The sequence below is a fragment of the Neoarius graeffei genome, chromosome 7 (genome assembly GCF_027579695.1).
Source record: "Neoarius graeffei isolate fNeoGra1 chromosome 7, fNeoGra1.pri, whole genome shotgun sequence".
NCBI lineage: Eukaryota > Metazoa > Chordata > Actinopteri > Siluriformes > Ariidae > Neoarius > Neoarius graeffei.
The window spans coordinates 12,721,118-12,793,206 of NC_083575.1; the positions used below are offsets into that span (position 1 = coordinate 12,721,118).

The 72,089-nt window shown below is 43.0% G+C and overlaps 3 protein-coding genes across 4 annotated transcripts in view; 2 read left to right on the forward strand and 1 right to left on the reverse strand.

The window, feature by feature from the left end:
- Window positions 1-15,485: 15,485 nt before the first annotated feature.
- On the forward strand, window positions 15,486-30,344 carry LOC132889113 (zinc finger protein 846-like). Its single transcript, XM_060925301.1, has 2 exons — window positions 15,486-15,639; window positions 24,657-30,344. Exon 2 carries the CDS (start codon window positions 24,757-24,759, stop codon window positions 25,804-25,806), a length of 1,050 nt encoding a protein of 349 aa, XP_060781284.1. The 5' UTR covers window positions 15,486-15,639; window positions 24,657-24,756; the 3' UTR covers window positions 25,807-30,344.
- On the reverse strand, window positions 24,420-45,801 carry zmp:0000000634 (uncharacterized). Of its 2 annotated transcripts, XM_060925299.1 has the most exons (3): window positions 44,799-45,801; window positions 32,721-32,835; window positions 24,420-30,952 (listed from the first exon to the last, which is right to left on the reverse strand). In XM_060925299.1, the coding sequence occupies exons 1-3, from the start codon at window positions 45,590-45,592 to the stop codon at window positions 30,536-30,538; spliced, it is 1,326 nt and encodes a 441-aa protein (XP_060781282.1). In that variant the 5' UTR covers window positions 45,593-45,801; the 3' UTR covers window positions 24,420-30,535. The 2 variants fall into 2 exon arrangements, with proteins under 2 accessions (XP_060781282.1, XP_060781280.1); XM_060925297.1 differs by lacking the exons at window positions 24,420-30,952; window positions 32,721-32,835 and adding an exon at window positions 40,487-43,145 and having other exon boundaries at window positions 44,799-44,876.
- An 11,199-nt stretch (window positions 45,802-57,000) lies between these two features.
- Window positions 57,001-72,089, forward strand: part of cdh23 (cadherin-related 23) — a 727,851-nt gene continuing 712,762 nt past the window's right edge. Inside the window, exon 1 of the mRNA XM_060925294.1 lies at window positions 57,001-57,089. The gene's annotated coding sequence lies outside the window, so the exon portion shown is untranslated. The remainder of the gene's footprint in view (window positions 57,090-72,089) is intronic.

Sequence of the window (72,089 nt, forward strand, 5' to 3'; positions counted from 1 at the left end):
GCGGTTTGAGGCCCTGGTGTTGGCCCAACAAGAAGATCGCCGGGCGTTCCGGCACCTCCTCGCGTCGGTGGGGCCCACCAGCGCTCCTACCGCGGGCCCGTCTCCCCTCACCGTCACCAAGATGGGCCCGCAGGATGACCCCGAGGCGTTCATCATGCTCTTTGATGCAGGTCGCCGAAGCCTCGGGGTGGCCGATGGAGCAGCGCGCGGCGCGCCTCCTCCCCCTGCTCACGGGAGAAGCACAGCTGGCTGCGCCACAGCTCCCCGCCGACCGCCAGCTGGCCTACGCGGACCTCCGCCGGGTCGTCCTCCAGCGCGTAGGGCGCACCCCAGAACAGCAGCGCCAGCGCTTCCGCGCACTGCGCTTGGAGGAAGTCGGCCGGCCGTTCGCATTTGGCCAGCAGCTCCGGGACGCCTACTGGCGGTGGCTGAGGGCCAACAACCGCGATGCCGAAGGAATCCTCGACCAGGTGGCGCTGGAACAGTTCGTCGCTCGCTTGCCAGCAGGAACTGCGGAGTGGGTCCGGTGCCACCGCCCGGCGTCGCTGGATCGAGCAGTCGAGCTGGCGGAGGACCATTTGGCGGCTGTCCCGGTGGCAGGACAGCAGATGGCATCTTCTCTCCTCTTCTCTCTCTCTCCCCCCCCTCCTGTGTCCCGTCCTCGCCCCATTCCCCCTCCGTGGAGGCGGGGGGCGGCACCCCCCCCAGCTGGCCCGCCACACCCGCGGTGCCCTCCCGTTTCTCCCTTCTGTGTCTGTCTCTCCCCCACCTCAGGTGAGTGAGCCCCAGATCACCGGTGCAGAGGGAAAGCCCGGGCCGGTTTGCTGGCGCTGCGGGGAGCCGGGCCACCTTCAACAGCAGTGCACGGCAATGGAAGTGGGTGCGGTGGTTCGGATCCCCGACGCGCCAGAGGCCGCCCTCGATTGGGCCGGAGCGTATCGCATACCGGTGAGTATCCAAGGGGCTACATATCAGGCGTTGGTGGATTCTGGTTGTAATCAGACCTCAATTCGCCAAAGCCTGGTTCAAAATGAGGCATTGGGGGGAGCACAAGGGGTGAAGGTGTTATGTGTGCACGGGGATGTTCACAGCTACCCTTTGGTGTCGGTCCACATTATTTTCAGAGGGGAAAAATTTATAGTGAAGGCGGCGGTTAATCCTCGCCTTACCCACTCTCTAATTTTGGGGACTGATTGGCCGGGATTTCGGGGTTTAATGACACGCCTAGTCGAGAGTGGGTCCTGCCATTTGACAGGGGGAGGTCCCGGTGTTGCTTTGGCGGGAGCAGCTGTCACAGAGCCGTCTACATCATCTCCGCATCAGAGTGAGGAGCCGCCGGCTCCTCCTATCTCTATTGGGGAATCCCTCGCGGATTTCCCATTAGAGCAGTCGCGAGACGAGACTCTGCGGCATGCGTTTGACCATGTGAGAGTAATCAATGGTCAAACGCTCCAGCCGAACGCCACCCTGTCCTTCCCCTACTTCGCGATTATGAAGGATAGATTATACCGAGTGATGCAGGACACTCAAACTAAAGAGCGCGTCACGCAGCTTTTAATTCCGAAGAGCTGCCGGGAATTGGTATTCCAGGCGGCTCACTTTAATCCCATGGCTGGACACTTGGGGCAGGATAAAACACTAGCCCGAATAATGGCCCGATTCTATTGGCCGGGGATTCGCGGCGATGTCCGTAGGTGGTGTACGGCATGCCGCGAATGCCAGTTAGTAAACCCAGCGGCCATTCCAAAAGCGCCTTTGCGCCCTCTACCGTTAATCGAGACCCCATTTGAGAGAATTGGGATGGATCTCGTCGGGCCATTAGATCGGTCAGCACGAGGGTACCGCTTTATATTAGTTCTGGTGGACTATGCAATGCGATACCCGGAAGCAGTGCCTCTGCGCAATATCTCAGCACGCAGTATTGCAGAGGCACTCTTCCGCGTCATCTCCCGAGTTGGAATCCCGAAAGAGATTCTGACTGATCAAGGCACTACGTTTATGTCACGAACACTGCGCGAACTGTATGGGTTATTGGGGATTAAGCTGATCCGCACCAGCGTGTACCACCCACAAACGGACGGTTTAGTGGAACGATTCAACCGCACCCTCAAAAATATTATTAAGAAATTCGTAAGTGAGGACGCACGTAACTGGGATAAGTGGCTCGAACCCTTGCTGTTCTCAGTGCGAGAGGTCCCCCAAGCCTCCACGGGGTTCTCCCCATTCGAATTATTATATGGGCGTAAGCCGCGCGGCATCCTGGACGTGCTGTGGGAAAATTGGGAGGAGGGACCTTCACAAAGTAAGAACGAAATTCAGTACGTTATGGACCTGCGCACAAAACTCCACACGCTCACCCACCTAACTCAGGAGAATTTGCGGCAGGCCCAGGAACGGCAAGCCCGCCTGTACGACAAGGGTACGCGCCTTAGAGAGTTCACACCGGGAGATAAGGTACTCGTACTGTTGCCCACGTCGAGCTCCAAATTGATCGCCAAGTGGCAAGGACCCTTTGAGGTCACACGGCGAGTCGGGGACGTCGACTATGAGGTGAGGCGAACGGACAGGGGTGGGGCGCTACAGATTTACCACCTCAATCTGCTTAAACTCTGGAACGAGGAGGTCCCCGTGGCGTTGGTGTCGGTGGTTCCGGAGAAGGCGGAGCTGGGGCCGGAGGTTCAAAAGGGAACATTGGCATCACGTACCTCTCCGGTCCCCTGTGGAGACCACCTCTCCCCGACCCAACTCACGGAGGTCGCCCAGTTGCAGGCCGAGTTTTCAGATGTGTTCTCGCCCCTGCCCGGTCGCACTAACCTCATAGAGCACCACATCGAGACGCCCCCCGGGGTGGTAGTGCGTAGCCGCCCTTACAGGCTACCCGAACACAAAAAAAAGGTGGTTCGGGAAGAACTTCAGACCATGCTCGAAATGGGCATCGTCGAGGAGTCCCACAGTGACTGGAGCAGCCCGGTGGTCTTGGTACCCAAGGCCGACGGGTCGGTCCGGTTTTGTGTAGACTATAGGAAAGTCAACGCGGTGTCTAAATTTGACGCGTACCCAATGCCTCGTATTGACGAGCTGCTCGATCAACTAGGCATGGCTCGCTTTTATTCGACACTGGATTTGACGAAGGGATATTGGCAGATCCCCTTGACTCCACTATCCCGAGAAAAAACAGCCTTTTCCACACCGTTTGGGTTACACCAATTCGTCACACTTCCGTTTGGGCTGTTTGGGGCGCCTGCTACGTTTCAGCGGCTGATGGATCGGGTCCTCCGCCCCCACGCCACCTATGCAGCCGCCTATCTGGATGACATCATCATATATAGTAATGACTGGCCGAGGCACTTGGAACACCTAAGGGCCGTCCTTAGGTCACTGAGGTGGGCGGGTCTCACAGCCAACCCAAAGAAGTGTGCGATTGGGCGGGTGGAAGTACGGTATCTGGGCTTCCACTTGGGCAACGGGCAGGTGCGTCCCCAAATTAATAAAGACCGCAGCGATTGCGGCCTGCCCGAGGCCCAAGACCAAAAAGGGGGTGAGACAGTTCCTGGGGCTGGCTGGCTATTATCGTAGGTTTATACCTAATTATTCGGACGTCACCAGCCCGCTGACTGACCTCACTAAAAAGGGAGCGCCAGATCCGGTCCAGTGGACGGAGCAGTGTCAGCGGGCTTTCTCTGAGGTAAAGGCTGCACTGTGTGGGGGGCCACTTTTACACTCCCCTGACTTCTCTCTCCCTTTTATGTTACAGACGGATGCGTTGGACAGAGGGCTGGGGGCCGTTTTGTCCCAGCAGGTGGAGGGGGAGGACCGCCCGGTCCTTTACATCAGTCGGAAGCTGTCAGTGCGTGAGGGGCGCTACAGCACGATTGAGAAGGAGTGCCTGGCGATCAAGTGGGCGGTCCTCGCCCTCCGATACTACCTGCTGGGGCGCCCTTTCACCCTCTGTTTGGACCACGCGCCCCTCCAGTGGCTCCACTGCATGAAGGATGCCAACGCGCGGATCACCCGTTGGTATCTGGCACTCCAACCCTTCAACTTCAAGGTGGTCCACAGGCCGGGGGCGCAGATGGTCGTGGCGGACTTCCTCTCCCGTCAAGGGGGGGGGGGGGGGGGGGGGGAGTCGGCTGCAGGCCGGACGGGCGCCCGGCCTGAGTCGGGCGGTGGGGGTATGTGGCAGCGGGGGCGTGGTCAAGCGCCGGTCTGTGACAGGAGGGCGGAGTCAGGGAAGGTAAGTGGCAGAATCACTTCACCTGAGAGCAATTAACCTGTGTTTGTGTGTCTTCCCAGTGACCGCGCCCTATATGAGGAGGGAGAGTGAGAGCGGAGGGAGCTCATCTCGAGACCAGACGCCGGTTGTGTGTGGGTGTGTATCTGAGTTGGAAGTTGTTCACTGAAAAGTGTAGCAATAAAAGCCATATTTACAAACCTCATCTCTGTCCTGCCGTCCTCTGTGCTCCACCCCTTCGTTAGAACTGTTACAGAGTTACAATGTCCAGAATAAGAAAAGGACACAGCAACCTCAATAGCACATTCTGTCTTTGAGGAAAATACTTAACTGGTCTTTGTGATTTTTTTTGCCAACTTCTGGAAACTAGAACTCATGTCCTTTGTGAATGTAAGAAATATTAATGAGAAAGAAGCATCCTGGATGAGATGATGACAAAGAAGAAGCCTTTATTTGTCATATGTACACTCAAGCACAGCGAAATTTGTCCTCTGCATTTAACCCCTCTGAAGCGGTGAACACACACATGTGCGCACACACACATACCCAGAACAGTGGGTAGCTATGCTACAGCTCCTGGGGAGCAGTTGGGGGTTAGGTGCCTTGCTCAAGGGCACTTCAGCCATGATACAGTCAAAGTCCCTCCCATGTCAGGATCTGGTCTTCCCAGGCAGCCTCCTGTCCCAGTACTACCCAGCTCTTTGAGGCACATGGGTGCGACGCCAATCTCTGTTTGTATAGCCCTCGGCCTCTTGCCTATTATATAGCTAGGGTTACAGTGGAGGGCTAGTCCTCTGGTAACCACAAGTGTTTGACTCCCTACTTACATCTATATTTCTAGCATGCCTTGCCAGATGGCAGTAGGTACAATTTTTATGGTGGTATTTGGTATGACCCAACCACGAGTAGAACTCACGATCTCCCAGTCGAGAGGCGGACACACCATAGCCATGATACAAACACTTGTGGACAGTTGGGGGTCGCACCTGGAGGACGCTCTGGACTCTTGCAGTGGTGCTTTTGTGGCTGGGGACTGCAGTTGACTTGCTGACTACGGTTGTCATGAACGGTTTTGCACTCGGGTTTCCGTCGGTGGGGGGTTTATAGCATCAACGAAGCTGACTTTATGTTAGGACTGTTAAATGTTATAGTCATGTTGTCTGTTGTTGCCCGGATGGGGATGGGTTCCCTTTTGAGTCTGGTTCCTCTCGAGGTTTCTTCCTCATGTCGTCTGAGGGAGTTTTTCCTTGCCACCGTCGCCACAGGCTTGCTCCTTGAGGATAGATTAGTGATAAAATTAGCTTGTATTTTAAGTCGTTCAAATTCTGTAAAGCTGCTTTGTGACAATGTTTATTGTTAAAAGCGCTATACAAATAAACTTGACAGAAGGGGGTGTTCACACGGCAATTTTTACTCCAGTGTAGCACCGGGGCTGCCCCGGTAGAGCGTTCACACGGTACAAAGTTATAGCGGTGTAGCCCCTGAAAGCTGCTTAAACCGGTGCAAATCTAACCCTGCTCGGGAGGTGGTTTAAGAAATTTACTCCGGAGTAAATGCTAGTTTGCGGGGCAGCACCGATATAAAATGGGACGTCTGAACGCTACAGGGTAGACTCGCTATGCGTGAGGAGAGTTGATTACATACGGGCATTGCATAATTTGCATCCTGGTATTTTGCGCTTCCAAAATGGCGAATATCAACAACAACAGAACTGCGTGCCTTCCAGTATTGCCAGATTGGGAGGTTTTAAGTGCATTTTGGCGGATTTGAACATATTTTGGGCTGGAAAACGTCAGCAGTATCTGGCAACACTGGTGTCTTCATCCACGTTGTTTTCCCGGCGCTTGGTGATGCCATGACAACCGGGAAAAGGAAGTACATTTTCACGCATGCGCATATTTAATTTCCGCATTATTACTATCGTATAGTAATAATCTTTCTTTCCTCATGTTACTACTGTGTTTCTTTTTCTTTTATCCCTGTCTTCCTGTCCTGTTCCCCCTCTGTAAGGACAGGTGATGGTCAATTTCACTGGTAACAGTGACAATAAAGGGTTCATTCGTATAGCACGGTCGCAAAAACTGCCGTGTGACCGCAAGTGGGGCTGCACCGGTGCTAACACGCTTCTCTCTAGTAAGCAGGGTTGTGACGTGTGAACACTCCACAAAATTTACACCGGTATAAGATATATCGCAACAAAATACATCGGTGCAGCATCGATGCAAATATGTGCCATGTGAACACCCCTAGAGGGAAGGGAAAGTGATGTTCATTCACTCAACTTCCCTCACATTTTTCCTGCCGATCCTAGGAATCGAACCAGCAACCCTTTGGGCCCAAGCCTGCTTCTCTAACCTTCAGATCATGGCTGTCCCTAGATGGAAATCGTTAAGATGCTAAGATTTAATCTGGAAATAATAATACTCTGTGCTGAAGGAGGACCTACGAAAGCCGAGAGAGGCCCTTCATATAATCCTTTTTTTTATTCACCTTGTTATCCCAAGATAACGACATAATTAATTCAGGATCTCGAGAAAACAACACAACTAATTTGAGATCTCGAGAAAACAAAACAATTATTCCGTGGTCTCGAGAAAACAAAACAATTATTTCATGATCTCGAGTAAACAGCTGAGAAATGGTTCATTCAGGTGTGCCAAGAGACTTGTGATATGCGACTTTGGGGCTATTTCTCATTCTGTATAGACGCAACTTTGGTCATTAGAATGTCTGGAATAATCGATCACCTAATAAGGCAATATTTTGATCAGGGGTTGACACAGGGAGAGATTGCATTAAGTCTTTTAATAAGGGATAATTTCAAAATTAGTCCGCGGCACCTCCGCAGAAGACTGGCCCGGCTTCGTCTCTACTGACGAAGATACAGTGATCCAGCTGAGATCATGAAATAATTGTTTTGTTTTCTCGAGATCTCAAAATAACGGTTTTGTTTTCTCGAGATCTCGAATTAGTTGTGTTGTTTTCTCGAGATCCTGAATTAATTATGTCGTTATCTCGGGATAACAAGGTGAATAAAAAAAAGATTATATGAAGGGCCTCTCGCGGCTTCTGTAAGGACCAGGCCCAATGCCGGGGTGGCCCTATATTTAGCCGGGACCATCCCCGGCCCAAACCATCAATGGTGGCCTGCTTGGAGCATGGGGATAATAATTTTCACGAATTTTGGTCACTGATCTTATTCTTGCATTAATCATCAATTCAACTGCACTCTGCATTTTCACATGGCAGCCCAGACGCCGACAGCATCGCAGCAGATTAAATAGACGCTACCAAATAAGGAAATTCTCCCCTCCCCTCTATTGCAGTTGGTTTGGTCCAAGACTCCTCCTCTGTATTGCGGGGAACTTAAACAACATTGGCGCAAAACAGCGCGTGTCAGTGATGGAGGGCAGAAAGAGGCCAGGTGGAACCGAAAGGGCGAAGCTTAAAAAAAGGAAGGAGGTGGCAGCAAAATGTGCCAAATTGACAGATATGTTCTCAAGACCAGCTGGTAGGTTACGAAAGATATGGAGTATGATAACCCTGTTTGTCGATTTTATCAGTCTATGCTAGGCCTATAATGTGTCGATAGTTTGCGATGTCAATTCAGCTTTTTGATGTCATGTGAAATCTCGCAATTTACACGGTATAGATGTGGTGTATGTCTTAATTCTAAGAAGAACCGGACATTGCTTTACATCCCAGTTATTAACAATTTTAGATGAACAGGTCCCAAATTTGCTGTTGCGCGTTATTTCCTCATCCAGCCTATTTCATCTCGCTGTCACACCGTGCATTTCCACAGGCGTGCGCACATTGTGGTTATGAACACATAGGCCTAGAAGTCATATTTGATGTTAAACAATTGTTGTTAAATATATAACTTAGAAGAGGTATATGCATATGCCAATATTCTAAGCAGAATCGAACACTTGCTTTAGCCTACATTTCATTTAACCATTTTTGAGTTGCCTAATGCGCCCTCACGCTTTATCTGCCGGTTGCTGAGTACCCAGCACTGTTGATTTGCCATTATTTTCGAGGCGTATGCGGCATGTAATGCACAAGCATTGGTTCAAATGCACGCGAGATGGGTGCTTTCGTTATTTTAAGACTATGTGACTAAAAATGTGTTGTGTAATTCGTCTTAAATAACGTGAAACAAATCAGCCATACTCACTGCTTTGCTATTTGGAGTGGCAGTCAGCTGGATTTCGCCCCCGACGTAAAAGTTCATTCCCACACCCGGGCCGAAGATGCCGATTTCTGAAGATGCATGTCCTTTGGATGTGTTTTCAAATATTTTCACTAAGGAACTTTGGGACATGTTGGTGACACAGATAAATGTATATGCGGATTAGACAAGCGGCCACACACCATCCAATTTTAAGTGGAGCCCCGTCTCATACTAGATGAAATCGTTCGTCGGTCTCTGCATTACGTTTGTGGTCATTAAACTACCGCGTAATGGAAGTTTTATTAACCCTAAAGTAATGCAGAGAACGACGAACAACATACATTGTCACTACCTGAATTTCATCTCATCTCATTATCTCTAGCCGCTTTATCCTGTTCTACAGGGTCACAGGCAAGCTGGAGCCTATCCCAGCTGACTACGGGCGAAAGGCGGGGTACACCCTGGACAAGTCGCCAGGTCATCACAGGGCTGACACATAGACACAGACAACCATTCACACTCACATTCACACCTACGGTCAATTTAGAGTCACCAGTTAACCTAACCTGCATGTCTTTGGACTGTGGGGGAAACCGGAGCACCCGGAGGAAACCCACGCGGACACGGGGAGAACATGCAAACTCCACACAGAAAGGCCCTCGCCGGCCACGGGGCTCGAACCCAGACCTTCTTGCTGTGAGGCGACAGCGCTAACCACTACACCACCGTGCCGCCCCACTACCTGAATTTAAACCAAATAAAAAGCATTGTGAAAGAATAGTTATTTGTTTTATCTTTTTTAATGTACTCAAATTCCTCCTCCATTTCAAAGTGGCCTGAATGTGAATTAAACTCCCGGACTGAAAACAGGGCCCACTCCGGCCCTGACCAGGCCATCGATTATTATTTAATTTCCTTTCTCAATCGGGACCAAGAAGAAGAATAGATGATCCCTTGTATACGCCTGCACCAGCAGATGGCGGTATTGCAACTACCAAGGATGCACGCGGCTCTGAAACTCAAGAAGAAGAAGAAGTTGTTGTTCCGGTTGTCTAACGGTCCTCCAAAAAATCATGGAAGAAGTTATTCCTTGGTTTTTCTGTTATATATGAAACTGCTGTACGATTGTAAAGATAAAAAAAAAAAGAAATGTTGTCTAGAAGAAAGTTTCACACACCGTCTGTGCTCATGGCGAGTTAAAAAAAAAAAAGCAAGTAACGGCGTGAAAATGTTAAAGGCATGCGACCGCTGTTTGTTAACTCCTACAGCTCAGGAGGTGAGTGACATAAATAATGTCTCCATTTATTTATATATGCTTAAAAATCCACTTTATTTTTATCATTAAAAATTGGTTTGTGAATAATAATTCCTGAAAGCTCCGCCTCTGAAGCGGTCCGTTTTCTGCGCGTGCACGGAGTTGAGTGCGCATGCCCGAAGACTGCAACCAACCGGCTCACTCGCTTTAACTTTCACCTGTCAATCAATTTAACCAGGTCGCTATGGATACCGTTAGAATTAGTTTAGATTATTATATCATAGGCTACTTTGCCAAAATACTGAACATGTCAATTATTGAGAAATATATTTTAAAGTCAGCTAATGTGAGAATGTGATGCAGAACAGAGATGTTTCTACACTGTTACTGCTGTTTGTTTATACAACCCCGATTCCAAAAAAGTTGGGACAAAGTACAAATTATAAATAAAAACGGAATGCAATGATGTGGAAGTTGGGATTTATGTGGAGCCAGAGTCTGTGCAGTAGAGACGAGAGTCAAAGCCAGGGCCGCGCTCTTATTTTGGTATTGGCCCCGCCCCTTTCCCTAATAGGTTGTATTCAGTCACATGACTTTTGCTTGCGAGTTTACTTTCAGTGAATGAAGTGGTGGTCAAACAAACCAGTTTGGCTGTCGTTATACACCGAGTTAGTGAAACCATCTCTGACTGTTTTCGCAGTTTAGAGGCCAGTGCACGGTGCTCTTTGCAATGGGATAGAGCCTTACACGCTAGTAAAGAAGGATTTTTCCTATGATTTGAAAAATTATCCATCCATCGAGTTCTCAAACTACCTGGTGCTGCAGACATCGTTCGACACGGAGGTAAACAACTTTTTACATGTGGCTGGGTTAAAGATATATCCTGTATCATTTATGGTCGGGTAAGGAGGAATTTCTGGGCTTTTTGTACGCGTCTTTGTGATGTTTGCTCGGACGCTACAAGTTTTAGTGTCGGGTGTAAACAAACCACAGTGGCTCGATTCTCAATCCTCCCTGCTCTTCTCTTCCAGGTAAATCAATCATAAAAATCCACAGAAACCCCTTTAACCTCCTAAAGGCCTCTGCATGCTCTTGCGACAAGGCTTTCGCAGATAGCTTTTCGCAGACAGTTGTAATTTATCGTTGAGCGGGGAGTAATAGGCGTGCGCGATGTTATTCACCGCCACAACGCAAGGGGGCGCGAAGGCGCGAAATCGCTAGGAGTAGTTGGTGGGTGTGGTTAGTGGAGTGTTTATCCTCCGGTTACTTATAATGACTAGAACTGGAGTCGTGTAGATGTCCGTACTTCCTCACTTCCTCAATCAACCGCTCTTCGTGCTGCTCCATCTTCGCTCGTGTTTTTAAAAATGGCGGTCGTGAAAACAAACCAAACCGGGAAAGTAGGGAAGCGGAAGTGCGTGTACAGCGGATGTAGAGTGGAGAGCCCTCTTGTCTGCGACGCTGTCTGCGAGGCTTCTGCGGTGGTCACAATTTTTGGGAGGTGCGCGCAGTGTGTCTGCGAAGGGGGGGGGCTACGCAGACACTGTCTGCAACGCTATCTGCGAGGACTGGGTTGTCAGCATAAATTGGCCTTAAGGCCCAAGCTGTTTTTTTACATGCATTTTTTATTTCTCTTTGCTATTTGGGCTTATTAGAACCTGATTAGAATAAAAACTAAGCATCATCTTTTGATAAGATGTACTTTTAGAGAAAAAGTATGTCCACATATGTGGATTCTTGTTCCGAATTTCCATAAAGTGCTGTCCACGCATGTGACCGCTAAGCCCTAGGAGGTTAAAGACCTGGGGATTGGTGAAACAGGACAGAGACGTTATCACGGCTCACTGTTACTACATGGCCGGGGAAACGGTTTCGTGCTGCTAACTCACGAGCTCTGCGTGGGGGAAAAAAGAATTAAACATGCTGAAACTCAGAGCCTGAAGCAAATAGGTTTTATTCCATCTTGCAAGATAGGGCTCTCACTAGAAAAGAGATAATGTTCCTTCGGTGAAGAGCACAACTCATCACTTTTGTGCTCTCTTTATAGCCTGAATATGTGAAAACCTTGAAGCTGGGTGAGTGCGTGCAAACATTATCTAACAGATACTGAAGGAATACAACCAGTCTCGTCACGTAAGGCGAGCGTACCCAATAAGCGCATGTACCATTTAAGCCCACTTTCAACTTTGAGGTCAAATTACAAAAAAGGAAAACATTTTTTTTGCCAAAAGTTACTTCATTCAATTAAATAATTTGTTCTTTACGAAGTGTTTTTTATTGCATACCAATAACATTTTGTATGGTTGAATTAGCCCCGCCCATGTGTATACAGTCCCAGGACAACTGACAAGAAGACACAGAAAAACTTTGCACTTTTGCAACCTGTTAGAAATCCCCAATTTTCAACACTTTTCAGCTACATCTTTGGTAAGTATATTGATATTATGTCAAATAAGAGGCAAATGTGCTGATTTTTATTGAAAAAAAACGATGCGTTTTCTTAAATTATATATTTTCTCTTTTAATGAAAAGATGAGTTTTGTGAGCTTGCAAAAGTAGCTAACCTCTCAAAAAAAAAAAACGCTAGTGTTGCTAATCCTTCTCCAGCAGAACAGTTAAAGTTGTTAGGTAGAAATAGTGACCATTTTATGATTTGTTTAACATTGATATTTAAATATATGTATCATAAAAGGCCCTGTTTAGTTGTGTGTTTACAGAAATTAGCCTTTTGTACAGGTGGGCTTAAATGGTACCACCCATTGAAATGTATGCAAACTACAGCTAGCAAATGCTAGGCAAAAGGGGCAGTGCTACAAGCAGCATCATTTTGAAGCACTGCCCCCGACGGCAGCGCGAAATAGCGCTATTAACATAATAATAGCGAACTATTGTTATCTAATCACCGCTACGCAGTGCTTTTTACCAAGCCTGCGAAATATTATTATTATTATTATTATATAAATATATTATTATTTATATTATTATATAAATAATATTATTATTATTAGCACGAGTCCTCAATGAGTCCACGCCACCAGAGGGTGAGACGTCTTACATCATGAAATTTCTTGACCGGGGCTTAAACAACACGCACCATCTCCCTTCAAGGGAGAAGGTTGAAGATGTGGAAAAAAAGTTCATACTGTGCAAGGCAAACCTAGTGGGAGCTGGCCCATTCTACCTCAGCAACTACACTGAGGTGGAAAATGTATACAAACAAAAATTTAAGATGATCAAATCCGCTCGCTGATCCGCTCGCCTGAAATGAAACAAAATTAGATGAAATGATTCATTGTTCTGTGTTGTTTTGTCATGTTTGTCAGTTGATCAGATGGTCATATTTATGAAAAAGAATGTTTACAGCACACTTTCATTGTTATTTCATGTATTGATATATTTATATTTCATTAAACAACATTATTCTATGAAATATGTTGAAGTGGGCTTATTAGGAACACAAGTGGGCTTAAAGGGTACCGATGGTACCCTTTAAGCCCAGCCAGACTTTTGACTTTTTTACTAAAATATCTTAATCGTGTATTTTGAAATTCACATCAACTCATCAATAAGCATTGAGATGAGAGGTAAATCTTACTATTTAGCAAATCATTTCACTAAAACATTGTGTGAAGATGGATGAAAAATAAAGAAATTTAGATTTTGGTGGGCTTAATGGGTACGCTTACTACACGCACTCAAGGACAAAAATTTTTCTGCTTAAATGGTTGAAATTAAACATCTAAACTTCGGTGTTTAAAATCTTCTTAAACACTTAAAATTTTCCATCACACTCTGCTTTTGTGTTTACGTGGATTGTCTCGATGATCTTCCCTCTCTAGTTCAGTGTAGGAGCCCGGTCTACATCACTGCCCTTGTCAAGATTGCTAGGACATCCTGATAAATAAAGTGAAAACATGCGCTTTAGTTTACAATATGGTGACCATGATCAAACAGTAAACAAAAACACATCTGAGGACTGAAGCGTCTCCTGAACTTCAAAACATGACAAAATAACAGAGAATGGCAAGAAAAGTGATTTGCGAATTCAAACGAAATAAATCAGAGAATTTTAAGCCAAGTTTATTTCTATAGTGCTTTTAACAATAGACATTGTCACAAAGCAGCTTTACAGAAACTTATGCCATGTACACACATAGCCGGGTATTTTTAAAACCGAACATTTCCTCCCCCCCCCTCCGTTTATAAAAATGTTTTATCCACACCACCTCGTCTTCGAAAAAAATCCCTTCCACACATAACCGAACATCTGCGTTTTCAATCACATTCATAAGCATTCCAAACCTGTAGATGGTTATTTCCCCAAATCCTACCCCCTAATCACATCGCCTGTGCTCTTGGAGCAGTAGTTGGGCTTCTAAAATTAAACATGTAAATAGCACCTGCACAATAATTAACGCTTTCAAGGCACTACTCCGATCCATTACTCTTTAGCTAGCCGCACACTACGCCGATTTTCAGCGTACCGAGCCAACTGAAGTCGCGAGTCAGGCGTAAAGACTAGTTTTCGATGGTACCGACTCATCTCACAGCCGATTCGAAAAACTAATCGGGAGCCAGACTGATCGGCGAGAGTCGCTAGCAATAGACAATCATATCTTTCGCATATAACACGTGACATCATTAAACACAATTTCTAGCGTGAGAAATACGTGTTGGTAGCACCTAATGCAGGTATATACTGTAATTCCATAGACTGAAGCTTTATCCATAGACACAGTGGGCTGGAAAGCCACTCTGCTCAAGTTGTGTGGCTGAATTCCAAATCGCTTTAACTCCCGTATATAAGTGCACTATTTAAGGTTGGGAATAATAGCTCATGCAGCCTAGATAGTGCGCTACATATTCCGTGTTGTGTCATTTGTAATTCAGCCTGTAGCATCTTCAAGTGTTGGATTGAACAGTAACTATATCCAATAGCCAATCACAAAGCTATTAAGTTGTCACGTGTCGCTTCAATCGCGACTGCACTCGTCAACAGTCGGGGGATATGTGCGTGCCCTGTCGGGAGTCGGCTCTGAAATGGGTCGGTTCGGTACCGCGTGGATCGCCGTAGTGTGCGGCTAGCTTAAGTCCATGCTTAATCTGGCTTCTGCAGTAAACAAAGGTTGCACTTTTGACGTCAGGGCAGATTTGTTGTCATTTTTTTGGCGCAGATTGTGACGTTCTAAAACGCAAACCTCCGGTTATCTCTGTCTACACGAAAAAGCATACACGGAGTTTTCAAAAATCTTCACTTTGCCCGGAGTTATTTTAAATATTCGTTTTTGATGTGTTTTCATGTGGATGACAGGCCAAAACGTAGAAAAATATCTTCGATTTAGCAGATACCCGGCTACGTGTGGACGGGGTCTTAGACTTTAAACATGAGCTAGTTTTATCACTAGTCGATCCCCAACGAGCAAGCCTGTGGCGACGGTGGCAAGGAAAAACTCCCTCAGACGACATGAGGAAGAAACCTCGAGAGGAACCAGACTCAAAAGGAAACCCATCCTCATTTGGGTGATAACAGACAACGTGATTATAAATAACTCGCTTCTATATCTGTGTCCTATAGAGTCAAAGTATAACTGTGAAACCAGGAAAATGATTATAGCTTTAACATGTTTTGTTGAAGTTATAAACTGTTCATGAATGGAAACTTGAGCGCAGAACTGTTCATGACAGCTGCAGTCCTAAAGTTAACAAGTCAGGTGTACCATAGTCCTCAGGCATAAAAGTGTCCAGAGCGTCTTCCAAATGCAACTTTCGACTGTCCATATGGGGCCGTCCTCCACAGGAGCAACGTGATGAGACTCCAGCCAGACGTAGGGCATCAGGATGGATCAGGCAGGTCCGAGGAGCAGAAGAGGTCTCGGTCTCAGGACTGACGTAACTCAGAATTTACAAACCTTTCACAAAGTGATCACTGCAAACTCGAGTGTCCTTCGACTCGGCTCCCTTCCATCGCAGCGAAAGGTTTGCGAGCCACCTTTCTAATCATCTTTTGGTAAAATCCTTTGCTCTTTCACCCTTTTATCAGTTTCATGGTTTATTTGATTTGAGCAGCCCAAAACACGAGCATAGGGCATTTTAACGATGAGCAAGGCGCCCCGGTGATCGTAACACTTTGTGAACAGTGAGCTTAGGTGACCACCACCTCATGTCTTGCATACCTAATGAGGCGGATGTGACGTTGGATGCAACTCACCTACACCAAAGTGCAGTGCGTTGCAGAATGTCTTTATTGTGGCAATCAGTCTTCCATCGATCCAGAGAGCTTAAACCGTTTCATATGGAGATATTTCATTAATGCAGATGGCGTCTCGGCAGGATATTTATCACATGAACACGAACTGGGAAATTTGCTGACACTGATGTGACTAATGTCACTGATTCATCATACCGTTACAGAATGCTCCAGCAGTGCAGTGTGAGGTAATAACTATTTTTGGGACACCTGGGGATTCTGAGCGCTCTGTAAACTAACTAGCCTACTTATAAAATCCATCCTAGTGTTATTAGTGGTCAGGGGCGGTCCGACCGGGCAGCCGCCCGGGGCTGCATCGCGGGGGGGCGGCACGAGCGCGGGCACGAAAAAAAAAACGGTCCCAAAAAAAAAAAAGGTCCCCCAAAAAAACCCCCGAAAAAAAAAAAACAAGACGGGCGGGGGTGTGTGTGAACATTTTGGATGGGGAAGCCCAATACCAAAGTTGCGCAGGTGACGTCATCAGTGTGTGTGCGTGCCTAACTTGTCGTAGCCCCATAATATGCACAATCCCACCAGCGGAACGTTGTACTAGTCATCAAAAAGACTTTACTACCATAGTACTACACTACTATGACATTACACAGAGTCTTAAGTAATACATTACGACTTGATCATTGCCATTCTGGTAACAGCAAATTTATAACGGGCCGTGTCTGTGACGTACAACACACGACAAGAAATGTTTAAACGACCATGTAAAGCTGTTAACATTCTGTTGGCTAATACAGAGCCCAATGCGGGGGGGCGGCACGAGCGCGGGCGCGAAAAAAAAAACGGTCCCAAAAAAAAACCCCCGAAAAAAAACAAGCCGGGGGGTGGTGGTTTCGCCCGGGGAGTAAATCACTCTAGGATCGCCACTGTTAGTGGTGTGTGCTCCCTGATAAACAAATGGCTTTTATGCAACTTTGGAGAGCAAGTGCGGTTAAGCTAGCCCCTTCCTCTGAAACTTCTCAATGTTACAAACGATTTTAATGGTTTGTATTAGGAGCATGCGTCCAGAAAAGTTCAAATGGGTAGGTATATGATCTCATTTTGTGGTGAAGTTTGCTGGCTGGCTAAGAACTAATTCAATCACATGAGCCATTTTTTGTGAAAACATTAGAATTACTGAGAAAACTGCAGACAACTTTCCACAGAGGGTCTGTTGGTACAACCAAAAGCACAACAGGACATGACTCAACTCTGTCCACACCGATAATGATCTTGATGGACATCCCATTCCAAAAGCATGGGCATTACAGCTAAAACAGTCTCCACTCTTTTGGGAAGGCCTTTGGAGCGTGTCTGTCGACTTCGTGCCCGTTCAGTCAAAAGAGCTTTGAGAGATCAGGGTGAGAACGTTTGGCTCATAGTGTTTCAGTTCGTTCCAAAGGTGTTCAGTGGGATTGAGGTCAGGACTCGCTGGAGTTTCTCCACACCAGACTCATTAGATCATGTGTCTATGGACCTTGCTTTGTGCAGAAGGGAATTGTCAAGCTGAAACAGGAAAAGTCCTTGCACATACAACTTTCCAATCAAAGTTGGAAGCATTTCTGAGGTCTAAAGAACTAAGGTCATTTCAGTCTCCCTTTTTGGCCATACAGTGTGTTAGAGCTGTGTGGTCAGATGTTTAAATTATATTGTAAACTGTACAAATTTTCAAACGTGAGATGGAAGCCCAGATAATTTGTCGGTTTATGAAGTCCATCTCACCCAAACACTTTTCTATACTTGCCTTAAAATCACGTTCATTTTGCACTCACTCACTTTTTAGTGCAAAAACTAAAGAAAGAAATTTCAGACACTAAAAATGTCTCTCCTATGGAGCCATGGTGGTGCTGTAGCCATAAATTTAATCAGTCACAATTTGTTTTTTGTTGTCACAGTAATATAGGAAGACCACAAGTTACAGTGGTGCTTGAAAGTTTGTGAACCCTTTAGAATTTTCTATATTTCTGCATAAATATGACCCAAAAGTCCTAAAAGTCGATTAAAGATAAGGCCAAAAAAAAAAAAAAAAAGTGTGTTTCCGGTAACCCGACCGATCGAGAATTTCCGCGTCGAAATTGCCGACCGTAAAGTTTTTATTACAAATTTCCCTCAATATTTTAGTGTAAGTGGCGTTAGTTTGTCATAATTTTTTTGTTTCAACGCATTCAAGTTGTGAAAGAAACGATAAAAAGTAAAATGTTTCGCCACTTCTATCAGCCCTCCTGCATAAACATGGAAGCGCACTTGTATACTGAAGGAGGAAGGCAAAACTGAGCCAAGCAGCCATTTTGAATCCTCATTCAAGGCTGTAATGCAAATTGCTTCCTCTTCAGTATACAAGTGCACTTCCATGGCAGGGAAAAACACTACGTTTTGCCGCCTATGTAGTCCCCTATTTATACAAATAGGAGTCATTCAGGATTCAGCCATGTTTTTGCTCGGTGTTTTTGCTCGACCCAAGTTCTACAGTAGGCTAGGCCGTCTGCTTTTAATGGAAGTAGCCTAGCCTAGGACGTCTGCCTTTAATGGAAGTAGCCTAGCCTAGGACGTTATTTTCACGTTATTTCTTGATAAGGTGTTTTCACATTATTACATGAAAATATCATGAAATAACGTGATAATTTCGTATCATGAAATTATGTGATGTTATTACATGATAAATATATTGTAAAAACGTGATAACTTTGTTAACAATATCTTTTTACGTAATTACTTGATTCTAAGCCAATTTTTTTGAGTGTGGCAGCAATACGCTTCCGTAGATCATAACTCGAACTCTCGCGATATTTTTTTTTTATTCGTTTAAAGATTTAAAACACTTTTATTTTATGATGTGTGGTATAAAGGGTTCTGTGCCAAAATACTATTTTGTAAGATGTTTACTTGTGTTAATTTTTTCGAACAAAATAAAAAAAAAAAATTAAGAAAAAAAAAAAAAACTTTTTCCTACCTACCGACCTTATTTTGGTATTTCATGTTACCGGAAAAAGCAAAAGTATGTGAACCTCTAGGATTAGCAGTTAATTTGAAGGTGAAATTAGTCAGGTGTTTACAATCTGGTGTGAGTGGGCACCCTGTTTTATTTAAAGGACAGGGATCTATCAAAGTCTGATCTTCACAACATGTGTTTGTGGAAGTGTTTCATAGCACGAACAAAGGAGATTTCTGAGGACCTCAGAAAAAGCGTTGTTGATGCTCATCAGGCTGAAAAAGGTTACAAAACCATCTATAAAGAGTTTGGACTCCACCAATCCACAGTCAGACAGATTGTGTACAAATGGAAGAAATTCAAGACCATTATTACCCTCCCCAGGAGTGGTCGACCAACAAAGATCACTCCAAGAGCAAGGTGAGTAATAGTCGGTGAGGTCACAAAGGACCCCAGGGTAACTTCTAATGTTAATGTTCATGAGTCCACCATCAGGAGAACACTGAACAACAATGGTGTGCATGGCAGGGTTGCAAGGAGAAAGCCACTGCTCTCCAAAAAGAACATTGCTGCTCGTCTGCAGTTTGCTAAAGATCACATGGACAAGCCAGAAGGCTATTGGAAAAATGTTTTGTGGACGGATGAGACCAAAATAGAACTTTTTGGTTTAAATGAGAAGTGTTATGTTTGGAGAAAGGAAAACACTGCATTCCAGCATAAGAACCTTATCCCATCTGTGAAACATGGTGGTGGTAGTATCATGGTTTGGGCCTGTTTTGCTGCATCTGGGCCAGGACGGCTTGCCATCGTTGATGGAACAATGAATTCTGAATTATACCAGCGAATTCTAAAGGAAAATGTCAGGACATCTGTCCATGAACTGAATCTCAAGAGAAGGTGGGTCATGCAGCAAGACAACGACCCTAAGCACACATGTTGTTCTACCAAAGAATGGTTAAAGAAGAATAAAGTTCATGTTTTGGAATGGCCAAGTCAAAGTCCTGACCTTAATCCAAACGAAATGTTGTGGAAGGACCTGAAGCGAGCAGTTCATGTGAGGAAACCCACCAACATCCCAGAGTTGAAGCTGTTCTGTACGGAGGAATGGGCTAAAATTCCTCCAAGCCGGTGTGCAGGACTGATCAACAGTTACCAGAAATGTTTAGTTGCAGTTATTGCTGCACAAGGGGGTCACGCCAGATACTGAAAGCAAAGGTTCACATACTTTTGCCACTCACAGATATGTAATATTGGATCATTTTCCTCAATAAATAAAATGACCAAGTATAATATTTTTGTCTCATTTGTTTAACTGGGTTCTCTTTATCTACTTTTAGGACTTGTGTGAAAATCTGATGTTGTTTTAGGTCATATTTATGCAGAAATATAGAAAATTCTAAAGGGTTCACAAACTTTCAAGCACGACCGCAAGTTTGTCAAGATCTATTTTTGTCTAATGGATTTACCGTGAGCCCCACATCACCTTAAAGGTAGACTGCCAGCCCTCTCAATATATTTCTGAGAAAGGGGCAAGTAAGAGAGAGTAGTAGGCAGAGGTTAAGCCAGGGTTCCCAGCAGTAATTGAAAAAAAAAAAATAGAGGAATGTAAGAAACTATCAGCATGGGTCAAGGGGGCTGCAAGCCCTTTGCGGGGTATAGGGGGCAAAGCTCCCTGAAGCTGTTGAGATTTTAACATTTAAAGATGCACATTTTTTACATAGATTTAACATAGAAAAGCAACAGAATTTAACAATAACGTGTATCTATTTGATGCCATATTTTGTAATCTATGACATAAGTGGCAAAAAAAAATTATTTATAAAAATTAGACGAAAATGTAGCTTTGAAGAATATACTTGCCTAAATATTCCACTGATTTTGTTATAATAACAATAGTATCCATAGTTCATCTCCTTTGTTTATTTTTTTGTTTCGAGTTAATGTCAATACTAGTCATTCATTTTTCAAAAATCATGAATATGAGCAGAAATCAGTGATTCAGTAATATTAGATATATACATATGTATAGCAAATATTGGAGATATTTGATTTAAACCTCTCTCTTTTTGAAAGGTTTCACTGCAGAGGAATTTAATGCCCTTTTCTGGGTTGCATTCTGTGATCTTTCCTCCAGTTTTCTCTGCTTTTGTTTCTCTGATCTTTCCTTCTGCTTTTCTCATGCTCCTGCAGTGCTCTTTTGGATAGTTTCTTGGCTACTCTGTTCGCATGAGCTTTTGTTTCAAGTTCTGTATTCACCACATTCATTAATCTCTTCTTGGATTCAACTTCCTCTCTGGCCAAGCGCAACTATGCTTTCCACGACATATTGAATTAAGTTCAACGCATTAGAAACAAAAGCACGAACGGAGTTAAAACACGTTTTCTAGCAAATGGGCGCAGCCATATTGTTTTCTCGTTCTATCGCGTACAGTCTCGCGGTATTTACATCAATTTAACTTCCGAGTGTTCCCGAATGTCAACGAGAACAAACGAAGCCGACGGAAACATCGCTAAACAAGCAAACCAAATCAGAACGTATTCTGCTGGTCATTTTACTTAAACATATTTTTAACGGATATACAAGAGATTTTAAAAAAACCAACACTTTGGCTAGAAAAATAGCGGAATTCCGCTAAATAGTGGACGTCTGGGATCCATGTTAAGCGTAAGCTGAGCGGAGGCTGCGTCAGCCGCCGCCGCGATGTATAAAAAAGAGGGGGGTCTGGAGGTCCTCCCCCAGAAAATTTTGAAAATGTAGACGTTGGGGGCATCGTGGCTCAGGTGGATAAGGCGCCATACCATAAATCCGGGGACCCGGGTTCGATTCCGACCCGAGGTCATTTCCCGATCCCTCCCCGTCTGTCTCTCCCACTCACTTCCTGTCTCTACAGTGTCCTATCCAATAAAAGTGAAAAAAAGCCCAAAAAAATCTTTTAAAAAAATGTAGATGCTAAATGGTGAATTCTGAGTGATCCTGAATGCAAAATTTTATTTTTATGAAGTATAAATTATGAAGTAAAAACTTATGAATTTCAATTCTTTGAAAAACCACTGTGAGTAGCCGGCAACGGAGCGTTTGTAAGCGGCAAAATCGCCGGTTGCCGGCAGTTATTGAGAGGACTGGACTGCCTTTCAGATTTCAAGTGTAGGTCATAAAAAGAATTTTCCCGACACCCAATTATTTTTGTTTAGTGCACCGAAAGCTACTGAATTCAAAATCACAGACTTCCAATTTTATTATTATTATTTTTTAAATAGAACAATTAATTACTTTAGGGCCACATGGCCATAAATTCGCCGCCATTTTTTCCCCCCTGCTTCACCGTGACCCAATTCAAGATGCTACGTCATGCATCATGTGGTGGGCTTTCCCCGTTCACGCAAGGCATTGTGGGATACAAATTTGAAACAGGAGAGAAAAATGGAGGACGCGAATGAAACGTAGAAGACTGTAACGGAAAGTGAGAAGAAAAGACATTATGTTGCGAAGGAAAGTAAACGCAGGACCAAACTAATAAATATCAGTGAGCACCTTGGTGTGATCAGCTGTACGTTTAGCGACAGAATGATGGAACTGTCAGTGGACGGTCAAAGGTAAACCTGTAGATGGCAGTAAAGCAACACTGTGGATGCCAGCTGCCGTAAAACCCAAAAGAAGAAGCAGGTAAATCTGCGCGTGCGCTAGGGTTGGGCGGTATCCAAATTTTGATACCTTTAAACTGTCTCTGTGTTTTCCCGGGGTATACAGTATTACCGAGAAAAAAATAATATTTTGTTTCGGCCTACTGTGTAACGTGCGCCTATGCCTCAAATGTACTATTCAAAAGCAGCATAGCGAATTGTGTGCATTGTGGTATGGATTAAGCAGCAAAGCGAATTTTGTGCATTGATGAATGGATTAAGAGATATTTCAAAGCATCACGCAACTCTTCCTTCATCTTGAAAATAGCATTCAGCTGTCGTTTACACGTCTGCGTTGAAACGCCATTTGCAGCACTATTTCACCTACTCCATCAAAAAAAGTACACGATGGGCAGGATCATACCCTTTCAAGCATGGGAAATAAAAAAAAGAAAAAGAATCAACCAACACCCAAGTCCGTTTAGACTGCGCGATAAACCATATTCTTCAGCGCAAATGAGGCGAACCTAATTCAAATGCGTGATAGCTGCACAAGGCAAAATCATATGGGCCCACGTCATGCCATGGCGGGGAAATTAATAATCAAATGGCCTTACCTTGCTTAAAACGTTGTCTTGATCACATAACTCCTTACAATTATTCCACTTAAATCCATACGGTTTAACACACCCAACAAAGATAGCAAGCGCATTGCTAATTCCCACCAGAAACCTAACAGTTTACGCTACGATGTTTTCTTCCGTTTCTTCAGTAGATGACATTTCAAACGTTTATTACCCACATCCCAAATGTCATACGTTATATTATTTTACCTTGTTGTTACTCATGTAACCTACTCAAAACACAACTCATTGGAGAGATCTCGTGGAAGTGGAGTACCCCAGGCTATGGTGTGCCTTAGGGGACATATTAGATTTTTCGTTTGGTTTGAAACCAAAATACTGCCACACTGCCGATGGTGTATTATTATTTTTTTTTTTGCCACTAACTTGTTATCTTGACTTGCCAAGTTTCAACCGCGGTCTCAGTCTCTCTTTTTTTTTTTTTGATAGGACAGTATAGAGAGACAGGAAATAACCTCGGGTCGGAATCGAACCCGGGTCCCCGGATTTATGGTACGGTGCCTTAGCCATCTGAACCATGACACCCCCGGTCTCAGTCTCTTGCGAAGCTTTCTGTCAGACTCCAAATGTCACGCAGGGTTGCCATGGTAACGACATAAACAACCCTGCACGCGATGAGAACAACTTTAGGAAATTGATAGAATTAGTGAAAATACGATCACACAGTTATTCGGGATGATCTTCAATTTATTATTTTATATTATGACCTCATGTACTCCATATTTATTTAGATATTATATATTTTTTTTAAATGACGGTAATGAGACCGATACCCTTGGTACTTTTGGATACCTCGGGATACCTTCTTACCGTAATACCGCCCAACCCTAGCGTGCGCACATGGACTGCCTCTGTCTGCTTGACTGCGTGAAGCGAGTGATTTCATGCACGTTATTTGCTCAGGAATCCCCTCAAATTAAACAACTTCCCAGACACAGAACGGCTTTTTTTCTATTGCAGAAATAAACATATCACAATGACCAAATTTCAGAGAGAACTCAATTTCACTGATTTTATGAAATCAAAAGGCCATCTAGCTTTAAACAAATTCTCAAAGTAATTATTTGTCTGCTTCTGACAAAATTAACTTGAGGCCACATATTAAGTGAGAACACAAGTTAGTATGGGCTTGAGTTCTGCAATTTGTGGCTACAACATTCATTAGTTTACTTATTTTGTAGCCTCGATATAATAATTAATTACCAAGTCTTTTTAACAAAAAAAAAAAAAACTACGTCACTGTGAGAGGCTCTTTACTTTAGATTAGATAAAACTTTATTGATCCCTTTGGGAGGGTTCCCTCAGGGAAATTAAGATTCCAGCAGCATCATTACAGATAAACAGAGAAAAGAAATAGAGAAAACTTCTAGATAAATTAAAATAAATTAATTACAAATATAAAAAGAATAAGATATGGGGGAAAGAGAGGAGGGGAGAAAGAAAGAAGGAAAAAAAACCTTGGCTAATAGACTACATTTGCGTGAAAATTATGTACATTTTCTCTGAACTGTTCCTTTAAGTGAGTAATACCACGATACTAACTCTATTTCTTTGCTTCCAGGTTCACATTTGCCAGTATAGAAATATTTTATTGATGGATTTGTGCTCAGAATATCGGGACGCTGAACAAATCCGTGACTGGCCTTCAGATATAACTGAATATGAAGCTGAGAATAATGGATTTTGAGAAGGAGGCGAGTGACGGTGAATGTGAGCAGACCACAGCAGGAGCAACTCTGTGGGTGAAGACCACCAAGAGACAACATTATTCCGTCATTGTGTTGAGTGAAGTGGAGGAGTCTGAAAGGGTGGGACACGTTTGCCGAGTCCTCAAATATCAACCAAAGTTAGTTCGCTGGTCAAATGACATGGATTTAAATGTTGAAAAGATGTTCAACCTCGCCACTGACCATACCATCAAAGATATTAAAGAAGCCTCCAGTAAAAAGCATGTTTGCAAAATCTGCAGTGTGGAACATACGTACAGAGCTGAACTTAAGTTACATATGGAGGATCATAAGACCTGCAGGAAAAGCTCTCGATTGAGCAGTCGAGTAGCTGGAAATGAAAACCTTGGCTGCGAGAGAGAGGCACGGACTTCCTCGGATCAGGCGGATTTAAATCCTAAGAGCTCGCAACTGGCAAATCATGACGCACAGTTTCCGCAGATCAAAAATTACGTGTGTAAACTCTGCGGTGTGGAATATGTCCGCAGAGCCAACCTCATAAGTCACATGAGGATCCACACGGGAGAAACGCCGTACACGTGCAAGATCTGCAGGAAGGGCTTCAGACGCAGTGACTGGTTAGCAAAGCATATGAATATGCACAGAGACAAAAGACAGGCGTCTTTAGATCGCAGGAAGAAGCGGCACGCTTGTGACTACTGTGAGAAGACGTACCAAAGCAGAGACGCTCTCCGAAGTCATTTGCGCACACACACTGGTGAGAGGCCTTACCAATGTGCTATATGTGAGAAGCGTTTCTACAATGAAGGCTCCCGTAAAATGCATTTAAGGTGCCACTCAGAAGACCGGCCATACACATGCTCAGAATGCGGACACAGCTTCAAGCGCTCGGGGACTCTTAATAAACACAAGCGCATTCACACGGGAGAAAAACCCTATTCATGTAGCATCTGCAGGAAGAAGTTTCGTTACAGATACAGCGTGTCATTGCATATGAAAAGTTCCTGCTGTCGGGACACATGAGATGTAGGAGTTCTTTTATTTAACTAATCATACTATCATAAACGACATAAGCAAATTTGAGATACTGAAACAACTGAAAGCATTTTGAGGTGTTTGTAATGATTTAGGTACAACCCCAATTCCAAAAAAGTTGGGATGCTGTGTAAACTCTAAATAAAAACAGAATGCGATAATTTGCAAATCATGGGAATGTAATTGAAAATAGTACAAAGATAACATATCAAATGTTAAAATTGAAAAATTTTATTGTTTTTTGAAAAATATATACTCATTTTGAATTTGATGTCAGCAACACGTTTCAAAAAAGCTGAGACAGGGCCATTACTACTGTGTTGCATCACCTCTACTTTTAACAACACTCTTGCCCCTTTTCCACCAAAGCAGTTCCAGGGCTGGTTCGGGGCCAGTGCTTAGTTTGGAACCGGGTTTTCTGTTTCCACTGACAAAGAACTGGCTCTGGGGCCAGAAAAACCGGTTCCAGGCTAGCACCAACTATCTGCTGGGCCAGAGGAAAGAACCGCGGAGTTGTTAAGACCAACAACAATAACAAGACCGCGAAAGATCGCCATTTTTAAGCGACGAGAAGCAGCAGCTGTACAAACGCGAAGTCATCCATTATTGTTGTTGTTGCTGCTGCTTCTTCCGTGTTGTTTTTGCTTCGATATTCGCGCCAAGGTTTATGCAAACGTAGCGACATAACTGACGTATACAGCGACGTAACTGACGTATACAGCGACGTAATGACGTGTCTTTCCTTAGCACCGCGAGCTATGGAAAAGCAAACTGGTTCTCAGCTGGCTCGCAAGTTGAACAAGTTGTGAACCAGCACCGGCCCCGATTTGGTGGAAAAGGGGTATCTGTAAACGTTTGGGAACTGAGGAGACCAGTTGCTGTAGTTTGAAGGAGAAATGTTGTCCCATTCTTGCCTGATATACAATTTCAGTTGCTCAACAGTTCGGGGTCTCCTTTGCTGGATTTTGTGCTTCGTAATGCGCCAAATGTTTGAAATGGGAGACAGGTCTGGACTGCAGGCAGGCCAGTTTAGCACCCGGACTCTTTTACTACAGAGCCATGCAGTTTTAATACGAGCAGAAAGCGGTTTGGCATTGTCTTGCTGAAAGAAGGAAGGCCTTCCTTGAAAAATATTTTGTCTGGATGGCAGCATATTGCTCTGAAACGTGTATATATCATTCAGCATTAATGATGCCTTCCCAGATGTACAAGCTCCCCAGGTCATGTGCACTAATGCACCCTCATACCATCACAGACACTGACTTTTGAACTGTGCACTGATAACAAGCCAGATGGTCCCTCTCCTCTTTAGCCTGGAGGACGTGGTGTCCATGATTTCTAAAAAGAATTTCTACTTTTGATTCATCAGACCGCGGGACAATTTTCCACTTCGCCTCAGTCCATCGTAAAAGAGCTCGGGCCCAGAGAAGGTGGCGGCGTTTCTGGATATTGTTTATATCTGGTTTTAAATTGCATTTGTGGATGCAGTAATGAACTGTTTTCACAGACGATGGTTTTCTGAAGTGTTCCTGAGCCCATACAGTGATTTCCACTACTGACACGTGTCTGCTTTTAATGCAGTGTCGCCTGAAGATCACAGGCATCCAGTGTTTTCAGCCTTGTCTCTTGCATACAGAGGTTTCCCCAGAGTCTTTGAATCTTTTAATGACATTATGTACCATAGATGACGTAATCTACAAATTCTTTGAAATTTTACACTGAGGAACATTATTCTTAAATTGTTGTGGTCTTTCACAGAGCGGTGAACCCCTCCCCATCTTTACTTCTGAGAGGCCCCTCTTCTTTGGGATGCTCTTTTTATACCCAATCATGTTACTGATCTGTTACCAATTAACCAAATTAGGTTTTTTAGCATTACACAACTTTTTCAGTCTTTTGTTTTTCCTGTCCCAACTTTTCTCAAATGTGTTGATGACATCAAATTCAAAATGAGCATCTCATCTCATCATCTCTAGCCACTTTATCCTGTTCTACAGGGTCGCAGGCAAGCTGGAGCCTATCCCAGCTGACTACGGGCGAAAGGCGGGGTACACCCTGGACAAGTCGCCAGGTCATCACAGGGCTGACACATATGGCCCTTTTCCACTACCCTTTTTCAGCTCGCTTCAGCTCACTTCAGCCCGACACGGCTCGCGTTTCGACTACCAAAAAACAGCACGACTCAGCTCGTTTCAGCCCTGCTTAGCCCCTAAAACTCGCACCGTTTTGGAGTGGGGCTGAAGCGAGCCAAACCGAGCCGACTGACGCTGGGGGCGTGAGCAGACACTCCCCTGTGCACTGATTGGTGAGGAGGAGTGTCCTCACATGCCCACACACGCCCCGCGAGCACGCTGGGATCTGTAAACACCGCAAAACCGGAAGAAGAAGAATTACGAATTACGAGAATTTCTGAAGCCTTATGCGCCTCGCCTCATCTATACACTCTTGCCAGTATCTGTCCGCGTTGTCGGTGACAACAAGCCACAGCACCAAGACCAGCAACACTAACGACTCCATGTCCTCCATGTTTATTGTTTACTATCCGGGTTGTGAGACTACCGCTTAAAAGCTCACTGATGTCACTGTTTGCGCCGCTTAACGACATCACGTGACGTCCACCCACTTTCGCTAACTCCACCCAATGTGTCCACCCACTTCCAGCCAGCACGGTTCAGCGCGGTTGTAGTCGAAATGCAACTCCAACAGCCCCGCTCAGCCCGACTCAGCACGGCACGGCTCAGCCGCGTTTGTAGTGGAAAAGCGGCAATAGACACAGACAACCATTCACACTCACACCTACGGTCAATTTAGAGTCACCAGTTAACCTAACCTGCATGTCTTTGGACTGTGGGGGAAACCGGAGCACCCGGAGGAAACCCACGCGGACACGGGGAGAACATGCAAACTCTACACAGAAAGGCCCTCGCCGGCCACGGGGCTCGAACCCGGACCTTCTTGCTGTGAGGCGACAGCGCTAACCACTACACCACAAAATGAGCATATATTAAAAAAAACCTCTCAGTTTCAACTTTTGATATGCTGTCTTTGTACTATTTTCTATGAAATATAGGGTTTCCATGATTTGCAAATTATCACATTCTGTTTTTGTTTTACAGGAGTCCCAACTCTTTTGAAATTGGGATTGTATCTTCATATAAGGAATGTCACCAAATCCATATACATTATTCTGAATGAAAGGATAATGTGCTCTAAACAAATACAAATATGAATACAATACGGGGTGCAGCAGAAGTTTCATAGGACATCTGGTTGAGACTTGAGGCATGCATCAGAACTGGGATCGGGCTGGAATAAAAAAAAATTAATGCAAGCCGGAGGTTTTTACTTTCATGCAGCTGTGAGCTAATAATTAGATATGAAGTCCTCAGGACAAAGAAAGATCATGTTCATTAATATGTACACTATACACTACCGTTCAAAAGTTTGGGGTCACCCAGACAACTTTGTGTTTTCCATGAAAAGTCACACTTTTATTTACCACCATAAGTTGTAAAATGAATAGAAAATATAGTCAAGACATTCTTCTGGCCATTTTGAGCATTTAATCGACCCCACAAATGTGATGCTCCAGAAACTCAATCTGCTCAAAGGAAGGTCAGTTTTATAGCTTCTCTAAAGAGCTCAACTGTTTTCAGCTGTGCTAACATGATTGTACAAGGGTTTTCTAATCATCCATTAGCCTTCTGAGGCAATGAGCAAACACATTGTACCATTAGAACACTGGAGTGAGAGTTGCTGGAAATGGGCCTCTATACACCTATGGAGATATTGCACCAAAAACCAGACATTTGCAGCTAGAATAGTCATTTACCACATTAGCAATGTATAGAGTGGATTTCTGATTAGTTTAAAGTGATCTTCATTGAAAAGAACAGTGCTTTTCTTTCAAAAATAAGGACGTTTCAAAGTGACCCCAAACTTTTGAACAGTAGTGTACATTTACGGCATTCCTCCAATACTGCCTGGTCAGGATTGGGCCACTGGTTTTCAGAAATCGATCCAAATAATTTTGTTTGGGAACATCATGGGTGGGTACAAGCTAAAATAGTAAAAGTGCAAGTGGCAAAAACAGTCTCATGCACATCTTTAGTTGAGACCAGTTCTGAACTGGAGCGATATAGCTGAGGTTGAGGAACGGTCAGAGACGCTATTGCGGCCTCTGCAAGCGTGTGTCCGTGTTGTCTGAAGGAGAAAGGAGGAGATCTCAGTGTTGTGACTATAAAAAGTCTGCAGGGGTGAGAAAGGAAGGACTGGGACCGTGAGTGACGCCTCTATTAAAGAGAAGAGTGAGAACGTGGGCAGAACATGTGAGCAGAGTTGTATTATAATAAGATTTATTTCACACTTTCCTCACTGCCTTCTTTTGTCTCATGTCACCAATAAATAATTAATTAATATATAAATTGTGATACATGATAAAAAAAAATCAGTGCTGGACTTGGAAAGTTGGAACATTTTACAGGTTTGCTTCTCCAACAATGATTAAAGAATAACCTCCATTCAAACGTTTTGTCTTCGCCCTTCTCTTATTTAAACGTTTAAGATCGTCATGACAGTCCGCACCAGATGAACAACACTGATGAACAACAAAATACCTACCAACTGTCTGTGCAAATTTTGAGCAGGTTCTACGAGTGTCACCCACAACTTATTAACTTTACTGCAGTTGTGTATGTTGTTGCTTTTTTGCAAACTCTCACACAATTGTCACCATCGTGTCCCGAATAGCCTGAGCGCCATCCATCACCGTGTCTCTATAAAGATCCATGTTGGGTTGTTGTAAAACTTCCGAGTCAGCAGTCCATTCAGGCAGGAAGTCCTCCTTGTTCAGCTCGCACACATTATGCAGGATACAGCAAGCTGTAACGATGTCGGGCATAAACGTAACGTCAACATCGGTGCGTTTAAGCAGGCACATCCACCGACCTTTAAGACGTCCAAAAGCATTGTCTAACACCATGCGAGCTGAGCTTAACTGGCTGTTGAAATGACGCTGGTCTGGAGTCAGAGTGCACTCGTCTGTGAAGCCCTTCATCAGCCACTTTTTTAACGGGTATGCAGCGTTTCCAATCAGATGAACAGGAATCTCCACTCCATTCACAGTCAAGGCATCCTGTGGAAATTTTACACAACGTTAACGGTAACTATAAATGGATAAATAGGATGATGTTCTTCAGAAACTTTAGGTTGCCAACAGTAAAACTGATGCACTGAGCTGCATCACGTGACTTCATTGTTGACTATTTTCCAATAAAAGCATGCCCAGTCCCGTTTGATTCCTTCCATAAAGACAGAATCGTTGCCCATTGTTTCCAAGGATCATGTGTGTACAATCATATCATACCTGCAAACTCACGAGGGTTGAAAAAGGTGACAAACTACCGGTAACCCCCCGGCCCCCTTAAACAGCGCGCGATCAAGGAAAATAAAGGGAAAAGACAACATTTAAAACAAAGACAAGATTTATTCATTTTTAGCTTTGCAGTTTTCAGTTTTGCATCTGACACCTCATTACATTACCATTAAGGAAGGAAAAGTCTCGTCTCATTATCTGTAGCCGCTTTATCCTGTTCTACAGGGTCGCAGGCAAGCTGGAGCCTATCCCAGCTGACTACGGGCGAAAGGCGGGGTACACCCTGGACAAGTCGCCAGGTCATCACAGGGGAAGGAAAAGTATAAAAAGTAAAAAGTAAAATTTGAATTTAAAAAAGTTATTTTTGAAGTGTGACACTGGAAACTTTCTTCAGCAGACCAGTTTATCATTTTTTAGACCTTTTGGCCCGAACAAGCCGTTCAAGGGCACGTTTATGCTGCTCTGCCATGTGCCTCTTTCGCACCATGCTATCCTTCTTCACCACCTCTGCCCTATTACCAGCAGCACTGGTAGATGGCTGGACACCAAATTCAGCCCTCCTTTCCTTCAGTGCTGCCAAATTCATGGTGTGAGTGTGTGTGTGTGTGTGTGAGAGAGAGAGTGTGTGTGAGTGAGAGAGAATCTCTTTCTCTCTCACTCACACACACACACACACACTCTCTTTCTCTCTCACTCACTCACACGCACAACTAACTGGTTCTCTGAATACAACCGAGATCAACACATATTACGTTATAATTTTGACAATCCCACCAATAGTTTCACATAACAATGATTTCTCTTACCCAAAACACGCATTTATAGATCCTTATGTTCAACAAAAAATGACTTTATTCAAACTGATTTGACATTTTTTTCTGTTTTGTTTCAGCCCACAGAAACATCTTCCGTGTCGCGCGTTCGGTTCAAACGTAACAGCCCCGCCCCTTACGACTTACATCATAAAAACGCGACTCACAGACCACCAAATCACAGGTACCAAAAAAACCACCCTAAAGCTTCTTTAAATCGCACTCATCGTAACACAGCTTTCTCCGCATACTAAAAATGTTTTTCCGTCTCCAGATGTAATATAGAGTTCCGGAAAAAAATCAGAAAATATGATTCCGTGAGCTGTTTTCAAGACTCAGTGTCCCGTTCTGCATTGCGTTTGGATGATCTCTGCCATCCTCCTATACACACCCGTATTCAAGAAAACCCCGCCTCTATTCAGTTACAATTCGCGGATACTGTCCAGCGTTCTGTAAGACTATTGGCTCGTTGGAATGTCATCCAATCAGAGAGATGTTTGAAGTATGAAGAAGGCGGAAATGGTCTGAATGTGGGTGTGAGGAGAAAAGTAGTAGTAGTACTTTGAAACCAAATGTTCGGCAACGTAGCCTCGCAGATCTACACGATCTACACTCTTCGGATCTACACGATTCACACAAGTGACCTATTTTGGGATCAAAATGGCGAATTTCGCCGAAAGGTGACTAGTTTGCAGGTATGTCATATAATCGTTTACCTCACGAGGGAACAGGTATCCATTTTGTTCTTCAGCCATCTTGTAGAGTGGAGAAGCAGCCAACACTCTTGCATTGTGTATGCGACCAGGAGCGCCAACGTGTACGTCTGTGAAGCTAGATTAAAAAAAAAAAAAAAAAACAGTACATATGTCCTGCAGAGCACCATTAACTCAAGACACACATACCCCAGCTTTAACTGCAGCCAAACGTGGTTCAATAAAAAGTCTCCAGGATGGCGAATACGTACACAACCAACAGATTTCTGCTTTTTTGTTTTATGGTGCGTTAGGTAAGATTTGTCAATGTGTTTAAATTAGATCTTTAATGGTTAAAGGAGATACGCAGAACCTTTACTTTTTAATACATTTCTGAGTGGATAGTATCTCCATCCTTGACTCTTGTATGCTGCATAATTGGAAATAGAAAAATAAATTAAAAAAAAAAAAAACTTTTTTTGAGAATTAAAATCGACCACAAAGTTGGCATTCGAGCTGCTTCGCTGAGCCAGCCAGCCCTGAGTGCGTGACGTCACAGCGGGAACCGGCGCTATAGACCAAAGCCAGACTCCGCAGGTGAGAGTGGTTGCAATGGCCTCTTTGTCCAGATTTATTGGAGGTTCTTCGGATTCCTCAGATAGTAATGCATCGGCCTGCGATAGTCCTGAAATTGGAGTGTGTGTACATGCTACTGCTAAACACGTAGAACCGTATCAGTTCAAACCATCGGAAAGTGAATCCAATAGCAACACGTTGGCCACAGAGGCCCCACCTTACGAAATAAAGCCAGAGAACAAAGCCGTCTCGAGAATTGGATGGAATTGAACCGACAGTCTCATGTGACTCTCATTAAAACAGGATGGGTGTTATAACTTACGCAGCATACATGTACATGCATGCATTTTCACTGATAAAACGGAAAAGGCTAATTAAATAATCAGATGAACTGAGACAATCACAAATTAAATAATCTTATACCGGTAACTTAAACACACAATGCAAGTTACATGTATTAATCTAAATTCAGGTAAACAACGAGTGTTGTTGTTATGTAACCAAATGGGAGTCGCATCTTATCCGTCTGTGTTCTCACTTCCCGAAGGCTGAGCTTGTGGCCGATTGTTTTGAAACAATCTGACTTTCAGTTCTTCGTTCATTCGCTTCTTCCACGCAAGGGCGAGATATTGCTGCTGAGGCAAGCATATCCAGCAGAGAAATCTGACGAATGGTCCACTCATTCTCCATTTTCTCCATACCGAGTACTCCGCCATTACTGCTCAGCTCACACTCCGGGAGAACTGGTGCAACTGAACTTAGCCTCCACGGTGGTGCAGTGGTTAGCGCTGTCGCCTCACAGCAAGAAGGTTCTGGGTTTGAGCCCAGCAGCTGATGGGGGCCTTTCTGTGTGGAGTTTGCATGTTCTCCCCGTGTCTGTGTGGGTTTCCTCCGGGTGCTCCGGTTTCCCCCACAGTCCAAAGACATGCAGTTAGGTTAACATGGGGCGGCCTTGGGCTGAAGTGCCCTTGAGCAAGGTACCGAACCCCTGACTGCTCCCTGAGCGCTCTAGTGTGGCTGCCTACTGCTCTGAGTGTGTGCGTGTGTTCACTGCTTCAGATGGGTTAAATGCAGAGGATGAATTTCACTGTACTTGAAGTGTGCATGTGACAAAGGTTTCTTCTTCTTCCTTTCCCTTTAGTTTTCTTTTCCTTTAATTGTTGGTACTGCACCCTCTTTCAATACGGGCTTATAGGCAACGCTCCTTAACAGATCAGAGGTTTTTTACGAGTCTTCAGTAAAATGTGCAGAGCAGAGGAGAGACCACTTCGTAGGCGCCCAATCCGTGAATTTCTCGCAAAATGCGTCCGAATCTTTGCAGTTTAAACATTCTTGGGTCATGAATGCAACATAAATCCAGCTTTTGTCGTGTTGCTGCACCGTCCAAAAACACATCTATGTGGCATGGTGATAAATGAGCTCAAAATGGAGGATCGGAGTTGCAGTCAGCTCTGTGTTTTAGTATAGCGGAAATGGCGATGAGACCGATAGACTTCCTGCTGTGACATCACAGATGTCAAGGTCATTCACTCAGACCGCTACCTATATGAATCATTTTAATCGTAAAAATTACTATATGAGATTTATTCTTAACGCTTAACACTATTCCTGTGTCATTCTTGAGGTCTCAAGGCATTTATAAACAAAAAGTAAGGCCATGGTTCTGCGTATCTCCTTTAAGAAGCCCTTGAATGTATAAAAAGCTCTGCCCCAGAACCTGTGGCAGTTAAACTACAGCTAGCACCCTAACTAGAGGACCATCCTGACATCAATCGTCTGCTTGAAAGCCAAATGACAACTCCATAAACATGAACGTTTTGCCTTATAATGATTTTCAGAATGTCCACAAGGGCAGTTGCTAGTCGCGGTCCTTTTTTCTTTGTAATTGAAATTAAAACATTCCTGCTTGATTCATAACGTAAAGCCGGCTGTTAGGTTTTGATCTGTCTGGAGCGAAGGAGGTTGAATTGACAAAGCTTGATCTAGGAATGGAGACTTCTGCTGCCTAAAGGCCTCTGCATGCTCTTGCGACAAGGCTTTCGCAGATAGCTTTTCGCAGACAGTTGTAATTTATTGTTGAGCGGGGGAATAGGCGTGCGCGATGTTATTCACCGGCACAACGCAAGGGGGCGCGAAGTCGCTAGGAGTAGTTGGTGGGTGTGGTTAGTGGAGTGTTTATCCTCCGGTTACTTATAATGACTAGAACTTTTTTTTTTATTTTTATAATGACTAGAACTGGAGTCGTATAGATGTCCGTACTTCCTCACTTCCTCAATCAACCGCTCTTCATGCTGCTCCATCTTCGCTCGTGTTTTTAAAAATGCCAGTCGTGAAAACAAAACAAACCGGGAAAGTAGGGAAGCGGAAGTGCGTGTACAGTGGGTAGAGTGGACCAATCAGAGCCCTCTTGTCTGCAGCGGTCACAATTTTTGGGAGGTACGCGCAGAGCGTCTGCGAAGGTGGGGGGGCTACGCAGACACTGTCTGTGACACCGTCTGCGAGGACTGGGTTGTCAGCATAAATTGGCCTTAAGAGATTCTCCCTCATGGATCGACCTGGGAGCAAACAGCCACTGACACAGACACAGCTGCTCAGAGATGTTTCTCAGGCCATTATTAAAAAATGTTCTGTTTCCGGTCCACCGGCCGGGTGAGTGCCGTTTGTGCGGTTGAAATTTTTTTTTTAACGCCAGTTTTTCGACATTTTTTTCGGGTTCGTAAATCTAAAATCGAACTTGACATTTACGCATTCCCAGGGCTTTCCACTAAGGCTCATACTAGCCAGCCATGACAAATAAGTAGCCAGCCGGGGGGATAAACACAAAATAAACTCCTGTGCACGCAGTTCCCAGGATTAAATGTATTTTCCACAGACCATTTATTTATTCACTTTACTCAAATACAAAGTAAAATGGCAGTAAATCTTTCTTTTCTTGCGTATTGCATCATGAGGCGTTCTTGGCTTGTAAATCTCTTATTTTCGGTGCATGACACATTCACGCAGCTGAGCATGCTATGAATTAACAACGACAACGGTCTGCAGTGGGGCCACACAATTACACACTCAGCCAACATTTCTCCATTTGTGTATGAAAACACACTCCAACCACTCAGTTTGGTTTCATTTACAACCAATGGTGTCTTTTGATGCCAGCACGTAATTGAACGAGAGAAGACTGGTTTACCGGAGACAAAATAAGCGTCATCTCTGCTTCTGTTCCCTCCGACACACTACTGCCTCCGCCGAGTGCGCACGCACTCTGAACTGAATCAGCTCTGCGCATGCGCCGTGCGGCACAAAAAAATGGCAGCCACCATGAAGGAAGTACAGGGTTTTTTCTAGAAAAATTTAGTATGAGGGCGCTCACCATGGCGAGGGAGCGAAGCGGGGGGGGGGATGGTGCCGGTTGTCCCCCCCCGCCGTGCAAAGCCTTTGAAAAATGCTCCAATGGGACATTCTGAGTATCTGAGAGGGAAATTGTAACAAATTGTCTGTCAACATTGAAAGAGAAAGAAGTAATCTTCTTCTGCCCCGGACAGTCTTTGGCTTTCTTCCGCTTCGTGCCGCGGGATGACATCTTTCAACATGTGTCTGACACGTGTCAACAAAAACAACTCGCGAACTACTTCTGTCAAAAGCTCCCGCGCCGGTGGGTGAAAGGTCATTCAGTCTCGAGAAATCTCGCTCTGCAAGTCAGCTGACCTTGTATGTAACCCATGTCAAATCTCGTGAGAGCAGCCGCGACAAGTAAACAACTAAACAACATGGCGCTTCAGTCTGGAGAACGCCAATTCGGATTGTTTTTGCACCGTCTGGCGGTGTATCTACTATGATTGGAATATTTTTGGAGCAATTATAACGTATTTGATAATCAGACACGTTGTCACGTAGTGTTGCTGGGATGTTTTCATGGAGTCAGTAAGGGGGCGCAGCGCCCCTGTTCCCCCGTTTAGACGAAAGCCTGAAGTAGATCCGGAGTTTTCAAACATTTGCTTAAGTGTGAAATCGCAAAATGGTATTCTAGCAAACAACAAAATAGATTCAGAAAAACAAACCATTCAGTGATCATTTTAATAGTGTAATTTCATCCGAACTACGCCTAACGGTCGATTTAGAACTACAAAAAGTCAGTGTGTCGGACATTTTAAGTACCTTTGTAAAAGTTTTGCAAATGTTGCAGTCAGCATTTAAAATGCGAACTTAAAGTTTTTGTACAAGTTTCAGTTGATTAAACCGTCATATTTTATTAAATGTGTCTGCTTTTGTAATAAGTACTGAAAGAAAAAGCAAACACAGCATTGCAATTTCTTATCCATCCATATATTCAAAAAAAAAAAAATCCCTCCCTCCCGACTGAAAATTTTTTTGCTCACCCGGTGGACAGGAAACGGATTTTTTTTAAGGATGGCCTCAGTTTACTGTTGGACAAACACGAACATATATTCACATTCAAGTGTGTGTTGTAGCTGTGACAGGAGGACGATTTAATTGACAAAGCCAAGTTATCTGTGTATAACGTAAATGGGTGATGAAGCATTACATCACTGGTTTAGACTACACTACTGTATGAAAGAAGAGAGACATTATGTACCAATTACATTACCTGTCAAGATCATAGTCTTATGAAAAGAAGGTAAATCTTACTGGTCAACATAACCTTCATTAAGCAGATAGCAGAATGTGCGAGCGAAAATAAATCTCAAAGATTAAACTAACCAAACAAGTAGCAAATCAGGACCACCAGTTTCAAGCATGCCAAACAAATATCATCACCGGTCCTTCAAACAGTCTAAATATTCATACAGCAGGGCTCGACATTAACGGTTGTCCGCTTGTCCGGGACAAGTGATCCTTTATGTCGGACAAGTGCCAAAATACGCCGATATTCGGGTTACATATCAAATTTATCAGTTTATTCACATGATTTCCGAAGCATCTCACTCGACATATTGTCTTGATGAATCGCCGGATGTTTCTCTTCGGAAAGAGCGATGTGCGCATGCGCAATATTCCGCTCGCGAAACCGGCCAGTGTATTTGTGTATTTGAGTGTATTATAGTAAGTATATTTGCTTTCAATACTCATACACCAAGTTGCCAAGTTTTCCAATATATTATTATTTGTTGATATTATATTATGGTGCTCTGTGTTGTTCTCATTTATGTATTTAACAACAGTATCAAAATACTCGGGTCTTGAAATAAATGCACATTAGTCATGAACAGTGGTAACTACTCTCTTTTGCGTTATTTTAGACAGAAGTAAAATTCATACATGAACAAATTTTGGCGAGTTGATTTTCTGTTTGGCGAGTTATTTTGGAAGGGAACTAGTCCGGCTGTCTGGTGAAAAAATATATGAATTTCTAGGCCTGTATCTCTTTAAACACCGTGACCGAGGTCTTGAAAGTACTGAGCGAGACCCTCTGGGCCGAGGTCAGTATTCAAGGCCGAGGTCATGATATTTCACCATACGGACCGACCTTAAGCTGGTAAATAATATATTTTTTTTCTGTACCAAATTCTAACAGAAAACGAGAGCGCCCGAAAGGGAAAACCGAACCGAGCCACCATTTTGAATCCTCATTCACGGCTGTAATGCAAATTGCTTCCTCCTCGGTATATAAGTGCACTTCCATGGCAGGAAAAAAACTACATTTTGCTGCCTATGTAGTCCCCTATTTATACAAATAGGAGTCATTCAGGATTCAGCCATGTTTTTCCTCGGCGTTAGCAAGTTAGAGGTTTTTAGCTTTCTCCTGAAATGTTTTATTTTATTTCTTCTTCCTCAGGGTAGTAAAACTCGCTTTCGCTGTGAACACTGTCGTTATCGCTATCCTATTTGAATCCTCATTCACGGCTGTAATGCAATTTGCTTCCTCCTCAGTATACAAGTGCACTTCCATGGCAGGAAAGTCGTTATCGCTATCCTATTTGAATCCTCATTCATGGCTGTAATGCAAATTGCTTCCTCCTCGGTATACAAGTGCACTTCCATGGCAGGAAAAAAACTACATTTTGCTGCCTATGTAGTCCCCTATTTATACAAATAGGAATCATTCAGGATTCAGCCATGTTTTTGCTCAGTGCTGGCAAGTTAGAGGTTTTTAGCTTTCTCCTGAAATGTTTTCTTTTATTTCTTCTTCCTCAGGGTAGTAAAACTCGCTTTCGCTGTGAACACTGTCTTTATCGCTATCCTATTTGAATCCTCATTCACGGCTGTAATGCAAATTGCTTCCTCCTTGGTATACAAGTGCACTTCCATGGCAGGAAAAAAACTACATTTTGCTGCCGATGTAGTCCCCTATTTATACAAATAGGAATCATTCAGGATTCAGCCATGTTTTTGCTCAGTGTTGGCAAGTTAGAGGTTTTTAGCTTTCTCCTGAAATGTTTTCTTTTATTTCTTCTTCCTCAGGGTAGGGTCATTCCACGCCAAACGTCCGAATGCTCCCGCTCGACCATCTCAGATTTACCTGAAAAAATTCCACGAGGTTCACACACTTCCCAATAGGAAAAGTCCCAAATTTCAGCTCCCAACTCATTATAGTTTTGTCATAAAAAAATATTTAGGCAGCTAACCCCAGACACGTTTTCAGCAGAGTTTTCTAGGGAGCCACTTTCACATTGCTGTATCTAGAAAACTATTTGAGCTAGGTCTTTCAAATTTTCAAGGGCTAATATCTGGCTAAAGTACTCGTAGTATATGGAGTTTTACACATGTGCTTTCGGTTTATCATAGCGTTCTGGCGGCTTGAATTTGCTCAAAAATTCAACTCTTCAAATCTGGCAGCATATTTGAAGGACTGTTGAAAGTGTAATATTAAAGATAGAGGCTTGATATTGCACATGCACCTTACCACACATGCTGTGTACTTTGTATTCAAAAACTGTCCCTCTGTGAAGCATAGTCTAGAAGATATTAAGGTTTAAAAATTGGAAAAAATAATTTGGTGCCATTTTTGGCATGGTATAGCAAAAAAATGATAGGTCCCACCAACATAAAATTGGCTGTTTTTGAAAGATTAGATGTATGTTTCTAACATATCCAAAAATTGTGATGGTGTTTTGCCTTAATGTTGCAAAATGATTTTTTGAAAATGAGGTGTTTGCATATATACACAGCATTCATGGCCTATGAAGGCACTTCCAGATGCTAAGAACATGCCATGAATTTATTTTGCGCAGCTTAAACTTAATAAAATGCTTCATTTGATTCATGGTAAAGTACACTAGAAGGATAGCCTATATGCCATTTTTAGGTATTGCAATATTGGAACTCCAATATTGGTGAAAACTGAAACTTGTCACAAACCATTACATATCTGTTGTACCATGATTTAAAAGAAAAAAAAAAAAAAACCTGTATGCATTGGCAACTTAGGGAAAGCTATTGTAAATTATCTGAACTCTTTAATGAATCTTTCAGATGCTTCGATGTCACATTCCTGAATTGTATATAGACGTCCAGTTGTAGTTCTAGGAGCATCTATTTTAGAGATGATGTGTTGCACAGGTACCCAGCACAAATCTTCTCTCATTGGCCAGAAGAAACTTTTTGCTGGGCCATGTGGATGCATAAATTGTATCTGAACATCTTGCTGATCTTCAGATGTCTCTCTGATGCTTCCAACCCACCAGTGATGGTCATAAACACAGGTTATATATTGGCCAGGTGTCATGTCACTGATCTGGAGGCCATGTGAAAACTCTTCTTCAATATGTTCTCTCTCATAGTTGACCAAAAATCCAGCAATTCCAGACACTCTGCTGACCTCAATTGTTGTGGCATTGACTGGCTTGAAACAGTGATTATCTCTAGTACCTGGCACCGTGAATGCCTTTGCGAATCTGCTTTCCAGCTTGTCAGCCATGGACTTTACACTTTCTTTGCTTATCCACATAAATTTCGCCCCTAGGATGTTTTTTTCCGCCCATTTGAAGAGGTCTTCAGGGGTTAGGATGTGGTTTGTATCAGTGGCCTGCAGACTCGCTCTTGCAGCCTCTCGCTTTACTGTGCCACCTATTCCATCACATGGTGACTTACCGTGTGATGTTCCAAAGAAGTTCCATTCCGCAGAAACACCGAAGTCTGATGAGTGATAAAGCAGATTGATAAAGCTTTTGCGGTTTTTATAATGAGCAGCAGCTCCATCACTGAAATAGTGAATGGTCTTCAAAGTGGGCAGCAACTTCTTCACTTCGGGTATAACACTGCACAGAAAAGTGTACACAGCTTCTGTATCATGCTTAAGACAATCACTCACTATGCACATACTTGAACATTTAAGCTGGTCATCCTCCGTGTAGTAGATCACAAAAGGATGCAGGGTACACTGGGAGTTATCCCAGTGGTAACCCTGGGCGGCGTCTTGAACAATAAAAGAGTAATTCTCAGCAAAGTCAAGAAGTATGATGCATTCATCTGAGTGCAGTTCTTCCTTCAGTTGGCATAAACGATGACTTTGATGCTTTGCAATAAAGTGATGAACCAACAGTTGGTTTACTTTTTCCATGAGCAAATCCAGGTAGTCTTCTGTTGAGATGGTGTAGTCCAAAAGAGTTGTTCTGTCAGTTGTCACCCACTGCTTGAAGCTAATGTTGTCTACATCATCACTTACTTTGTCATTCAAAAAGTGTTCTAGATTTGTGGATCCTGGGCACTCTTCACACCTGTGTAACATGCATTCCATGTTCTGTGTGGAACACACAAGATGGTTCAGGAGATCTGTGTGGGTGATTTTCTCTGCTTGGTTTTCAGTTGGGAAAGCAGAAAGCATTAGCTTCACATTCTGGTGGTACACACAAACACACAGAATGTGTCCCTCTAGCACCTACAGTTATGCACTCCTTGGGACGGAGTGAGCAAAATTTGGAGATTCCTATCTTCAGGTCAGGGTTTGATTGCTTGAATAGCTGGAAGGCTTCATTCAGATTCATTACAATTAATCTTTTTTGCTTGTGTACTCTCTTGTCTCCTTCTTTGACACTCTTAAAATCTTTTTTACCAGGCAGTGGTCTAGAAATATCATCCTGGTGAAAAAATGCAATAACTTTGTTTACAGTGTCTGTACTCAGTGGTCTTCCTATTGAGGATGTGATGACAGGCAAAATACCATGTTCTAAGCGCAGATCTCTTGCTCGTCTGACTAGACGCTCACTAACACCAAATTCATCAATGGTCTTTGCAATACTCCAGCTTTGTGGTACCAAAGTTAATAACTTGATCTGCTCCTGCTTTCCAGTCGTGATTGATAACTTTTGCTTCAAAGCTGTGACAAGATAGCCAACATCACTCACATCAGCAGATGATGTGGTCATCATAGGAGCAGCCCATGACGTTGAAGGGACTGCAGCACACCAATGTAGCATTTCCTTGGTCTTGTGGCCAACTTCTTCAACCTTTCTCTTAATGTACGCTTCCTTATCCCTGGGACTGACTCGTGAGATTTTACATGGGGAAAGTCCAATAGCAGTGAAGCACTTATCCAATTGGTCTTTTATGTCTTCCTGTTGTACATAGTCAACATGATCATGATCAACATGCTCTTGCAATGGAACTTTGACTGACACTTTATACATATGCTTCTTGCACTGCATGCATACTTTCATTCCAGCCTTTACAGATGTCTTTCCAATGGCCTCTGCTTGGGACAGAGAGATGATGCGAAGATTTTTTTTCATAGGTCTTGCATGTAAGCCATATGGGTTGCTGCAGTTTTTTTGTAGAGAAGAGTAACAATCCAGGTTTATTTTCTTATGGTACAAACATATAGTTGCATCAGGTGGTACATCATCCTGCAGACTACACCTGTGCTTCAGGAGCATTTGGTCATCTTTTGACAGAGAAGTGATGGATACCAGTTGTCTTGGTCTGAAACAATAGAAGCATAACATGTCAAAATGATGGTCAATCAGCAAAGTTGCAAGAAAAGTATTAATGTAAAGTAAGTATTAAAGTAGTTAGACTTACATTGCATAACTCTTGGTGTAATCCAACCTGTGGCAGTCTTCAGCACATCCCAACACAGCTCCAATAAAACATGGAGCCAAAGATGCCATCTTGAAAACTGTGAGCCTGCTCATTCTAGTCATTTAAATAGTCAATCTGATTGCAAGTGGCTCGTTCTAAATACAGGTGTGAACATTTACTAGAGTGCCTTGGAATCTGATTGATGTGGGGATGGTATGAGACACTTGCATCCACATTATGTTCTGCAGTGTGCATGCTCAATTTGACATTTCTGTTTCTATACCTAATGATTACATATAAGTTGACCTTCAAATATAGTTTATCATGAATCAAATGAAGCATTTTATTGAGTTTAAGCTGTATGTAATGAATTTAAGGCGTTCTCTTAGCATCTGGAAGTGCCTTCATAGACCATGAATGCTGTGTATGTGTGCAAACACCTCATTTTCAAAAAATCATTTTGCAACATTAAGGCAAAACACCATCACAATTTTTGGATATGTTAGAAACATATATCTAATCTTTCAAAAACAGCCAATTTTATGTTGGTGGGACCTATCATTTTTTTGCTATACCATGCCAAAAATGGCACCAAATTATTTTTTCCAATTTTTAAACCTTAATATCTTCTAGACTATGCTTCACAGAGGGACAGTTTTTGAATACAAAGTACACAGCATTTGTGGGAAGGTGCATGTGCAATATCAAGCCTCTGTCTTTAACATTATACTTTCAACAGTCCTTCAAATATGCTGCCAGATTTGAAGAGTTGAATTTTCGAGCAAATTCAAGCCGCCAGAACGCTATGATAAACCAAAAGCACATGTGTAAAAGTCCATCTACTACAAGTACTTTAGCCAGATATTAGCCCTTGAAAATTTGAAAGACCTAGCTCAAATAGTTTTCTAGATACAGCAATGTGAAAGTGGCTCCCTAGAAAACTCTGCTGAAAACGTGTCTGGAGTTAGCTGCCTAAATATTTTTTTATGACAAAACTATAATGAGTTGGGAGCTGAAATTTGGGACTTTTCCTATTGGGAAGTGTGTGAACCTCGTGGAATTTTTTCAGGTAAATCTGAGATGGTCGAGCGGGAGCATTCGGACGTTTGGTGTGGAATGACCCGGTAGTAAAACTCGCTTTCGCTGTGAAGATGCTGTAAAATGAATGCTATTCTCCTGAGAAATGCTGGCAAAAATTTACGATTTTTGATAATCTTATAAATAAATCTTGTTGACAAAAAATGCGACTTTGTTTGTTTGTTTGTTGTGAACGAGCGAGTCGCCAGAGGTCCGTAACCGGGGTCTGTACTGTCCGATACGGACCCGCTCGCCAGCCAATCAGAGCGCAGGATTTGGACCGCGAAAAAAATATATATATTTTTATTCCTGTTTACACATCCTACAAGAGTCAGGGACGGAGATACTATCCACTCAGAAATGTATTTAAAAATAAAAGCTCTGCGTGTCTCCTTTAAGGTGTCGATAACTGTAGCCGCTGCTCTCTATCTACTCATCACTTCTGCAAGGAAATGTGTTAAACTTTCAAATTCTTACCAGATGTTGTGGTCCACGACTGCTTGCAGAACAATGGAGGGCCACTTTTTGTTGTTGTAGTAAGCAGCCGGGTTTTCTTTCGGAGCGGCGATGGGGATGTGGGTCACACCGACCGCACCGGCACACATGGGATAGCCGCGTCCCGCGAAGCCCCTGAGTGTGTTCTGAAGAACCTCCCCCCGTGGCAGGCTGATGAACTGTTTGAGAAGGCTGGTGTTCAGGGCAGAGGTGACCTGGCGCACTAGAGTGCACACAGTGGACAGTCCGACCCCGAAGAGGCAGCTGATGGTGCGGTACTCGCTCGGGGTCGCGTACCACCACAACACGACGGCCAGCCTGCGCCGCGGCTCCAGCGGTTTCCTCCAGTGAGTCGATTTGCGGGTCAGTTTCGCTTCGACAAACCCGAGAATGAACTCAAATGTGCTCCGGGACATACGGAAATGATCCACCCACTGCTCATCGTCAAAGTTAGCCAGGACATTGGACCAGAACACGTCACCCTGGGGTCTCTCTTTTATCCACACTTGTCTCTCCCGGCCAGTCCCCAGCAACCGGCTGCACAGCGCCAAGGCCCGCAGCCTCACATACCGCCTCCGAGCTCTGCGCCGGGCGCCTTCATATTCCCTCCGGCTCCTCTCCAGCTTTTCATCCAGAGAGCTTTTAATATCCAGAACACGCTTATGTGAACTCAGTAACGCGTTACACAACATTAATTGCTTTGAAAACGTGTGGAAAAGGAACAACATAGTCGCTGAATCAACGGTGGAGAATACTACAGGCAACTCACGCGCCATTATTATCAAAACAAAGCAACTTCCGGCGCACGAAAGAGACGTCACTGCCGCATTAAGCTGGTGGCCCGTTGCTGGGAATACGTCAGAGTGTCCGCCATATTTGATGTGGCAAATCTTCCCCGTAAACCAATGCAAGTAAATGGACTGAACTTCATAAAGCCCCTTTCTACAATAATATTTAACTCGATGCCTTTTATTCACCCATTAAGACACACACGTATATATTTGGGAAACAAACAGGCATCAAAACAACACATATAACTTTTAATGTGATGGTTATAAATAGTGTGCGAAATACCCTGTACACTGCAAACTAGCGACAGATACGCGATAGATAGCTCAGGTAAGCTAATCAGTCAGCATACCGTAGCAAGCTACCAAAACCTCATCTCATTCATTCTCATCTCATTATCTCTAGCCGCTTTATCCTGTTCTACAGGGTCGCAGGCAAGCTGGAGCCTATCCCAGCTGACTACAGGCGAAAGGCGGGGTACACCCTGGAAAAGTCGCCAGGTCATCACAGGGCTGACACATAGACACAGACAACCATTCACACTCACATTCACACCTACGGTCAATTTAGAGTCACCAGTTAACCTAACCTGCATGTCTTTGGACTGTGGGGGAAACCGGAGCACCCGGAGGAAACCCATGCGGACACGGGGAGAACATGCAAACTCCGCACAGAAAGGCCCTCGCCGGCCCCGGGGCTCGAACCCAGGACCTTCTTGCTGTGAGGCGACAGCGCTAACCACTACACCACCGTGCCGCCCCTACCAAAACCTGAGGCCACAATAACCAACCTACAAGACTGAATATGATAAATGATGGAAATAGTGGAAAAACTGGAAATAGTGAATGAAAATAAAAATTTACTGTTTTATTTATTGAGTCACCACACAGACCTACTCTCGTTGAATAAAGTGAGCTGAATGACCGCCAAACTGAGTTCGGCCAGGTTCTAGCGTCATACCAAAACAAAATACATCACTGATTCCTTCACATTCAGAAAGGTTAAAAACATTCATCATAGTGTGGCACTGTATTATCTAATTCTCACTGCTTATAACTATACACCTACCCGGTGGAGATGAGCTGAGAAACTGAAGACTGAAGGAACAGCTCCCTCTCTGATCCTGACTGTTGCCCCTTTTCCACCAAAGCAGTTCCAGGGCTGGTTCGGGGCCAGTGCTTAGTTTGGAACCGGGTTTTCTGTTTCCACTGACAAAGAACTGGCTCTGGGGCCAGAAAAACCAGTTCCAGGCTAGCACCAACTCTTTGCTGGGCCAGAGGAAAGAACCGCTTACGTCGGGGGGGGGCAGAGTTGTTAAGACCAACAACAATAACAAGACCGCGAAAGGGTCGCCATTTTTAAGCGACGAGAAGCCGCAGCTGTACAAACGTGAAGTCATCCATTATTATTGTTGTTGTTGCCGCTGCTGCTTCTTCCGTGTTGTTTTTGCTTTGATATTCGCGCCAAGGTTTATGTAAACGTAGCGCCATAACTGACGAATACAGCGACGTAATGACGTGACTCCGCTTAGCACCGCGAGCTATAGAAAAGCAAACTTGTTCTCAGCTGGCTCGCAAGTTGAACGAGTTGTGAACCAGCACCAGCACTGGCTCTGAACCAGCCCTGGAACTGATTTGGTGGGAAAGGGGTATGTCTGACCTGTTCTGTCAAAATCCTCTGTTCTGAAGTGTTTACTGCAGAGCATGGATGACAGAGTAGCAGAAAACCCTTCCCGTCGCACAGCTGTCTCCCACTGCTTTTTCATGTCTTTATTTTTGGGAAACCTACATAGTATGTGAAAAGTTAGCTAAGCAACTAACAACAATAAGCGTAGTTACGAAGGAAATACTTCGTTGTTTGGAGACAGGTTTCACCATTAGCCAGTCCCCCCAGGATTTTCTCTTTTTGTGATTAAAATTGAGTGATATGGGGGGCGTCGTGGCTCAGGTGGTTAAGGCGCCATACCATGAATGCGGGCGACCCGGGTTCGATTCCGGCCCGAGGTCATTTCCCGATCCCTTCCCGTCTCTCTCCCGCTCATTTCCTGTCTCTACACTGTCCTATCCAATAAAGGTGCAAAAAGCCCAAAAAAATATCTTTAAAAAAAAAAAAAAAAAATTGAGTGATATGTTAAATATTAAGTTATTACTGAAAAACTATTGTTCTTTTAATCAAAGACACTGAGAAATGGTCCTATAAACAACTTTATCAATATAAAAGTTTACCAGGACTACAAAAATGCAGAAAAATAGGCTTTACTTATCCAAATGCACCTGTTGGTTCAAAAGTTAAAGTGCATAGAACCTCACAGCACAACATGAAGTTACCTTAAGGGTTGTTTTACAATCAGGGTACAAAGTTTGTGTCACAGGGGTCCAAAATTCAAATTTAAAAAAAACAACAACTATAAAATCTGCACTTTTGGAAATTAATACACATATGAACATAGGCATGTGTAATAGTTTGTATTATAACAAGATTAAGTGTAGCTTTAAGCAGGGCTGGGAGAAACAAATGAAGTGATTCTCGGAGAGGACTTTTTTTTTTTGACAATTCAGAATCCACTACTTCCATAGTGCTTTTAAATATAAGGCTGTAAGCTTTGTGTTAGTTGTCTCTAATATTTATGTCCCAATATCTTGACCACATTTTAGGATGAAAATAATCATTTTAGATATGTTATTTTATATTGAAAAATTAGCTGTCTCGGAGAGGACTTTTTTTTGACGCAATTGCATACTAATTTGATCAAAATAGTCTGAAAACTTACTGGCATTCAACATTAAAACTTAACTATGTTTCCAATGATATAGAACCAAATATTTGTTTTATGGTATAAAGAATGATTTAAGTGCATCCCTTTTGGAGCTACCTGTGGTCAAAAAAGCACTTTTTCTAAATGACACGAGTAATTTTGCTAAATATGACATATATTGCCATACATTCACCAAAAATAACGTTATCACCAATTTTTTTTTTTTTTGCATGGTAAATAGAGCTATCACAGGGCTACAATAAACAACCAAGTTTATTTAGTCAAGCCTTTTGATATTGAAGATAATAAGTGTTAAATGTGATTTTTAGCTTGCATACCCTGATTGCAAAACAACCCTTAAAATATAATATAAATGCCTCAGCTTTCATGTAAGAAAAAAAAAAACTATTAATACTAGTACTGTGTGCAGGCAGTCTCTCCTGAAGACTAAATTAAACAATAATTATAAACTAATAAAATAAATGGCTCAGGCTTCATAGAAGAAAAAAAACAATTTGAACAGAACTTCACAGTATGATGCTGAAGCTGCCTAGACAATGGAAAATAAAATACCATTTTGCAAAATTTTGGCATCCATTAATTTCTTGTATTATGTAAAAAAAAACCTGTAACGTGCACACAGTGCTTCAATGTAAACATAACACACTTTCAGTAACACTATAGAGAATTGAAGCCTATACTAGTGCATCTCAAAAAATTAGAATATTGTGAAAAAGTTCAATATTTTCCATCAGTTATTTAAGAAAGTGAAACTGTTATATATTATAGACTCATTACACATAAACTAAAATGTTTCAAGCATTTTTCTATTTTAATTTTAATCAGTGTGGCATACAGTACAAAAACATAAAAAAACCCATCTCAAAATATTAGAATATTTCATTTCGAGTTTGAGTAAAACAGTATGAACACAGTGTATCTCTCGGTCTAGTTCAGTACACACAACCACAATCATGGGGAAGACTGCTGACTTGACTGTTGTCCAGAAGATGATCACTGATGCCCTCCACAAGGAGGGTAAGCCACAAAAGGTCATTGCTGAAAAGGGTGGCTGGTAAAGGTGCACAAGCAACAGGGATGGCCGCAGTCTTGAGAGGATTGTCAAGAAAAGTTGATTCAAGAACTTAGTTGGGAGAGCTTCACAAGGAGTGGACTGAGGCTGGTGTCAGTGTATCAAGACCCATCACGAACAGACATCTTCAAGAAAGGGGATACAACTTTCGCATTCCTAATATCAAGCTACTCCTGAGCCAGAGACAATGTCAGAAGTGTCTTATCTGGGCTAAGGAGAGAAAGAAATGGGCTGTTGCTCGGTGGTCCAAAGTCCTCTTTTCAGATGAAAGTACATTTTACATTTAATTTGGAAATCACGGTTCTAGAGTCTGGAGGAAGAGTGGAGAGGCACAGAATCCAAGGTGTTTAAAGCCCAGTGTGAAGTTTCCACAGTCTGTGATGATTTGGGGTGCCATGTCATCTGCTGGTGTTGGTCCACTGTATTTTATCAAGTCCAAAGTCAACACAGCCATCTACCAGGAGATTTTAGAGCACTTCATGCTTCCATCTGCTGACGAGCTTTTTGGAGATGCTGATTTCCTTTTCCAGCAGGACTTAGCACCTACCCACAGTGCCAAAACTACTACCAAATGGTTTGCTGACCATGATATTACTGTGTTTGATTGGCCAGCCAACTTGCCTGACCTGAACCCCATAGAGAATCTATGGGGTATTGTCAAGAGGAAGATGAGAAACACCCGACCCAAAAATACAGATACGCTGAAGGCCACTATCAAAGCAACCTGGGCTTCAATAACACCTCAGCAGTGCCACAAACTGATCACCTCCATGCCACACTGCATTGATACAGTAATTCATGGTAAAGGAGCCCCAACCAAGTATTGAGTGTATAAATGAATATACTTTTCAGAAGTTGGACATTTCTGTATTGTAAATCCTTTTTTTGATTGATCTTAGGAAATATTCTAATAATTTGAGATACTGGATTTCTGATTTTCATGAGCTATAAGCCATAATCATCAAAATTAAAACAAAAAAGGCTTTAAATATTTCACTTTCATGTAATGAATATAGAATATATGAAAGTTTACCTTTTTGAATTCAATTATGAAAAAAGGAACTTTTTCATGGTATTCTAATTTTTTGAGATGCACTAGTATAAACACGGACTTCAAATTCAAAAGGAAATGCCTCAGCCTTCATATAAGAAAAAAAAAACTATTAATACTAGTGCTGTGTGCAGGCAGCCTCTCCTGAGACTCGCACATGCTGCTTCTCTTGAACAGAAACACGGAAGTAAGGCGGAAGGTAGTTTGTCGACGTCACCTCAAGACGACGCCAACGATTGGTCAAATTTGCGGGAAAGTTGCGGTGATTGGATATAATTGCAACACCGCCCTGAATTCACGGGGATTGGTTGAATTCGCGTTGAAGTTGCAAATCGCAACATCGCGAAATCCTGGAGGGTCTGATTAGCCAGCGTAAATCCAAATAAAGAGCACGCAAATAATTTTAATAGAACTGAATTTTTATATTCAACCTCTAAAACCTGTCTACTATCCCCTCTTTGACAAGTTAAATTATGTTGTTACTGTGTTTGTTTACCTGTCCTCAGGTATATTTGTGTGTGTTTAAATGTAACTTAGTAATACTGATGTTTTATATTTTTACCTGTTTTTTTTTTTTTTTACATGACTGTCCTGTTGCTTTACATTTTAGCTGCTTTTGTTCCCATATACTAGCAACACTATTGCATTGTTGTAAATTTTGTTTACCGAGGCTTTAACCTTTGCTTCCACATTAGGGTGCATCAGTTGCCCTCACTTTCAGAAAATCTGATGCATTTTTGTTTGGGTGTTCCTTTTCACCAATAAAGACATCCTGTAAAATTTTTTGACCATATTCAAAAGTCTAATGGTGGCACCATGAGGTTCATTTTTTGCCAAAAAACGCTTATTTTATGTTTTCGCGTAAGGTTTGAATCACAATGTTGGACTCCATTTATTGATTTCTTGTGAGCCAGAGATCATGTTAAGAACCTTTGCGAGGGATTGAGAAGCATTAATGTGATTCATAATACATTTGTATTGTTTAAAAGTAGTTGAACAATGATTCAATGAACAGCTAAAACTCAAACTGTGCTTGATAATATATTTAGAACATGGACTAAAAATGTGTATCTAAGATATTTGGTATGCTCTATAAGGTGCCATAATGTTTCATGAAAAGTGATCGAAATTTTGTCATAAAAGTCATAAAATAGCAGCTTTTTCCATAACTTTGAGCTCCTGGTGCCACCATTAAACTTTAGAATTTTGTCAAAATATTTCATCTAGTGTGCTTTCTTACCAAAAGGAACATAAAAACAAAAATGCATCATGATCGAACTTTTCATTTTTAGCGGGCAACTGATGCACCCTATTCCACAATTATTTAAAAAGTTATAGAAAGATATATATTAATAATGTCTTTAAAACCTTGTGTTTTGCATTTTAAAGCATGTGAAACCTACCGTTTTGTATTCTGCTTTTAAAAAATATATATTTATTTATTTGGTTGGGGTGGAGTGGTTAGCACGGTCGCCTCACAGCAAAAAGGTTCTGAAGAAGAAGAACTTTATTCATCACACGCTTGTGAAATTTCTCTCTGCATTTAACCCATCTGAAGCAGTGAACACACACACACATGCACAAATACGTGAGCAATAAGCACACACACATACCCAGAGCAGTGGGCAGCCATGCTTACAGCGCCCGGGGAGCAGTTGGGAATTAGGCAGAGGTGGACAGAGTCCCCAACTTCATTACTTAAGTCAAAGTACAGATCCCACTGGTCAAATGTTACTCCGATACAAGTGAAAGTTGTACAGTCAAATTTTTATTTAAGTTAAAGTACTGAAGTACTTACTTTTAAAAATACTTAAGTATTAATAGTGCGTTTTCTGTCAACGAATCGTTGTATTATTGCCACAACGCTTACAAAACCTAACGCCGTTACCAAAGACAGAAATGTGAATTCACAAAATGAACGCATGCTGTGCCATCATGGTGGTTTAACGTTAAGCTAGCTAGTCAGTGAAGCTCCACCTGACATGCTAGCAAACGCTTTTCAAACTCAAAATCATATTGGGTAGCTAATACTACTAGAAAAGAAAGATTTCTACATTCTGTTTGTTTGGCAAGATTATGCTAAAACGTATTTCTGAAAGGACTTCAGATAAGTTGGCATTATTCATGTTAGCGTAACTCCGTTTTTCCATGCTAACTAACAGTGTCCAAGTTAACTATCTATGTGTAAACGTTAGCCGTGGACAAGGCTATGGCTACTTGGTGGGCAAAACCATAGAAAGTCATTTGATTAACCAGACGCTACTGCAACATTATCACTAGCTCTAAAAGCACAGACAACTTCGTTGCAAGCTTTCTCTTGGAATAAAATGTTTATACCAGTTATATCAGTATGCTTCTGCAGGTTGGATGGTGAGTTTTTGTAGGTTGTTATGTGGTTCATTTTAGGCAAACAAAGCAAACATTTAAAATGAAAAGAATCTTTAATCCTTTCAGAAAACTGAAACATGGATTCTAGGTATGGCCATGGGTGTGTGCATTCCCCAGAAGAACCAATCCTTCCATTCTGCCATCAACTGATCGTGTTAAAAAACGCTGCTGAGAAATCATTGAACTTGATTTTATACAGTCTGTGGATGTGACGTGACCCTAGTGATTACTGACAGGCTGTCTTAGTGTCACCTGTGAAAAAAAATCCACTTTCAAAGCTGCTTCATAGTAACGAGTAACAAGGACCTTGATAGAAATGTAGTGGAGTAAAAAGTACGATATTTACCTTTCAAATGTAGTGAAGTTCAAGTCATAAGTTTACAAAAAAAAGTACAGATACTCAAAAAGTATACTTAAGTACAGTACTCAAGTAAATGTACTTCGTTACTGTCCACCTCTGGAGTTAGGTGCCTCGCTCAAGGCCGTCCCATATTAACCTAACTGCATGTCATGGAGTTTGCATGTTTTCCTTGTGCCTGTGTGGGTTTCCTCTGGGTGCTCTGGTTTCCTATGACAGTCCAAAGACGTGGATTAGATCAACTGGTTAACTGACCTGAGGTTGTTTGTGTTAGCCCTGCGATAGATTGCTGACCCATCCAGGGAGGACCCCACCTCTCGCCTGAAGTAGCTGGGATTGGATCCAACTCACTCTCAGTAAGATAGCTTATATAAACACAACAACAGTAAGAGAATTAAGACATTATATGATATTTAGCAGATGTGCTTATCCAGAGTGATGTACAACATACCTCAAGTAGCCTTGGGAGCAGTTGGGACTTAGGTGCCTTGCTCAAGGGCACTTCAGCCATTCCTACTGGTTCAGGGAATTGAACCAGCAACCTTTTGGTCCCAAAGCTGCTTCTCTAATCCATTAGACCATGGCTTTCCATAACTATACACAAAAAATGACTGTAAAATGTGCTTTAATAAAAAAATTACATTGAAAAAAGGAATACATATTATTATTATTATTATTATTATTATTATTATTATTATTATTATTATGCTGCAATATAAATAAATAATTTGCATTTAAACCAAACGCCACTCACTTCATTTTTTAAATTGTAGTTTCACATGAAATCCGCTAGATGGCAGCCGAGGATCAACAGTTGCACTTGAAGCGCATTGGCGCAGACGGACTGTAAGCTGAAGTGATGAAAAGCTTTTAATTCAGAGTTCTTCAGAACGGGTTTTCACTGTTTTGAATGGCAAACTGGTCGCGATAACAGGTGAGCTCATAATGTAGGTCAGGTTCAAGTGAGAAACATGATGTTCAGAAAGCGTAAACTGGGAGAAGCGCATGCGCAGTAATAATGTGGGAGAAGCGCTGCTGCGGGTCCCAGTGCGGCAGTGAATCAGCGGGCCGGGCGGAAATAGAGCGCGGGATTTGCGCCCGTGCAGAGAGGAGGCGCCCCCCCCCCTCTCTCTGAGCGGTGGAGGCTTCAGACGGAACGGGCCGCGTTTCCGTTTTGAAATGGTGCAGCAGCGGTGTTTACATTCATCAGTGCAGAGAGACAGCAAGCTGTTCTTCACATTTAATAAAGTCGTGAATTATTCAAAACAGAATCCGATCAGAAGCAAATATAAATATTCTCAAGACTGACTGATTGATTGATTGATTGATTGATTGATTGATTGATTGATTGATTGGCTGACTACCTGATTGGCTGACTAATTGACTGATTGATTAATTGGCTGACTACCTGATTGGCTGACTGATTGACTATGATTAATTGACTGGCTGATTGAGTGATTGATTAATTGGCTGACTGATTGACTGATTAATTGGCTGACTGACTGATTGTGATTAATTGGCTGACTAACTGATTGACTGACTGATTGACTGATTGATTAATTGGCTGACTAACTGATTGACTGATTAATTGGCTGACTGACTGTGATTAATTGACTGACTGACTGATTGATTAATTGGCTGACTAACTGCTTGACTGTGATTAATTGGCTGACTGACTGATTAATTGACTGACTGACTGATTGACTGAGTGATTAATTGGCTGACTACCTGAGTGATTGACTAATTGGCTGACTACCTGATTGATTGATTGATTGATTGATTGATTGATTGATTGATTGAGTGGCTGACTACCTGATTGACTGAGTGATTAATTGGCTGACTACCTGAGTGATTGATTAATTGGCTGACTATTAGATTAACTGAGTGATTGATTAATTGGTTGGCTACCTGAGTGATTGACTGACTGATTGATTAATTGGCTGACTACCTGATTGACTGAGTGATTAATTGGCTGACCACCTGAGTGATTGATTAATTGGCTGACTACTTGATTAACTGAGTGATTGATTAATTGGCTGACTACCTGATTGATTGATTGATTGATTGATTGATTGATTGATTGATTGATTGATTGGCTGACTATCTGATTGACTGACTGAGTGATTGACTGATTCATTGGCTGACACTACCTGATTGACTGATTAATTGGGTGACTGATTGATTGACTGATTAATTGACTGACTGAGTGATTGATTAATTGGCTGACTACCTGATTGACAGTGATTAATTGGCTGACTACCTGAGTGATTGATTAATTGGCTGACTACCTGAGTGATTGATTGACTGAATGATTGATTAATTGGCTGACTACCTGATTGACTGAGTGATTAATTGGCTGACCACCTGAGTGATTGATTAATTGGCTGACTACTTGATTAACTGAGTGATTGATTAATTGGCTGACTACCTGATTGATTGATTGATTGATTGATTGATTGATTGATTGGCTGACTATCTGATTGACTGACTGAGTGATTGATTGACTGATTTATTGGCTGACACTACCTGATTGACTGATTAATTGGGTGACTAACTGATTGATTGACTGTGATTAATTGACTGACTGACTGACTGACTGACTGATTAATTGGCTGATTACCTGATTGGCTGACTGATTGACTGATTAATTGGCTGACTAACTGATTGTGATTAATTGGCTGACTAACTGATTGATTAATTGGCTGACTGATTGATTAATTGGCTGACTAACTGATTGACTGTGATTAATTGGCTGACTAACTAACTGATTGTGATTAATTGGCTGACTAACTGATTGTGATTAATTGGCTGGCTAACTGTTTGATTGACTGATTAATTGGCTGACTAACTGTTTGATTGACTGATTAATTGGCTGACTAACTGATTGATTGACTGTGATTAATTGGCTGACTAACTGATTGATTAATTGGCTGACTGATTGACTGATTAATTGGCTGACTAACTGATTGTGATTAATTGACTGACTAATTGGCAGTGATTGATTAATTGGCTGACTTGATTGATTGATTTGCTGGGTAACTGATTGACTGACTGATTAATTGGCTGAGTACCTGATTGATTAATTGGCTGACTGACTGATTGACCCTTTTGTTTGTTGGGTTCATGTCCACCGCAGAAATACTATATAGTCTAAAATGGGAGATTCCTTAACGTTGGGGCAAATTTATTATGGTCTTTTAATCATTTTCAATATTTCAAACTTATATTTCTCGACCAAACATGGAGTGGTCATATTTTGGATTAACCAATTCCATGTTAATGTGAATAGACTGTGACTGAATGATTGATTAATTGACTGACTGACTACTTAATTGATTGAGCTTTTTGTTCGGTTGATGTCCACGTCAGTGCAGAAATCCTCTAGTCTACATTTAGGGATGACTTAGCGCGGGGTCTAAATGCAGCAGTTAACACCGTCTTTTGATCATTTTCAGTATTTCAGACTTGGATTTCTTTCCTCAGCATGGTGCCGACCGGCAGATTTCCGATAAACCGATTCCATGTTGGTGCGGAAACCTGATCCGCTCTCGAGCACAAAGTTTTCGGGCCGCAGGAGACGGAGGAGTGCTTTCCTTCCATCCTTCATTCCACACACATATTTAAGCCGAGAGAGAGAGAGAGAGCGAGAGAGAGAGAACACCGGCGACTCGGAGGGGGTGGAGCGGCGGAAGCGTGCGCGTGAGGGAGGGACCGACCGAGTGAGTGAGAGCGCGCGCGCGTGCGAGAGTGAGGAAGAGAACGAAGCGCAGAAACGCACAGCGCGCGCACCGTCACCGCGGAGCAGCGCTTTGATCTCTAACGCTCAGGACGAGCAGCAGGTAAGAGTTTCCGGTTCCTCCGCTCTGTTCTCTGCTCGCGTTAATCCCAGCCCAGGCGCCGCGCTGCAGCGTTCACGCGTGTGCAGCTCATTCGAGTTTACCGGATGGTGCAGGTGTGAAGTTAACGGGCTGCACGAGGACTTTAATACTCAACCCGAGCGCTCCGGGAAAACAGCTGGAACAGCACCCGACTGAGAGAGAGAGAGAGAGAGAGAGCACATTACTCAGAGTTCCTGACTTCTATACTGAGTTATGCTAATAGAGAACAACAGCCTAATTAATGAGGCTCATAATAAAAAGATAGCCACGCCTCGATCAAGTTCAACACACAGGTGAAATAGCAGAAGGAACATTTGGCATTTTTGTGTGTCCTCTGATCAGGTGCATTTGGAAATTTTTGATTATTATTATTATTATTATTACTTTTTGTACCGAACTGTGTATTTATTTATTTATCTTCAGAACTCAGGATTTTTATTCGGTTGACACAAAAGTTTTTGCCCCACACGCGCTGTGTGAGATGTTTATCCGCCCGGTGTCGTGCCTTGCTGGATCATTTGGGATTCGACACGCGTCTCCGGTAACGCCGCGCGCGCCTGCCACGGAAAACCGCGCGCGCCTTTATTAATTCATGCGTCAGTCATTAAATCCCGAACGAGGCTGAGGATCCGGTGCGGTGTTTCCTTCCGAACAGGGCGCTGCAGCAACTTTTCACTCTGGAGGGGAACCATGCAGGCTGGGTCTCACACTAATGTCCGCAATCCGCTTTAATAATTTCCAGTCTAATGATTAAAAAGTCACCTCCATTAGGGTGCATCAGTTGCCCCCTAAAAATGAAAAGTTCCTCCGATCATGATGCATTTTTGTTTTTATGTTCCTTTTGGTAAGAAAACACACTGGGTGAAATATTTTGACAAAATTCTAAAGTTTAATGGTGGCACCAGGAGCTCAAAGTTATGGAAAAAGCTGCTATTTTATGACTTTTATGACAAAATTTCGATCACTTTTCATGAAACATTATGGCACCTTATAGAGTATACCAAATATCTTAGATACACATTTTTAGTACATGTTATCAAGCACAGTTTGAGTTTTAGCTGTTCATTGAATCATTGTTCAACTACTTTGAAACAGTACAAATGTATTATGAATCACATTAATGCTTCTCAATCCCTCGCAAAGGTTCTTAACATGATCTCTGGCTCACAAGAAATCAATAAACGGAGTCCAACATTGTGATTCAGACCTCACGCGAAAACATAAAATAAGCGTTTTTTGGCAAAAAATGAACCTCATGGTGCCACCATTAGACTTTTGAATATGGTCAAAAAATTTTACAGGATTGGTGAAAAGGAACACCCAAACAAAAATGCATCAGATTTTCTGAAAGTGAGGGCAACTGATGCACCCTAACCTCCATATTAGAATATAGACGCACTAATACACAGAAAGCTTGAATTTCTACCTACTAGGACTGAGATTACGGCACTCAGTGATGATGATGCACTCCACAGTTTATTTCTGATAAAATATCACAGTGGTGTAGTGGTTAGCGCTGTCGCCTCACAGCAAGAAGGTCCGGGTTCGAGCCCCGTGGCCGGCGAGGGCCTTTCTGTGTGGAGTTTGCATGTTCTCCACATGGGTTTCCTCCGGGTGCTCCGGTTTCCCCCAAAGACATGCAGGTTAGGTTAACTAGTGACTCTAAATTGAGTGTGAATGGTTGTCTGTGTCTATGTGGATGACCAGTGGTGGCTCCAGAGATTTTTCCTTAGGGTGGCAAAGGAGGGGCATAGGTTCCAGGAGGGGGGCATAGGTTGTCGATGCAGCAGTTTATGCAAATCGTAGAAATCATTTTTACTTACGCTCAGGAAAGACTCGCAATCAAGTCACCTTGTCAAATATGTATTGAGCTATTGTACCATCAAGGAAAACGGATTCAACCATCTAAACCATCTTTTCTGAAAGTATATTCCCAAGCAATGAATGGAACTATTCTGCCCTAGCAATGTATCAAAAAATAGACAGATAGCGAATGGTTTAGATTGTGGATCTTAACCGAAGACTTCAAACTTGTACAGATGTGTTCATCCTCGATTTCCGTAAAACTCAAAGAAACAAATTAAGTATATCACTAAACTGAATAGGGGCGGCACGGTGGTGTAGTGGTTAGCGCTGTCGCCTCACAGCAAGAAGGTCCTGGGTTCGAGCCCCGTGGCCGGCGAGGGCCTTTCTGTGTGGAGTTTGCATGTTCTCCCCGTGTCCGCGTGGGTTTCCTCCGGGTGCTCCGGTTTCCCCCACAGTCCAAAGACATGCAGGTTAGGTTAACTGGTGACTCTAAATTGACCGTAGGTGTGAATGTGAGTGTGAATGGTTGTCTGTGTCTATGTGTCAGCCCTGTGATGACCTGGTGTACCCCGCCTTTCGCCCGTAGTCAGCTGGGATAGGCTCCAGCTTGCCTGCGACCCTGTAGAAGGATAAAGCGGCTAGAGATAATGAGATGAGATGAGACTAAACTGAATAGCACACAGGCGAAAACGCGAGCTAGGCTGACCTGCTAGTAATGCTAACGGAACGTCTCTCTCTGGGTGAAACCATTTCAAAATTCCGGGGGTGGGGTGGGGTGTGAAATAACGTAAATAACGGTAGGTAGAGATGAGATGAGGGCTTAGTATCTCTGTAGATAGATAATTGAATTTCAAAAATGTGTTTTAATAAATAATTATTTTTAAAATAGGGGGGCAACTGGGGTGGCAAGACATATTTTTACAGTGGCAACTGCCACCTTTTGCCACCCCTTAAAACCGTGCCTGGTGATGACCTGGCGACTTGTCCAGGGTGTACCCCGCCTTTTGCCCGTAGTCAGCTGGGATAGGCTCCAGCTTGCCTGCGACCCTGTAGAAGGATAAAGCGGCTAGAGATAACGAGATGAGATGAGATTATATTATGTAACCATGCCAAAACTGTCAGCTAATCACACTCACAGGCCACTTTAACAGGAACTTGTTCTTGATTCTAAGATCCCTGTTCTTGGCTGGAAGGAGTGGAACCCAGTGTGATCTTCTGTCCTACTGTTGCATGCTGAGATGCTTTTCTGCACACCATGGTTGTAAAGAGTGATGATATGAGTTACTATGTCCTTCCTGGCAACAAAGCTCAAACCAGTCTGTCCATTTTCCTCTGACCTCTCTTATCAACAAGGCGTTTGTTTCCAGCCACAAAACTGTCGCTAGCTCGCTCACTTACTCACTCATTCTGTGTAAGCTCTAGAGACTGTTGTGTGAAAACCCCAGGAGATCAGGAGCAGTTTCTGAAATGCTCAAACCAGCACCCATGCTACAGTGAAAGTCAGTCACACTTCACTGTGAGATCACAGTTTTTCCCATTCTCATGTTTGAACATTGTGAACATTAACCGACGCGCTTGATTTATATCTGCATGATTTGATGCATCGTGCTGCTGTCGAGGGATCGGCTGATTAGAGAACCGCATCGAACAGAACAGCAGGTGGGTGGATGGATGGGTGTTCCTAATAAAGTGGCCGGTGAGTACGTTATTTCTGAGCAGATACAGTGTAGGCTGCATTACACAAAATATTCAGCAGTGAAGTGAACTTTCTTTCCTGGCGACCTTGATATGGGAGACAATATAAAGTAAACTTAATTTATGGACTCTTCCATATCCAACAAAAAAAATCAAGAGACGAGCAGCTACAACATACAACACTGACGCTAATCATTTTATGCGACTAGACGTCTGCTGTAGTGACATCATGTATATTTATATGTACTATAACGATAGTAACTCGGTAGTAACACTCTTTACAACCACGGTGAGCCGAAAAGCATCCCAGAATGCACAACACTAATCTTCGTGCTGTGACAGGATCATTTTTTTGCTCTTAAAATATTCCTTGCATCAAGAAATTGATCAGCGCTAATTGGTTCAAGTTGAATTATTTATCTTTGGTTTGTTAAGGATAGCTTTGGGCTATGCTTAAAAATGAGGTGTTTCAGTATTTAGACAGTAGCATGGGACCAGTCGCTACATTGTGAGGCTGACATAATTGCGCTGTGAATTCGAGAAAACCAATTTGGCCTCCATTTTATCTACGCGATCTACAGCCTTATCAGAGCTCAGAGTGTGAGCCAATACCCGATCCATCCTGAGTGTGGAATTGCGGTATGGTTTAAGTTGCTTTAGAAGATGGAAGAAGATAATTGTCAAGTATAGAGGTACTATAGAAGTGTATTTCAGCTTGTTTGGAAGCTGAGGTCAGAGTGCAGGGTTCATGTGATGTTATAAATATCACACAAGCTCATGGCATGCATTCAAAAAGGTCGATAGACCTGGTGCCTGCGTGTGTCTGTGTGTGTGATATAACTATGAAACAAATCATAACCACTTTCGAACGGTCTTATTCAAAGCCAGAAACGCTGGAGGAGTAAAAAGTTCACTAGAGTTTAAGAAGAAGAAACCTTTATTTGTCACATGCACACTTCAAGCACAGTGAAATTCATCCTCTGCATTTAACCCATCTGAAGCAGTGAACACACACACACACACACACACTCAGAGCAGTGGGCAGCCACACCAGAGCGCCCGGGGAGCAGTCAGGGGTTCGGTACCTTGCTCAAAGGCACCTCAACCCAAGGCCGCCCCATGTTAACCTAACTGCATGTCTTTGGATTGTGGGGGAAACCGGAGCGCCCAGAGGAAACCCACGCAGACACGGGGAGAACATGCAAACTCCACACAGCAAGGCCCTCGCTGGCCGCTGGGTTCGAACCCGGAACCTTCTTGCTGTGAGGCGACCGTGCTAACCACTACACCACCGTGCCGCCCATTTCATGTTGTGCTTTGAATTTTATGTAGTCGAACTGTTAGAATTTTTTTAATTCTCCTGCCCCGTGTCCGAAATGACTCACTCGTTCACTACTCCCTAGGGAATTACTACAGTATATAGAGGACTATATAGTGAGCTCATGAAAAAGCACTTTCGGACACTCGTCCGTCGCGCTAGTATTTACGTCATTACTGGCACGCAATAAAAACACCCCAGACCAGTCGGGTTTTCAAAATAATAAATACATGCATGTGTTTTTGTGATAAATCCATATTATCTCATCTCATCTCATCATCTCTAGCCGCTTTATCCTGTTCTACAGGGTCGCAGGCAAGCTGGAGCCTATCCCAGCTGACTACGGGCGAAAGGCGGGGTACACCCTGGACAAGTCGCCAGGTCATCACAGGGCTGACACATAGACACAGACAACCATTCGCACTCACATTCACACCTACGGTCAATTTAGAGTCACCAGTTAACCTAACCTGCATGTCTTTGGACTGTGGGGGAAACCGGAGCACCCGGAGGAAACCCACGCGGACACGGGGAGAACATGCAAACTCCGCACAGAAAGGCCCTCGCCGGCCACGGGGCTCGAACCCGGACCTTCTTGCTGTGAGGCGACGGCGCTAACCACTACACCACCGTGCCGCCCTAAATCCATATTATACTGAGCGTATTTCTTACATTAATCAAGACAAAGTACCGGCATCTTTCAGTTCTTTTAGCTCAAGCTGAATACTTTTCTTCTTTGCCTTTTATGAAATCAAATTTGAGGTAACTTTTATTCGTGTATTTTATCTGTCTTATTTTATTTTAGCTTATTTTCTGTTCTCTTACTATTTTTAATTGTACTTGAATGTCCGTTTATAATGGGTTTCTGCCTCCATCCGTTCACGCCCAACACACTACATTACTCTCGTTGCTGCACTGACTGGGTGGTCATCTGCAGGCTTTTTTTTTTTCCCCCCCTCAGCGCGACTGCAATGCATGATGGGATATATTGCTTGGTTAGTGACCATCGGTTGTACACTACTTTTCGTGATGCATTGCGGGATACTTTGAGTGCACTATATAGGGTGTAATAATTTTCACGATACATTCAGACCGCACTACAAAATGGCGAGCTCACTATATAGTCCACTACATTTTGGACACAGGGCTGGTTTCGATGATAAAGTCCAGTAAAGGGGGGAAAAAAAAAACGATGTGGATGATCATCACAACCAATCGGGCGAAGAAGCATCTCAAGCTGCACTAGCATACGGGTGTTAGCTTTCAGGCTAGGAAGTGTGCGTACTAGGGTGCATCAGTTGCCCTCACTTTCATAAAATCTGATGCATTTTTGTTTGGGTGTTCCTTTTCACCAATAAAGACATCCTGTAAAATTTTTTGACCATATTCAAAAGTCTAATGGTGGCACCATGAGGTTCATTTTTTGCCAAAAAACGCTTATTTTATGTTTTCGCGTAAGGTTTGAATCACAATGTTGGACTCCATTTATTGATTTCTTGTGAGCCAGAGATCATGTTAAGAACCTTTGCAAGGGATTGAGAAGCATTAATGTGATTCATAATACATTTGTATTGTTTAAAAGTAGTTGAACAATGATTCAATGAACAGCTAAAACTCAAACTGTGCTTGATAATATATTTAGAATATGCACTAAAAATGTGGATCTAAGATATTTGGTATGCTCTATAAGGTGCCATAATGTTTCATGAAAAGTGATCGAAATTTTGTCATAAAAGTCATAAAATAGCAGCTTTTTCCATAACTTTGAGCTCCTGGTGCCACCATTAAACTTTAGAATTTTGTCAAAATATTTCACCCAGTGTGTTTTCTTACCAAAAGGAACATAAAAACAAAAATGCATCATGATCGGAGGAACTTTTCATTTTTAGCGGGCAACTGATGCACCCTAGTGTGTACGTGGTTTTGCATCGGACTGTGCTCGTATTAACCTCTTAAACGCCATGCACATGCCGGTGCACTTTGAAAATATTTTACCTTTTTTCGAAGAAAGGGTGAAGTTGACAGCTCCAAGTTTATAGTCAAGTGCTTGGGCGATGTGAAATTGCCATTCGGTGTGTGATGCATATAAAGTCTGCCTGCAGTGGCTGTGATTTCAAGTCAAGATTTAAAAGTTGTTCTGCATCATAATGATGCCTTATACAAAGCCATCGACCAAAAAAGTGTGTGTGTGTGTGTGTGTTTCTGATCTGAAACTGAAGCCGTACTCTGTTGGAGTATCTCGCATCATGATTCCCTTCAAATCTACTCTGAAAATGATTTTCTAGAGGCAAGGAGAGAGGGGAGAAGCGAGCAATCATTTGAAATGAAGCCGAAATATCTGACAGGAATTTTGAAGGGCAGCCACAAATGAAACGCTCTGTCACGGGGGGGGGGGGATAAAAGAGCGCCGAATCTCAGATACAGGGACACGTTCCCGAAGTCTCCCAGAGGAGAAGCAGAGATAAAGTAAATGAAGGGCTTGGAGGAAGGAACAGATAGAGATGATGGGAAATGGTGAATAGTCATGAACAGTAATGACTCTTGCTGGAGAACCCTGGACCTGACACCTTTCTCTTGTTTGGTTAATTCATCTCTTTCGTCTGCTGATCTCTCTCTCTCTATCCATCTCCCCCTCGCTGTGGTCCGTCTGCGTGAGGTCATTAAATCAGCCGGTTCACTCAGTTGGAACAGGGAGGGAATGAGAGAGGGGGCTCCATGTGTGTGGCGTGTGTGTGGTTTAGAAAATGGTGCGTTTGCCCGGCCTGTCCTTCTCTATCTCTGTGAGCCATCATGAGAGCGAGACAGAGATGGACAGACGTCAAAGAAGACCATAAATCATTTGAGAGACGTTTTGGACGTCTTTGACCTCATGGAAGTCAGTGTCGTGTCCCAGAAGCCCCGCACACACACTTCATTATGTGTGATTGGGCTGCTAATTAAGCACAGCTGCGGACTAGATATCTTCATACCGCGTGTGTGTGTGTTCATTCAGAAATGACACGCAGATTATTAGGATTGGGAAGGATGATGGTTTTATATGCCTGATGTACCATTTTCAAGATCGTTTAGGGGGAAAATAAAGGTTTTCTTGAGCTACTTGAAGATTCTTCCTGGAAATATGCACTGGACCATTTTTAAAATCCCATTCCCTCCTGCTCCTGAAGGAATTCTCACTTATCCTCCCATCTCCTGTGTCGTAGTTGTTCTGTTTCCCAAAGTATAAACAATTTAGTCATTTTAGTATGTTGTAAACACTCACTGACCGGATGAGCAGCCAATATGCTCCCGTGTTAATGAAGGTTTTTTTTTTTTGGGTTCCATGAGCTTCAAACTTGACTGCCTGCATGAATGTAAAAACCACGCACCCCGATGACTTTTCTCCCAGCTCCTGCAGGTCCTCGAGTGACGCAAAACCCTCACACATCCCTTTCTAAAAAGTGTTTCTTCTTGGAACTCTGTATGACAGACGAACACTTAGTTGTGGAGTTTCAGATGCATGGGATTGGATCCTGAACAACATTGAAGTGTTCGAAATCTAGATACATTAAGGAGGTAAAGTGAAAATTAAAACGGCGATTATAAACGGAAGAAATTCTACAACCCCGATTCCAAAAAAGTTGGGACAAAGTACAAATTGTAAATAAAAACAAAATACAATGATGTGGAAGTTTCAAAATTCCATATTTTATTCAGAATAGAACATAGATGACATATCAAATGTTTAAACTGAGAAAATGTATCATTTAAAGAGAAAAATTAGGTGATTTTTAATTTCATGACAACAACACATCTCAAAAAAGTTGGGACAAGGCCATGTTTACCACTGTGAGACATCCCCTTTTCTCTTTACAACAGTCTGTAAACGTCTGGGGACTGAGGAGACAAGTTGCTCAAGTTTAGGGATAGGAATGTTAACCCATTCTTGTCTAATGTAGGATTCTAGTTGCTCAACTGTCTTAGGTTTTTTTTGTCGTATCTTCCGTTTTATGATGCGCCAAATGTTTTCTATGGGTGAAAGATCTGGACTGCAGGCTGGCCAGTTCAGTACCTGGACCCTTCTTCTACGCAGCCATGATGCTGTAATTGATGCAGTATGTGATTTGGCATTGTCATGTTGGAAAATGCAAGGTCTTCCCTGAAAGAGACGTCGTCTGGATGGGAGCATATGTTGCTCTAGAACCTGGATATACCTTTCAGCATTGATGGTGTCTTTCCAGATGTGTAAGCTGTCCATGCCACATGCACTAATGCAACCCCATACCATCAGAGATGCAGGCTTCTGAACCGAGCGCTGATAACAACTTGGGTCGTCCTTCTCCTCTTTAGTCCGAATGACATGGCGTCCCCGATTTCCAAGAACTTCACATTTTGATTCGTCTGACCACAGAACAGTTTTCCACTTTGCCACAGTCCATTTTAAATGAGCCTTGGCCCAGAGAAGATGTCTGCGCTTCTGGATCATGTTTAGATACGGCTTCTTCTTTGAACTATTTTAGCTGGCAATGGCGGATGGCACGGTGAATTGTGTTCACAGAAAATGTTCTCTGGAAATATTCCTGAGCCCATTTTGTGATTTCCAATACAGAAGCATGCCTGTATGCGATGCAGTGCCGTCTACGGGCCCGAAGATCACGGGCACCCAGTATGATTTTCCGGCCTTGACCCTTACGCACAGAGATTCTTCCAGATTCTCTGAATCTTTTGATGATATTATGCACTGTAGATGATGATATGTTCAAACTCTTTGCAATTTTACCCTGTCGAACTCCTTTCTGATATTGCTCCACTATTTGTCGGTGCAGAATTAGGGGGATTGGTGATCCTCTTCCCATCTTTACTTCTGAGAGCCGCTGCCACTCCAAGATGCTCTTTTTATACCCAGTCATGTTAATGACCTATTGCCAATTGACCTAATGAGTTACAATTTGGTCCTCCAGCTGTTCCTTTTTTGTACCTTTAACTTTTCCAGCCTCTTATTGCCCCTGTCCCAACTTTTTTGAGATGTGTTGCTGTCATGAAATTTCAAATGAGCCAATATTTGGCATGAAATTTCAAAATGTCTCACTTTCGACATTTGATATGTTGTCTATGTTCTATTGTGAATACAATATCAGTTTTTGAGATTTGTAAATTATTGCATTCTGTTTTTATTTACAATTTGTACTTTGTCCCAACTTTTTTGGAATTGGGGTTGTAATTGACTGAACAAATCAAACACAAAATCAGTTGAAAACAATAGCCATACATCTGATTTGATTTTTTTTATGAGCCGTCTTTCAGGAAACATTTATAAAAACCCGATAATACCAAAAGACTATAATGATAACCAAAATGCCATTTCTCAAAGTCCCTTTTCGGGGATTGAAGATTTACGCCAGGTTGCCAGACGTGTTTAAATCAACACAATTTAGAATTGTTGATTTATAATTTTGCGAGTCTGCATGCTTTCTCCTGCTGCGGATTTTGTCTCCGTGCACACACAGCACTGATACTGGTGTGTGTTGTGTGGTTTGTGTATGTCAGGTATAGCAGCGTCAAGAAGTTTTTAAACACCTCCGTGTCACGGTTTGTTAGAGACACAGTCCAGAGAACCAAAATATCCAGCAAAAAGGGTGCAGTGGTTGGAAACTGACAGTGGGGAAGGATAGAGGATGGTTCACCGTGGGCGTGTCGAATAAAGTGAGTGGCTTTAAACTAGAACACGACAGAATGTTTTCCACCTTAAAGCGTTTTGTTTACCGATTTTGTTGTCTCAACACGGCTAATCAGGGTTGATTACATGAATGCGCACTTCCTTGTGAATCGTGGACAAGCATACATGTCAACCCCCACGGCTCTCACCTGTACTCCCTGGTAAAGAAATCCATAATTTCCATACCAAATCCATAGTAATATTTCATGCATAATAAAAATGTATCAGATCTTACCTAATACGTAATGTCAGATACAACCTTTGTTGGCTTTTGCGTGAAGAAATTAATTGACGGCTGTCTCTTTTTCTGGTTTGCATTCTTCACATGCATTTGAGATTTCATGTGTTCCCTCACGTCGTAAATTCCAGAGGCAAACACTTTCACGTCTCCACAACAAATTGTGCAGTTGACATACTCGGCACCCATTTTGGAAGCGATAATTATTCCATTGAATGTTTCTGTCCATTCAGGAAGAACGCGACCTCCAGTTTTAGATGTTTTGAGTTTTTTTCTTCGGTGGTGCCGACATCTTGACCTCTTGACCTGTCTATTGTTACGCTACACGTGCTGTTATTTCCCGCTCGATGTGCAGGAAAATCACAATTGCACATGCGCAGACATTCGGAATGGCTTGTTGGTACTAGCGGAAGTACCAGTTGAGTAATTCTAAATGTAGAAAATGGCGGCTCCCATACATTTTCGTATTTCATGACGATTTTTTTGATGGTAATAAATCAAAATAATTTTAAGGTGAAAATGTAGAAAAATCCGTAGTTGAATACCACTACCAGGGCTTTGAACTGGTTCAAGGAATGAAAACGAAAACCGGGAACTTTTTCTATTTCACATGGAACAGAAACGAAACCAGAAACTTTATTATTTTTTATGTTCCGGAACAGAAACACTTATTAAAAATAATGGTAACTGGTTAATACCGGTTTTTATTTCGTTCCTCAAAGTTTCTGTAGCCTACAAATAAAAAAGTCATTCTTCTCCTGTGCAAGTTTCTATGACCCGCTGGGGTTCACTTCCTGTGTGACGTTCGCTGACTGAATGGAGAGAGCGGGAGGGTGGACTACTATCACGTCTCCACATCTTAAATAAGAGGTAAATATCGCAGTCTATCGTTATTCAAAAACGTCAATTTCAAACACGATATCAATATATTTGTCCACGTTAATGAGAGGCTCGCGAACATTAAATGACAACCTCTGTTAGCCTATCAATGCATAGGGCCTGACTAGCCTTTGGTAACACACTAAACGAATTATCTTTCATTTTTGGCACTTTTTCTGTTTGTGTAGATGGGAAGACATACTGAGAATCCAAATCGCCAACATTTGAAATAATAATTGTTTTGAATTATTTCTTGTCTTATTTAATGAAGGTTGTAATAGAATTAGCCTACATTTGGCTTAAGCTGGATGAGACAGAGACATAATTTTATAGCCATTTGTTAAACAGCTGACAGGGAATGTAATTAACCGTTCCGGGAACGAAATTTTTTTGTTCTAACCGGTTCGGGAACATCTATTTAATGGTGGAACCCAAAACCGGAAACGTTAAAATTCCGTTTCTGTTCGGAACGAACCAATAGGAAAAAAATTCTGGTTCAAAGCCCTGACCACTACACCCGTACCATTTTTAAAATGCCAAAATCCGTAGGGAATACGGGAAATCCGTAGGGGTTGACATGTATGGACAAGTTTTGAAGTTTTATAGGAAGCCACAGGGAGAGAGAGGAGAGTGGAAGTTGTGTGAGAAAGGTCCTTTAAGAACGCCCGCTCCTTGCTCTGATAGAACTCAAAAGTGCAAGATTTACGGCGTTCAATTACGGCCAGCTCATAAATAATCAGAAAGAGTCTGACCATAATACCCGTTCACTCTTGGCTTTACGGCATGACAAATCCTCATTGTTGGTATTTATGTACCAGCTGACAGCTGTGTGTGTGCGTGCGCGTGTGTGTTCCAAACCCTTAACAACCACAAAAAACTTTATAGCCTACTAATGATGAAATCACACATTCTGCACCTTTTCTACTCCATGGAAGAATGAAATCATGTAGCAGCGCCGAGCAGCTTTGTTTAAAAAGGGTGCCGCAGTTCTGGGCCTGTTCTTGCCATGATGCGTCTTTCATGCATCATTCATACGTCTTCAGTTCAACTATTTTATCCTGGTCAGGGTTGTGGTGGAACCCTGGGAGTGAGGCGAGGAAACACCCTGGATGAGTGACACCAGGCCATTGCAGGACACACACTCATTCACACGCAACCTGGAAGAAACCGGACAACTGAGGACTGGAATCTGAACTCGGCTTCGAAACAGGGACCCTGGAGCTCTGAGGTGTCCGTGTGAAATACACTCAGTGTCTTTTTTTTTTGGTAAACTGGAACAATAAGTTTCTCCCTGAGCGAGCCTGTTCAATACAGTCGTAATGTTTAGAATAGCGAGGCCGTTGTATCATCAAAACAAGCAGTAGCACGTTTCAACCAAATGTTTCAGCGAACATACAAACATTACACGCTCGAATGCCCGGTTTTGTTACATGATGAATGATCTGAGTTCTTTGCAAATTTGAATGTGATTGAACTCAGCAGGTAGCTTGACAGAAATAGGAACCGAACAATCCCAAGAACTTAAAGTACATCTCACGGGTAAATTCAGGAGCAAGATCAATGTAATTCTCCTATTTTATATTAAACTTTGGTCAAATATCTGTCACATTTTGCATTTTGTGCAATTTTTTTTACCTTGCACAATACCAGAAAAATTCAGTTGAAATCAAGCCATTTGAGGCGAATTGGTCCGCCTCTGAAAAAACTTGGCATTTGGATTTCCCGGCAAACACTGATTTTCGTGATATCACGTGCGGGACGCCTCTTTCTGAATCCTACGCCAGCGTTGGTTTGTTTGAGAAAACGACCTGGTGGTTTTCTGCAAATTTCTTCAACGTTATCACGTAATTATTAAAATGGTTAACAGATGTATCATAGGAGGGTGTAGCAACACCAATCATGATGGGATTAGTACTCATCGTTTCCCAAAAGACCGGACAATGAGAGAGAAATGGGAGCGCTTGGTCTACACAGGCTGTGCACTGAAACCGTGCAAGCTCTTGCAGCCTGCTGGCGCTTCCGCAGATAACGTCACGAATCTGGCTCCAGACTCCCTTGGGATTTTTCCAGATGTGTTTTGTTATTTTTTTTCTGCTGTAGACAGATGGCCGGTGGCACGGTGGTGTGGTGATTAGCGCTATCGCCTCACAGCAAGAAGGTCCGGGTTTGAGCCCCGTGGCCAGCGAGGGCCTTTCTGTGCAGAGTTTGCATGTTCTCCCCATGTCCACGTGGGTTTCCTCCGGGTGCTCCGGTTTCCCCCACAGTCCAAAGACATGCAGGTTAGGTTAACTGGTGACTCTAAATTGACCGTAGGTGTGAATGTGAGTGTGAATGGTTGTCTGTGTCTATGTGTCAGCCCTGTGATGACCTGGCGACTTGTCCAGGGTGTACCCTGCCTTTCGCCCGTAGTCAGCTGGGATAGGCTCCAGCTTGCCTGCGACCCTGTAGAACAGGATAAAGCGGCTACAGATAATGAGATGAGATGAGACAGATGGCCTTGTGCAAAATTACCCTTCTGGATGAGTGTGTAAAGCGACATGCTTTCAGATTAAAAAAAAAAAAAACGAAATTGGTCCAGAATATGCACTTTAAGAAGCATTAGAGGAGGTGGATATTTGGCTCAATTTAGCATGATTTTGCTTCTCAACTGTCCAATCATGATGTTGTTTATAAGTGATAAAATATCAATCACATCTCAGGAGCAAAAGAGAAATGAAGCTGCGTTCATTTTGGGAAGCTGGAATTCAGAGTTGAGTAAATGTTTTACCTTGGTGGGTTTGAGCTATTACATGGGGAGAAAAAACACGGACGCCTTCATGATAGGTGTGTTTTGTTAGTTACAATCTAGCCAGTGACGACTTCTTCGTCCCAACAGCCATAGGGGCACCACTGATATTTTTAAAGATATTTTTTGGACTTTTTTCATCTTTATTGGATAGGACAGTGTAGAGACAGGAAATGAGCGGGAGAGAGAGACGGGGAGGGATCGGGAAATGACCTCGGGTCGGAATCAAACCCGGGTCCCCGGATTTATGGTATGGCACCTTATCCACCTGAGCCATGACGCCCCCACCACTGATGACATTTTTAACAGTCCATCATTGGTGTGTCTCGGACATTTAAACTTGACGGAGCCCATCCCTCTCCAAGCTTGATCAATGGACAACTTAGAGTAGCCAGTTAACCTGACCGCATGTCTTTGGACTGTGGGGGAAACCGGCGCAAACCCACGGGGAGAACGGGCAAACTCCACACAGAAAGGCCCCAATCAGCTACTGGGCTCGAACCCAGAACCTTCTTGCTAACCACTGCACCACCGTGCCGCCTAGCCAG

Bases quoted from the DNA above. Each gene is read 5' to 3' on its own strand.
- LOC132889113 (XM_060925301.1), top strand. From the start codon at position 24,757: ATGAAGCTGAGAATAATGGATTTTGAGAAGGAGGCGAGTGACGGTGAA.
- zmp:0000000634 (XM_060925297.1), bottom strand. From the start codon at position 42,051: ATGCTTTCTGCTTTCCCAACTGAAAACCAAGCAGAGAAAATCACCCAC.